Genomic DNA, 72089 nt, shown 5'->3' with positions numbered 1-72089 from the left:
AAAGTGTGAAGAATAAAGAAGTGATTCTAGTATTTCAAGACGATATTGCTTGAGGACAAGCAACGCTTAAGTGTGGGAATATTTGATAATGCTAAAAACGAACATATATTTTCATAGCATTATTCCTCAAGAAAGACAAGCTTTTAGTTGCAATTGTTCTATTTACAAGTGATATTCGTTTAAATAATAAAAGGTGAAGACAAAAGACAGATTCGACAAATTGAAGACGCAAACGACCAAAAAGCTCAAAAGTACAAAATACAATCAAAGAGGTTCCAATTATTGATAAGAAACGTCTCGAAATTACAAGAGTACAAGATTAAAAACGCAAAGTACAAGATATTAAATTGTACGCAAAGACGTTCGAAAATTCGGAACCGGGACCAGAGTCAACTCTCAACGCTCGACGCAACGGACTAAAAATTACAAGTCAACTATGCACATAAATATAATATAATATTTAAATAATTCTTATAATTATTTATATATTATAATAAATAATAAAAACCGTCGGCAAGAAAGACTCCAAACTGGACTGAGCTGTAATTTCAATCTCCGCGACTCGCGGAGTTTGAAGGCCAAAAATGCCGCGAGTCGCGGAGCCCCAAGTTTTGAAAGTCCCTATAAAAGCAACCGAATTCTGAGCATTTTTCATCATCTTTTTCTTCTTCTCTCATAATACTACGTAAATATTTATATTTATATTTTAATTTTAATTTTAATTTTAATTTTAATCTTAATAATAAGGGTATGTTAGCGAATGTTGTAAGGGTGTAAGTCGAAATTCTGTCCGTGTAACGCTACGCTATTTTTAATCATTGTAAGTTATGTTCAACCTTTTTAATTTAATGTCTCGTAGCTAAGTTATTATTATGCTTATTTAATCCGAAGTAATCATGATGTTGGGCTAATTACTAAAATTGGGTAATTGGGCTTTGTACCATAATTGGGGTTTGGACAAAAGAACGACACTTGTGGAAATTAGACTATGGGCTATTAATGGGCTTTATATTTGTTTAACTAAATGATAGTTTGTTAATGTTAATATAAAGATTTACAATTGGGCGTCCCTATAAATTACCATATACACTCGATCGGACACGATGGGCGGGGTATTTATATGTACGAATAATCGTTCATTTAACCGGACACGGGAATGGATTAATAGCCACTAGAATAATTAAAACAGGGGTGAAATTATGTACAAGGACACTTGGTATAATTGATAACAAAATATTAAAACCTTGGGTTACACTCAGTCGACATCCTGGTGTAATTATTAAACAAAGTATTAAAATCTTGTTACAGTTTAAGTCCCCAATTAGTTGGAATATTTAACTTCGGGTATAAGGATAATTTGACGAGGACACTCGCACTTTATATTTATGACTGATGGACTGTTATGGACAAAAACCAGACGGACAAGTTAAATAATCCAGGACAAAGGACAATTAACCCATGGGCATAAAACTAAAATCAACACGTCAAACATCATGATTACGGAAGTTTAAATAAGCATAATTCTTTTATTTCATATTTAATTTCCTTTATTTTATATTTAATTGCACTTCTAATTATCGCATTTTTATTGTTATTGTATTTAATTGCACTTTTAATTATCGTACTTTTTAATTATCGCAAGTTTATTTTATCGCACTTTTATTATTCGCAATTTCATTATCATTATTTACTTTACGCTTTAATTTAAGTTTTGTATTTATTTTTAATATTTTACATTTGGTTTTAACTGCGACTAAAGTTTTAAAATCGACAAACCGGTCATTAAACGGTAAAAAAAACCCCCTTTATAGTAATAATATTACTTATATATATATTTGTATTTTTATAAAAGTAAACTAATATAGCGTTAAGCTTTGTTTAAAAAAGATTCCCTGTGGAACGAACCGGACTTACTAAAAACTACACTACTGTACGATTAGGTACACTGCCTATAATTGTTGTAGCAAGGTTTAAGTATATCCATTCTATAAATAAATAAATATCTTGTGTAAAATTGTATCGTATTTAATAGTATTTCCTTGTAAACTTTAATAGTATTTTATACCCCTTAGCTTTGACATCAGGTATACGGATTAGATATAAAGGATGTGTAATTTTGTTTACTTGTAAATAAGTCATGAATGATTACTAATATTTTTGTAATTTTATGAGATATTTCATGCTAGTTGCCAAATGATGGCTCCCACATGTGTTAGGTGACTCACAAGGGCTGCTAAGAGCTGATCATTGGAGTGTATATACCAATAGTAAATACATTTAGAATCTGGGTATTGTAAGAGTAAGAATACGAGTGCATACGAGTAGAATTATTGATGAAAATGAATGAAGATGTAATTGTAAGCATTTTTGTTAAGTAGAAGTACTTTGATAAGTGTCTTGAAGTCTTTCAAAAGTGTATGAATACATATTAAAACAATACATGTATATGCATTTTAACTGAGTCGTTAAGTCATCGTTAGTTGTTACATGTAAGTGTTGTTTTGAAACCTTTAGGTTAACGATCTTGTTAAATGTTGTTAACCCATTGTTTATTATATCAAATGAGATGTTAAGTTATTATATTATCATGATAACATGATGTATTAATATATCTTAATATGATATATATATATATAGTTAAATATTGTTACAACGATAATCGGTACATATATGACTCGTTTCGAAATCATTAAGTTAGTAGTCTTGTTTTTACATATGTAGTTCATTGTTAATACAATTAATGACATGTTTACTTATCATTTATCATGTTTATATATAGTGTAACAATATCTTAAAATGATTCATATGTAATTAGTAAAACGTTGTTATAACGATAATCGTTATATATATCGTTTTCAAGTTTCTTAATTCAATAGTCTCATTTTTTATGTATATAACTTATTGTTAAAATACCTAATGAGATACTTACTTATCATAATATCATGTTAACTATATATATAACCATATATATGTCATCATATAGTTTTTACAAGTTTTAACGTTCGTGAATCACCGGTCAACTTGGGTGGTCTATTGTCTATATGAAACCTATTTCAATTAATCACGTCTTAACAAGTTTGATTGCTTAACATGTTGGAAACACTTAATCATGTAATTATCAAATTCAATTAATATAAATAAACATGGAAAAGTTCGAGTCACTACAATTATGTTCAGATAAAACTGAGATTAAACCTTGTTAATTATCATTTTGGAAACTCGTATAATATACATTAGATGAAGTTTCAACCATTGACAATGTCAAACTCTTTGTGATAATATATATTTTGTAAAACATCGTCTGATCAAACAAAGCTACGGTCGATGGCGTAGCCGTAACGTTGACCGTAGGTTACAAAGCATAGACGGTTCATCCAACGGTTCAACCATGATGTTTACTGTATGCATGCTTTGATTGCAGAACAACTTTCTTTAGATTTAGATTTTGTGTGTTTTAGTCCTTTGCTAGAGAAAATGTAGGTTTATGAACTTGCGTTTTTACTTTAACATTACTTATCATTACTCAAGGTCATTGTCATAATCAAAATATAGATTAACATTTGGATATTAACGTTGGATCTTAAACCAACATGTGCAAAGAAACTGAGGAAGTACATGTAGTCTGTTTACTAGCTGCTCAGAAGAATGTTACAATCAAAAAGGCTTTTAGAGATGAAAAGTGGCATGTAGCAATGGCTGAGGAAATTGCAGCAATAGCGAGGAATCATACATGGGATGTTGTTGATCTACCAACGGGACATCAACCCATTCGAGTTGAATGGGTTTATAAAAAGAAGATGAATATAAAAGGTGAAGTTGAAAGGCACAAAGCAAGGCTTGTTGCAAAGGGGTATGGACAATTCGACTGCTCATCTCTCAAGCAGCACAATACAAGTGGCCAAACTACCAAATGGACATAAAATCAGTATTTTTAAATGGTGTGCTCGAAGAAGAAGAAGAAAACGGCCTAGGGTCATTCGTTTGAAAAGAACGGTGCAGTAGGAAGCAAGTGTCTCATCACAATCGGGTTTCTAATAATAAAAGAGTGATTTGTGGTTTGTGGTAATAATAAAAGATAGGATCTAAACTAAGCAGATAAATAAACAGTTGTAAATTCAGATTATAGAATGTGTGCTTGCTATGATTTCATTAGTCATTAGATATGGGATTATTGATGACGAGATGCTTGTTGTTAAACGAGTATCAGTGACTGGTACTTGATGACATGAATTTATATGTAATTCTTGTAATTACTGTTGTATTTATATTATGATGACTTCCGCTGTGATTTAAAAATAAATAGCCGGTGTTACACCGCTACTACATGAGCTACAACACAATTTTTAATTTGCCATTTGAGGTATATAGGTAGTGTGCTAGATCCTAAATTTGCTACCATGTAACAAGTAATCGAGTTGTGCTTGCACTAGCTGGGAACAACTCATTAGTCACTATTAGGGTGTGTTTGATATCCTCTGAATTGGATCATTCGGGGCTGAATGCTGAATCGGTCAGCATTCAGTGTGTTTGATATGCATCTCTGAACGAAGGTCGAGGCTGAACGAAAATAAAAAATACGCTGAATGGTTCCCCTCCTCAAATGTCTCTAAATCGTTCAGTGGTCAACATTTCCCCCACTACCCTTTCATTCTCATTTTCTTATTACTCTGTATATGCTTCTCAAAAAATTCCACCGATTAGATCTATCTTCCTACCTCTTTTTCAGCGATTTTTTTTTTTCATCTTTAGTAATCTTCTACATTCCCTAATTTTTGTTTCCTAATCTTCTATCATGTATATATTAATTGATCCTATATGTTTCATGAATTAAACGATTTAAAAGATTAGGTTTTAGCTTCACGAAAATAACTTATCTGGTTCTCTTGCTGTAAAAGTTACGGCTGATGCTTCTAATTGTTCATCGTCGTTACCTGGTTTTGGGCTGATTGGCCTTTGAATACATGAAGAACTTGGAGTCTTGATTTTGATTTTTGATGAGTGTTGCAAGGATGTTTATGACTTGTTTGATTCGATGTATTTATACGGCGAAGATTAATAGTAAAAAGGAAATCACGATGCAGATTCATATATGTCGATCCTTATCTTCTTTTATGTTATTAAATTTAAATTTTAAACTATATATATTATATAGAATAGAAATTGATCGAGGATAAGTGGTCTTGGGTAGTGTGTCTTTTAAATTGTCATAAGTGGTCTCTTGGGTAGTGGGTGTTTTAAATTATCATCTATCGATAAGGTTAAAACGGTAATTTTATGTCATTCAGAAATGTCATCAAACGGTGAATTATTGTTTAGAACCATTTTGATTCAGAGCTTATAAACCATTCAGAGTTTTGCCATTCAGTGCTAAACCATTCAGATTTATCAAACGCACTCTTAGAGTATTAGTGTTCAGATGAGTTGGCTAAAATCAAATGAGCCAGCCTCAGACTTTTAGCTCTCATTGATTCCCAACTATCTGATATTTCATATAAACGCTGTTATATACAGAGTAGCATTTTATAATATGCAACCCATTCAGCATGTGTCCATAACTATTTATTTTGACACGTTAAGTTACTTGAACTCTAGAGCTTAACATACTGGATTCAATGTATTTTAAATTTCAAATTTTGAATTTTGCAAGTATACAAAACATTTATTCATCACAATTCATGCTCTCCATGAGCCAAGAAAGGCTTTTTCTACCCATTTTAGTCAAATTACCTAACATGAATGGTCAACCAAATAAACATTATGACGTTACTCCAAGACAAAACTAGAATAAACAAGAATTTGAATCAGAATTACACCAAGTTCATAACAATACCAGCCAAATCTATCTGTAAGATATTCATCTCTTTTATTGACCTAATAACACCTCCATCAAGCGAAGCACAAATTAGTACTACCCATGAAAGCAGTACTGATATCTCTATCAATAAGTCGAATTGGAAAAAGATCCGACCACAAGGTATATTTATATCATATTTCAAACGTACGTTTTAGAAGGCCTTCTGCTGGCTGTAACGTCGTATACCATGGACATCAACTATACCAGGAGGGAAAACTGGATCAACAGCCCCTCTAACAGCAACTTTTGCTACGGCCTTAACGTCTACAGGAGGAGTTAACAGTGGACCAACAACTGGAACTTGAGCCAACGGCTTAGCGTATTGCATAACCTGCATTATTCAAAAGAACGATTATTTTGGTGTTATGGTCAAGGATAGAAATTTATTAATCATATATGTGGGTCAAATTTGATAATGTTTTATCTCTAGCTAAATTATAATTATAAAAAAAATAAAGATGTAGCTAACAAGGGAACAGGTCACGATATCAAATGGTTCAGAAGTTGCTCATAGTGCGTTTTGAATGTGCATACAACCTCCTAAATGACTTGCATTAGATTGTACATTATTGTAACGGTAAAAACCAGACTAACACATTGCTTGTTTATAATTCTTTAAGACCAACAAAAAGTTGTTGGCGGATCGACCCAACCCGTCAACCATACAGACTATATTACCTGACGCAATTCCTGTAATAGGATCGCCTTTTGTAGAATTGTTACGTGGGATATTTTTTTTTTTCAATCTGCCCACAGACTGAAGTCAGTCTGTGTGCATAGACTGATCCCCCAAGTTTTGGCCAAGTAGCTCTCAGCCAAAAGAGATGATGCATTGATGAAACTAACATATTTGACGAGAAAAGAGAATGTAAAAACATTCATACCATTTCTAGTGGAGAACCAATTACACCAAGAGGCAATTTCATGCTGCCGACTCGGCGAGTTCCATAAATGAAGCCAGGCCTTAAAATCACGTCTACAAAGAAACTTAACAGGTTAATCTCAATTCAAATGTCTCGACTACATATGCACAGAAAGAAATACCGGTTAAGGTCAGGTATCGGTCACTCGGTTATTTCAGTCTTTATGTTTATCATATCTATATATGAAAATAACATACATCTAACAGAAAAAAATGGTTGAATTCTTACGTCCATAAGGAAACTTCGTCAGCAACTCTGTTTCGGTAGCTCTCTGATTAAAAAAAAAAAAGTAGTTTGTGAATCAAACTGGAACAATAATGTAGTTTACCATACAGTACTTACAAAGCATACATCAGGTAAAAACTCAAGAACAATCAATTCAAGCTTTATCAATAAATGTCGCTCAGATATAATCAAAGCCTAACAACAAATTATCAATAGAGGAATTAACGTTGCAAATGGTGAACAAGTACCTTTCCTTCATAATATCCTTGCAGCAAATAATTAACAACGCCAAAGTCGGAAGCAGATATGTAGACAAACCTTTTAATTCCTGTAGACAAGAATCAAGAACAGATTACAAATAAATGGTGATCAAGACCCTCCATGCTTTCGGATCTATTTTGTGCACCTTTAGGGATTATTATTTGCTACATACATAATTATAAAAGAAATTACATAGCAGATAGAGGGAGTAAATAACCAAGTATCAGATGTAACCTAAATGGGTTGAGTTTCAACCTTTATCAGCTGCAGCTCTAACAGCGTTGATGTTTGCAGTTCCATTAATCTTGTACATTTGGGCATTGGAACCAAAACCACCAACACAAGAGATCTGACATATTAACGCAAAAAATTAAAGGAAGAGAAATAATCTTCATAAAAGATGATAATAATGAAAAAAGGAAACAGAATCTACATAAGGAAAAAACCAATTATAGCTAACAACTATATCCCATAGAAATGATGTTTTTGACAGACAACTTAAAGCCAATTATAATCGAAGGCACATATATGATTTCTTATATTTTCTTCTTTTGAGAGTTTCATATAATAAAATAATAAATAAATAAATAGAGAGAAAGAAATTGATACGTACAACAGAAGTGACTCCATCAAGAGCCTCCTTCCATGAATCACCAGATAGAAGATCCCCTACCGTGACACCAAGCAGGAAATTAGTGTCTTTGCAAAAAAGAAAATATGAATGGCAGCACTATTGTTCACTTTTATTTCATCAATATATCAATATTAATATATATGCAAAAAAAAAACAACATTAATTACTATAATACAGATAAATACAATTTCCAATATCAATTTGTTGGCTAAGATATGCTTTCATTCATATGAATTTCACCCAACTTATACAAACACCAGTTCATGGAAGTCGTGATTTATTGAGATAATACTTTTTCTTGTTAGTGTAATACAATCAGTTATATATAATATTATATAAATAATATGCGCCAAATTAGGTGTTATCTCAACATTCTAGCTCATATGATTTTTATAGTTGCATATAGTACCTTTATGCCAACTCACTTGATTAGCCCATGAGTCTTGGATAGATGACTTGCCAGATCTGCAATAGATATTAGCAAGATACATGGACAAATCAGCAGCATATCAAACCACCACATTAAAGAGACACGTAAAACGCTAACGTGAGCAAAAGAATTGGTAAGTTATCTACGAACTTAACATATACATTGTAAGGGATAAAGACAACAGGCAAGACAATAATAAAAATCGAAATCTTAAAATAAATAGTATCAATGAGCACATATTACATCATACCATCATCACACGAAACTTATTTTAAGATAATGTGAGAAAAAATTTATACATACCTGCTAAGGCTCGCGACCGACAAGCCACGATCAAGTGCTTCTTTGCATATGTGTGAGCCAACGAACCCATTTCCACCCAGCACAAGTATCTGATTCATAAAATATTAACATAAATTTAAAAGTAATATAATATCATTTATCATTTACGTATTAAAGATAGACGAAAAGGGAGCTCAAACTATAAGTATGTAAGGGATGTTTTTGGTGCCAAAACGTGTCCCAGTGAGCCACTTTTACACTTTGTTACGTCATTTGAGAAATGCATACAACAACAACAACAACAACAACAACAACAACAAAAAAAATCGACGCTTGCTGTTGACTCAATCAATAGAGCCAAGCATACTTTTAACAAAATGTTTTACCAAATGACATGACATGACATGAACCGATAACCGGCTCACCACCTATGCCACATTATTATGTAAAAAACCTTTTATTAATAGTCTTATTATGCGACGTAGGTACGTAAAAACGCCCGCACGCACATACATATATGCATTTACAGTACAGAAGGACTTCATCATCTATATAATGTAACAAAATACATGATACATCTATGCATTTACAATACAGAAAGAGTTCATCACCTATATAATGTAATAACATAAATCCTCCAACAAGTTTGGAAATGCAGGAAACCAGTTCAACACATAAACAAACATATACATGAATATATGCATGTAAATCAATAACTATATACCTTTTCTGTAAGAGGAGGAGGAGCATTAACAGTTTCAGCTTCTTCAACTTTAAGTGGTTCATCAATTTTATTATTATTATTAGATTCTGTTGTTGAAAAATGCCTTTTTATTCCAATTGAACCGCCAAATGTATTATTCCTTCAATTTTCACAAACGACATCGTATTAGACACAGATAACCTAATCGAAGATATTTGTACTACTAATTTTGATATGAATATAAAACCCTAATTTAGTGGAACGACGAGAGAAAATGAGATTTATAGAGAAAAAAACTTACAATAATTTGGACAGTGATAATCTGGAATGAATCAAACGAGACATGATGATTCGTGTGATTTATTATTATTTTATAATTTGATTTTTGATTAAATCTAAGAGAATTGGGTGCGGAAATTAGATGTTCGAAGGAGGAGAATGAAGGAAACGAAGGGGTGTGTGGCGCGGAAAAATGATGACACGTGGACTGTACACGTGTGTCAATATCGGCCTGTAGTAGACATCCATCTAGAAGAAGCGAAAAATGTATATTACTACAAGTTTGGTCCTTTTACGTTCTTTACTTTTTAATTCTAACCCCCGTATTACGTTCGCCTACTTGTAAAAGGTACATTCACTAAACCGTAAACACAAATACATCATGATATACCGCATATATTTGATTAGAAATACTTGGTCTTTGAACATAAAAACGTTGTATAATTAGTTAATCAGTTTCTAACGAAATAACGGTCTCAAATGCACCAACCAATGCACTTACTTTACTCTTTCTATTTTCACGTAACTTACTAACTGTCTTCTCTATAACATTATTATACTATGTGTTATCCTTCTTCTCAAGACCCACTCCTACTCGACTGTTAGCTGCCACCACACTTGTTGCCGTTTGTCCGCCTTCTGCAACCTTTCTACCACATTCTATCATCAATTTTTGCTTGTCTTCCTTTTTGTTTTCTTCGGATACTATGTCTTTTTCTTTCACACTTTTTTGCTCTACTGTTTCTTCATTCTTTTTTGGTTCTTGTTGTTCTTGAGCTTTTTCAAGGAAGCGACTAGCAATATGAGCAATCTTGGGCTTTTGTTTGGGCTCGGGTTTTGAGTTTGGTTCGGGCTCTGTTGTAAATTTAGTGTAATTTTGGGTTTTAATCTACACTTGTAAATGGGTTTGGAGGTACGGAGTGTACACCCATTAAGTGATAGATTACCTGGACCCAAAAGTGATTTTCCATTATTTACTATCATGACTTGGTCTACCTGAAATTTGACTAAGTGTTTTCAGTACTAAGTTTTCTTAGTAAGCTGAAATTTGGCTAAGTGTTTTGTGCTGGTTGTTCTGCATTGCTGGTCCTTGTGCTGGTTGTTCTGCATTGCTGGTCCCTGTGCTGGTTGTTCTGCGCAGCTGGTCCCTGTGCTGGTTGTTCTGCGCAGCTGGTCCCTGTGCTGGTTGTTCTGCATTGCTGGTCCATGTGCTGGTTGTTCTGCGCAGCTGGTCCCTGTGCTGGTTGTTCTGCGCAGCTGGTCCCTGTGCTGGTTGTTCTGCGCAGCTGGTCCTGTTTGCTGGTTCCTCTGCGCTGCTGGTCCTGTATGCTGACTTTTGCGCTGTTGGTCCTGTATGCTGACTTTTGCGCTGCTGGTCCTGTTTGCTGATTTTTGCGCTGCTGGTCCTTTTGCAGTGCTGGTTCTTAAGAGACAGCAGTAAGAAAACACTTAACACAATTTTGAGTGATTACGGAAGAATTATTCTTGCACCCACTTTTGCTTTAGTGGTTGAAGGAATAATACTTGTTTATTATAAAGTGATCACTCATGCTTTGATAGTTGTAAAATATAATATTTGTTTATTGTAAAAGTAATAACTTTTACTTTAATGATGGAAGTGATAATATTTGTTTATAGAAATATTCTTCCTGTAACCACTTTTGAATATTATAGAAGATACTTTTATTAATCAATCGGCCAATTGATTTTAATAAAAGACTCTTTCATGATAAGGGTGTATATAAATATATTAACCAATATGCATGAGAAAATACACAAGTTACGAACACCAAAATATTCTTCTGCAAAAGGAATTCTTGTTTCTGCCAAAACAAGAATTTAATCTCTGTCTTATTCCAAAGTGATATTCGTGTAACCCAGGCTATAAGGGTCGAATAATTACTTTCGGAAAGTGATACCACGATTCAGTGATTTATCCGGCTATCGATTATTTTACCCTACACGAAAGAATTTAATAAAACCTCCAACAATCGAAAGTAATTATTCGTTATAATCGATGGCGGCTACGATGAAACACATGACGGCGAATTTCTCCAAACTTGATAAGTTTGAGGGAATTGATTTTAGGAGATGGCAAAAGAAGATGCACTTCTTTATGAGCAACATGAGTGTGGTGTACGTACTCAGCACACCAATTCCTGAAGATCATGGTGATGATGCCACTATTTGTAAGACCCAAATATTTATTGTACATATTGTATTTATGGTGTACGATGCGTATATGAAGTGTACGAAGCATGTACGTGCTGCTTGCTCGAATGTCGAAGAAAACTGGACGTTGCTGGAGGTACAAGGGGTGTGCGTATCTTTTCAACCCCAAATAAAGTTTGAGTTGATGTTTCAAAGCCTTACCATTGGAAAGGAAATCTTATTACGTTTCCAACGATATTTGGTTCATCGAAAACGGAGCTACGGTCAAAAAGTTATGGCCAAAACAAGTTTCTGGAATCTGACCTGCAGTGTGGAGCGGCGCGCGACCTTTTGGCGCGGCGCGCCGAATGGGTCTGATGCGTTTTTTTCAGCATTTTAAGTGCCTAAATGAAGGGTATTATGGTCCTTTCACTTGTGGACGGATTTGTGGCTTTTAGATCAGTTTTGGATCTAGTTTTGGATCATATTTCAAGTCCATAAACACTCTCATTTCATTCTTAGAGAGGGAGAGATTTCTAGTGAGAGATTAGGCAATTTGAAGAAGAAGGAGCACGAATCGATTTAAAGTCCAAGTGTTAAAGTTGTGCACATCGTTCTTAGCCACATTTTGGTTGTTTTGGTAAGTCCTAACTCCAAGTTTTCATATTATGATTAGTGTTTATAATTGGGGTTTTGATTAGGGTGTTCTTGAGTAAACCCACTAGTTGATAATTGGATGATTGAATTTGTAAGTGGTGTTAGTAACCATTGTTGGTGGGTTTGTAAAACTAAATTAGTTGATGAAATCACTAGCTACTTGGATTGTTGGTGATTAGAGGTGTAAACTTACAATTTGGTGTTTTGACTAGTTTTAGGTCAAAATGGGTTTTGAGTAAACGACCCTATAAATGGCGTTTAAGGGCTAAAAGAGTTAAGATTAGCTATTTCGGGAGCGCGGGATGTGATTTCATAAGTTTTGGACTTGTGAGTATCGTTTTATGCATATTAGGGTGTAAAACACACTTTAGGACCAAATGGGCGGGTCGTGTGTTTAAATGAGTGATCGAATGACCAAACCATGTTTAAATGATGTTGTTGAGGCATAATCACAAGTCATTTGTGATTATGAAGGTTTTCGAGCGAAAAATGGTCTTTGGTCAAAGTTGGTCAATAGGATGTTCTAGAAGAACATAAGTGTTGTTCGAGTCGAATAAGCATTTTGTGTAGCTTATTTGCATTGATACTTTGCGTAGGTGATTTGCGTGAAGTCGGTGGAAGAAGTAAGATCGCGGATACGTTCTTCAAGTGTTCAAGGTGAGTGGAATATTTATACATGTATGTATGTGGTTTATTTACTCGTACGCGATGTGGGCCTTTGGCGCCACTTCGTGAGTATTGGATGTTATGTCACAAGTTGGTGACTTATTTGGGATTTGGGTGAAGAGAACTACGGGTCGGTAGTATCTCGCTAGGTGCCTCACAAGTCGGTGACACCTCATGGTGGTTCACAAGGCGGTGACCCTTATTAGATGTTCGTTAGGTGATTACAAGTCGGTAATACCTATTAGTGTTCACAAGTCGGTGACACTTTGTGGTGGATCACAAGTCGGTGATGCCTTAGGTCGGGGAAGTGATTCACAAGTCGGTGACACTTCATAGTGCTCACAAGTCGGTGGCACTTAGTGGTGCTTCACAAGTCGGTGACACCTCTTGGAGGTTCACAAGTCGGTGGCCTCATATGTAATGGCGGGTGGTGCACAAGTCGGTGACACCCTATAGTGTTCACAAGTCGGTGACACTTGGTGGTACTTCACAAGTCGGTGATGCCACACGGCGTTCACAAGTCGGTGACGCCTTATGATGAGTCACAAGTCGGTGACATTACTTAGTGTTCACAAGTCGGTGACACTAGGTGGGGCTTCACAAGTCGGTGATGCTACATGGTGATTCACAAGTCGGTGACACCATATGACGAGTCACAAGTCGGTGACATGATACGAGTGAGACTCGATGAACTTGGTCGGCTACAAGTCGGTAGTAGCAAGCGGTGAACGGTTAGCGTGTTTATGCCTTTTATGTTTAGTATATTATTGTGTTGATTATTATACTAACGTTATTGCTAGTCGTGTGTTTGTTGATGCTAGCTCGTTTATCATTGTATATATGGTTTGTAAGTGGATGCGTGTAGGTAAATTACATATGTATATGTATAAGTATTGCATTCACTAAGCATTAGCTTACCCTCTCGTTGTTTACATTTTTAGGTTCGAAGGCGGACGTGGCAAGGGTATGCTCGGGATTAGATGATTATCCCTTTTGATGCTTGATTGGCTTACTTTTGGATTCGACCTAGGATTTGGGTAGTTTATCCCCAACATCATGCTCGTAGTTTTTGTTGGAACGTAAACTTTTGTGGTCGAACTTGTATTTTTGTACTCAAAGGGTAATTTGGGCGTATGTGGGCCCGGGTTTGTAAAACATCATTTTATGTTTGATTCGTGTTAGTTTTCATATATTGAACATGTGGTTAAAAGCGTTTTGCCTAAATATGTCGGGAACTAGTCAAACATTTTCGCATTAAAAAGTCCCGGGGACAGCCCGTTTTGGCGCGGCGCGCCAGGAAGGGGGCGCGGCGCGCGAGTTGCAGCAACAGGAAATTTTTTTTTTACTCCGTATTTTCACGTGGTTTAGTCGTGGGTTGGTTTGGGTTGTTACAAGTGGTATCAGAGCATGGTCTAAGGGATTTAGGTGACTTGAGATAGGCGCCTAGACTTAGACTTTTGTGTGTGCTATTATGCGGGACTTGTAGGATTGCGGGTCGGTTCGGGTTTCTAGTTTGTGCCTTTGAGAATAGATGCTTTAACTACGTGTTGTCTATGTTGCTACTAACCGTGTTGTTTTGCGTTGAATATCTAGCGAGATGGTTGTTGTATTCATGAGCTCGGCATGGCGTGTGAGCGTAATAATGCGTCGCGAACATTATTACGGTTGCAAGCCAAGTCATGCAAGTGATGTACAACAATTATTGGACTAGATGGGATGCGCGAACGTTGTCATACTTATATGAATGTGATTATTGTTCATGGCGGTGTATGTGACTTATTTGTGTTGCGTTCCTAATCGAATTCATTTCTTAGAATGAGGACAAGGAACGGACATGATAACGAAGATCAAAGCGATGACTCCGAGTTCACGGCCAAAGTCGAGGCCATTATACAAAGTCAACGAGCGGCTCTTCTAGAGGACGTTATAGGGATGTTCCGGGACTCGATTAAAGAGGAATTAGTCGATATGGTCAAGGAACAAGTTAAGATTGCTCTTCAAGAAGATAATGTGAAAAGGCGGGACTTTTACTATAAGAACTTCAAGGATGCTCAACCTCCCACTTTCGAGGGAGAGCGGGATCCGCTTAAGAGTGCTCGATGGATCTCCGATATGGAGGGGGCTTTTCGTACTAGTGAGTGCCCTCTCGATAAGAAGACGAGGTATGGTAGTAGTATGTTGAGGGGCGACGCCAAGTTGTGGTGGGACGCGAAAATCCAACTTTATGGTGAGGAACAATGTATGGACTTTACATGGGACGAGTTTAAGGCAGAATTTTTCAATGAGTATCGAACTTCGGCCGATCTTTCTAGGCTTAAGGACGAGTTGCGTGCTTTGAAGCAAGGGTCAATGGATTTAAACACTCTCAAATCCGTTTTCTTATCAAAGACCCAATTTTGCCCGGAGTATGTCGGTAACGATAAGATGTTGAAAGAGGATTTCTATCGAATCTTGAACGATGGTTACCAAGAGAAGATTAGCGTGAACGTGGTGAAAAATTTTGACGAGTTGTTTGACATGGCGAAAGGTTTTGAGACGCTTGTTCTAAGGAAAAGTGTTTCCGATACTAGTAAGCGGAAGTTCGAGACTACGATGTTTTCGAACAAGAAAAGTAAAAGCGCTACCGAAGGCGTCGGAAGCGTAAAGGTGAATGACGCGGGTGGTTCTAAGTTCGCGTGTTATAATTGTGGGCAAACGGGGCATAAGTCTCGTGATTGTCCGTCGGGGAAGGTCACATGTTTTAAGTGCCGGAAAGAGGGACACCGGAGGTCGGAGTGTCCCGAGTTGAAGTGATGACTCTCGCGACGTGTATGTAAGGTATTATTTGATTTTGGTACCTACCTTATTTTGTTGTATGCGTGACCTTGTGTTTGGGTTGGTTTACCCATGTGTTGTAGTGACTAGCTAAGCCGGGTTAGTCCTTGCGTTTCGATTAGCCATGTCGGGTTAATTAATTGGATGTTAGGTGTTGACCAAGTCGGGTTGGCCTAGTGTATTTGACTTAACTAAGTCGGGTTAGTCAATTGTTGTTAGAGGTTTGACCAAGTCGGGTTGACCTAGTGGATTTGACTTAACCGAGTCGGGTTAAACATTTGTTGTTAGGAGAGTGTTGACCAAGTCGGGTTGACCTAATGTGTACGAGTTGACCGAGTCGGGTTAATTGATTTGGTGGTAAATTTTGATCGAGGCGGATTGACCGAGGGTATTTGACTAACCGGGTCGGGTTAGTTAAATTTTATAAAGGATTGACCAAGAGAGTTGACTTAACCAAGCCGGGTTAATCAACAAGTGTTAGAGGGTTGACTAAGTTGAGAGTTGACCGGGAGTATTTGACTTAACCGAGTCGGGTGGTCACTAGATACTAAGTGTTGACTTGGTCGGATTGGTTTAGGATGTTGACTTATCAACATCGGGATTAGTTGCTGTTATTGGAAGCTCAGCCGAGTCGGGCGTAACCATGACGTGGTAAGAGATTATTTACATTGCTTCCAATTACATGACGTTGTGACAAGGGGTTGACGTGATAGTTGACCTTGATGTTAGTGAGGCTTGTGTGCTATGTGGGAAATTCCTTCGTGTGAGGTGATGAAGGAACATCGTGTTTTATCCGGAAGAGTTTACGGTAACGGGGTCGAGTTAACCCGATGTTTCGTAAAGACTACCTTGCGGGTAGTGTTAATTGATGTACAATGTACAAGTCGAGTTGACTTTGGGTCATTGATTGATGAGTTTATGGAACAAGGTACCAAGTGGGGGAGTTTCACTCCCGCACGAAAGTGTTTGTGGACGAAAATTCCGAATGGTGTTCGTGTTAAATTCGGAATTTGGTGTCGAGACCTAGGATTGGTCGGTTCAATGTAGAGTTCGGTTCGGATTAAAGCGCCTTTTTGGATAAGATTAAGTTGCTACTCGAGGTAAGAATGTGGTGAACTCTAGTAAAGAGGCGACTTGTTGAATTTCTTCTTGTTTAAGAAGGTGGTGAGCGAGGTGTAGCGCTCGAAATCGTGGTATTGATGGGTCGTTAGCGGTGATCTTAATCAAAATGGCAATTTATGGAGAGAAGTTGCCAAAGGAGTTATGAAAAAATATGAGAATTTTGGAAACGTTCGAAAGGTTTCGAGTTTGTGAGCGAGTCGAAGGACCGCGAAGTGTATGTCTGAATGGTTAAGTTACGAAGATCACGAGGGCGTGATCGAGTTTAAGTGGGGGAGAGTTGTAAGACCCAAATATTTATTGTACATATTGTATTTATGGTGTACGATGCGTATATGAAGTGTACGAAGCATGTACGTGCTGCTTGCTCGAATGTCGAAGAAAACTGGACGTTGCTGGAGGTACAAGGGGTGTGCGTATCTTTTCAACCCCAAATAAAGTTTGAGTTGATGTTTCAAAGCCTTACCATTGGAAAGGAAATCTTATTACGTTTCCAACGATATTTGGTTCATCGAAAACGGAGCTACGGTCAAAAAGTTATGGCCAAAACAAGTTTCTGGAATCTGACCTGCAGTGTGGAGCGGCGCGCGACCTTTTGGCGCGGCGCGCCGAATGGGTCTGATGCGTTTTTTCAGCATTTTAAGTGCCTAAATGAAGGGTATTATGGTCCTTTCACTTGTGGACGGATTTGTGGCTTTTAGATCAGTTTTGGATCTAGTTTTGGATCATATTTCAAGTCCATAAACACTCTCATTTCATTCTTAGAGAGGGAGAGATTTCTAGTGAGAGATTAGGCAATTTGAAGAAGAAGGAGCACGAATCGATTTAAAGTCCAAGTGTTAAAGTTGTGCACATCGTTCTTAGCCACATTTTGGTTGTTTTGGTAAGTCCTAACTCCAAGTTTTCATATTATGATTAGTGTTTATAATTGGGGTTTTGATTAGGGTGTTCTTGAGTAAACCCACTAGTTGATAATTGGATGATTGAATTTGTAAGTGGTGTTAGTAACCATTGTTGGTGGGTTTGTAAAACTAAATTAGTTGATGAAATCACTAGCTACTTGGATTGTTGGTGATTAGAGGTGTAAACTTACAATTTGGTGTTTTGACTAGTTTTAGGTCAAAATGGGTTTTGAGTAAACGACCCTATAAATGGCGTTTAAGGGCTAAAAGAGTTAAGATTAGCTATTTCGGGAGCGCGGGATGTGATTTCATAAGTTTTGGACTTGTGAGTATCGTTTTATGCATATTAGGGTGTAAAACACACTTTAGGACCAAATGGGCGGGTCGTGTGTTTAAATGAGTGATCGAATGACCAAACCATGTTTAAATGATGTTGTTGAGGCATAATCACAAGTCATTTGTGATTATGAAGGTTTTCGAGCGAAAAATGGTCTTTGGTCAAAGTTGGTCAATAGGATGTTCTAGAAGAACATAAGTGTTGTTCGAGTCGAATAAGCATTTTGTGTAGCTTATTTGCATTGATACTTTGCGTAGGTGATTTGCGTGAAGTCGGTGGAAGAAGTAAGATCGCGGATACGTTCTTCAAGTGTTCAAGGTGAGTGGAATATTTATACATGTATGTATGTGGTTTATTTACTCGTACGCGATGTGGGCCTTTGGCGCCACTTCGTGAGTATTGGATGTTATGTCACAAGTTGGTGACTTATTTGGGATTTGGGTGAAGAGAACTACGGGTCGGTAGTATCTCGCTAGGTGCCTCACAAGTCGGTGACACCTCATGGTGGTTCACAAGGCGGTGACCCTTATTAGATGTTCGTTAGGTGATTACAAGTCGGTAATACCTATTAGTGTTCACAAGTCGGTGACACTTTGTGGTGGATCACAAGTCGGTGATGCCTTAGGTCGGGGAAGTGATTCACAAGTCGGTGACACTTCATAGTGCTCACAAGTCGGTGGCACTTAGTGGTGCTTCACAAGTCGGTGACACCTCTTGGAGGTTCACAAGTCGGTGGCCTCATATGTAATGGCGGGTGGTGCACAAGTCGGTGACACCCTATAGTGTTCACAAGTCGGTGACACTTGGTGGTACTTCACAAGTCGGTGATGCCACACGGCGTTCACAAGTCGGTGACGCCTTATGATGAGTCACAAGTCGGTGACATTACTTAGTGTTCACAAGTCGGTGACACTAGGTGGGGCTTCACAAGTCGGTGATGCTACATGGTGATTCACAAGTCGGTGACACCATATGACGAGTCACAAGTCGGTGACATGATACGAGTGAGACTCGATGAACTTGGTCGGCTACAAGTCGGTAGTAGCAAGCGGTGAACGGTTAGCGTGTTTATGCCTTTTATGTTTAGTATATTATTGTGTTGATTATTATACTAACGTTATTGCTAGTCGTGTGTTTGTTGATGCTAGCTCGTTTATCATTGTATATATGGTTTGTAAGTGGATGCGTGTAGGTAAATTACATATGTATATGTATAAGTATTGCATTCACTAAGCATTAGCTTACCCTCTCGTTGTTTACATTTTTAGGTTCGAAGGCGGACGTGGCAAGGGTATGCTCGGGATTAGATGATTATCCCTTTTGATGCTTGATTGGCTTACTTTTGGATTCGACCTAGGATTTGGGTAGTTTATCCCCAACATCATGCTCGTAGTTTTTGTTGGAACGTAAACTTTTGTGGTCGAACTTGTATTTTTGTACTCAAAGGGTAATTTGGGCGTATGTGGGCCCGGGTTTGTAAAACATCATTTTATGTTTGATTCGTGTTAGTTTTCATATATTGAACATGTGGTTAAAAGCGTTTTGCCTAAATATGTCGGGAACTAGTCAAACATTTTCGCATTAAAAAGTCCCGGGGACAGCCCGTTTTGGCGCGGCGCGCCAGGAAGGGGGCGCGGCGCGCGAGTTGCAGCAACAGGAAATTTTTTTTTTACTCCGTATTTTCACGTGGTTTAGTCGTGGGTTGGTTTGGGTTGTTACACTATTGAACAAATTCGGAAAAGGTGCAAGTGGGAGAACGATGACTACATCGCTAGAGGTTTAATCCTCAATGGTATGGCTGATTCCCTTTTTGATATTTACCTAAATGTTGAATCTTCTAAAGAACTATAGGACTGTTTAGAAACCAAGTATATGTCTGAGGATGCTTCTAGTAAAAAGTTCCTTGTGAGTAATTTTAATAATTACAAGATGGTCGATTCTAGACCGGTCTTGGAACAATACAATGAGCTCATTCGTATACTTGGTCAATTCACACAACATAAGATGAACATGGATGAGTCTATTCAAGTCTCAAGCATAATTGATAAACTACCTCCATCTTGGAAAGAATTTAAACATTCTTTGAAACATAAGAAGGAGGAGTTAACTCTTGTTGAGTTGGGTAGTCATCTGCGTATTGAGGAATCCCTCAGGTTGCAGGATAATGACAAGCCAAAGAGCAACGAAGTTGCTGGTACGTCTGTTGTCAATATGGTGGAACATAAAAAGTTCACTAGTAATAATGACAAAAAGGGCAAACGTAAACATCAAGGTTATAACAAGGCTAATCCGAACAAGAAGTCTAAATTGACTTGTTGGAAGTGTGGTAAAACTGGACACATGAAAAAGGATTGCAAGTTTATTTTTGGTAATAATAATGCCAAAGGATCTAGCACAAGCGGTTCGGAAAATGGTTTAAACAACCACAACTCGAAAGGTCAGAATATATTTAATAATTCAAATGAGAATTATTATGTTTCATATATATCTGAGGCTTATTTTGTGCAGGATGATGATGTCGCGTGGTGGGTTGACTCGGGAGCCACCACCCATGTATGCAAGGATAGATTTTGGTTCAAGACTTACGAGTCCGTGACTGATGGATCAATTCTTCATATGGGAAATGAGTCAACAGCCTCTGTTCATGGACGTGGAAGTGTGGATTTGTGTTTTAGTTCTGGAAAAACTATTTGTTTGTTTGATGTTTTGCATGTACCACAAATAAGAAAAAATTTGGTTTCCAGTAGTGTGTTAAATTGTTGTGGTTATAAACAAGTGATTGAATCTGATAAGTTTATTTTGTCAAAACATGGTATGTTTGTTGGTTTTGGTTATTTATGCAATAGAATGTTTAGACTTAACATTAATCACTTGAATGTTAATTTTGCTTTTATATCTACTTCTAGCATAAATAATTCTACACTTTGGCATGCTAGACTAGGACATGTACACTTTAAAAGAATGCAAGATATGTCTAAAGATGGATTAATACCGGCCTTTGACATGAACAATGAAAAGTGTAAAACGTGTATGTTAACAAAGATCACTAAGAAACCATTTCAAAATGTACATCGTGATACTGAAATTTTGGAATTAATACATAGTGATTTATGTGATTTGCATGCTACTCCTACTTTAGGGAACAAGAAATATTTTGTGACTTTTATTGATGATGCTTCTAGATTTTGCTATGTTTATTTGTTACATACTAAGGATGAAGCATTAGATAAATTTAAAATATTTAAAACTGAAGTAGAATTACAACAAAAGGTTTTGATTAAAAGACTTAGAACGGATAGGGGAGGTGAATACATTGACCAATTGTATTTCCAATCCGTTGGTATTATCCATGAGACCACAGCTCCTTATACTCCACAACAAAATGGTATATCTGAAAGGAAGAATAGGGTCCTTAAGGAAATGGTTAATTCCATGTTATCCTATTCGGGTTTAAGTGAAGGATTTTGGGGGGAAGCTATGTTAACAGCTTGTTATTTGCTTAATAGAGTTCCTAACAAAAGAAACAAGATTACACCTTATGAACTTTGGAATAAAAGGAAACCTAACTTGAATTATCTTCGGGTATGGGGTTGTAGGGCGGTTGTAATACTACCTGATCCCAAGAAGAAAATTTTAGGTGAAAGAGGTATAGATTGCATATTTGTTGGATATGTTGAACATTCCAAGGCATATAGGTTCTATGTAATAGAGCCTAATGAGTTTGTCTCAATCAATTCTGTGATTGATTCAAGGGATGCAATCTTTGATGAAAATCGATTTTCATCTATACCTAGACCAAAGGATATGATTCCAAGTAACAATGGAATCAATAAGGATTGTAATGATGAAGTCTCTGAAAAGGCTGTTGATCAGTCACTTGAGCTTCGGAAAAGCAAAAGAAAAAGGAAACCTAAATCATTTGGATCAGATTTTCAACTATACTTAGTTGAAGGTTCTAGGGATGATGTGTCTACCCAATATTCGTATTGTTTCAATGTTGATGATGATCCTAAAACATATGATGAAGCAATGAGGTCTCAGGATGTTGCATTCTGGAAAGAGGCAATTAATGATGAGATGGATTCTATCATGGACAATAACACTTGGGTGTTAGCTGATCTACCTCCTGGTTGCAAACCTTTGGGTTGCAAATGGATCTTCAAAAAGAAGATGAAGGTGGATGGAACTATTGAAAAATTCAAGGCAAGGTTAGTCATTCAAGGCTTTAGACAAAAGTCTGGAATTGACTATTTTGATACTTATGCTCCCGTGGCACGTATCACTACCATTAGACTGCTGATTGCTTTGGCTACGATTCACAATCTAGTTATTCACCAGATGGATGTGAAGACAGCATTCTTGAATGGTGAATTGGATGAGGAGGTTTATATGAACCAACCTCAGGGCTTTGTCATGCCAGGAAATGAAGGCAAGGTGTGCAAACTTGTGAAATCCTTATATGGTTTGAAACAAGCACCTAAGCAATGGCATCAAAAGTTTGATGAAGTGATTTTATCTAGTGGTTTTAAATTAAACCAAGCAGATAAATGTGTATATAGTAAATTTGATGATTCTGGTAAAGGAGTTATAATTTGTCTATATGTTGATGACATGTTAATCTTTGGGACTGACCAAAGTCAGGTTGATTTAACAAAAGAATTTTTGTCATCAAAATTCTCCATGAAAGATATGGGGGAGGCTGACGTTATCCTTGGCATTAGGATCAAACGTGAAAGCAAAGGAATTTTGATTTGTCAATCTCATTATATTGAGAAGGTGTTGAAAAAGTTCAATTGCTTTGAATGTAATCCTGTGAGTACCCCTGTTGATCCAAGTGAGAAGCTTATGCCTAATCAAGGTGAAGCTGTATCACAACTTGAGTATTCTCAGGTGATTGGCTGTTTGATGTACGCCATGACTTGTACAAGGCCGGATATTGCTTTTGCTGTGGGAAAACTGAGTAGATATACTAGTAATCCTAGTACTCATCACTGGCAAGCAATTAGGCGGGTACTGAAGTACTTGAAGAAAACTATGGACTATAGTTTATCTTATAATGGGTTTCCTTCGATAATAGAAGGATATTCTGATGCGAGTTGGATAACCAATATTGAAGATCATTCTTCAACGAGTGGTTGGGTGTTCTTGCTTGGGGAAGGTGCTATTTCATGGGCTTCTAAGAAGCAGACATGTATTACCAACTCAACGATGGAATCTGAGTTTGTTGCTTTAGCTGCTGCTGGTAAAGAAGCAGAATGGCTTAGAAACTTGATCCATGAGATACCATTATGGCCTAAACCTATAGCACCCATGTCTATCCATTGTGATAGTGCTGCGACATTGGCAAAGGCTTATAGCCAGATGTACAATGGAAAGTCTAGACACTTAGGTGTCAGACATAGCATGATTCGTGAACTCATCATGAATGGGGTAATTTCTATAGTGTTCGTGAGGTCACAACAGAATTTAGCTGATCACTTGACGAAGGGATTGGCAAGAGACTTGGTGAACAAGTCTGCTGTGGGGATGGGTTTAAAGTCCACATAAATTTCTAATTATAAGATACCCAATTCCCTTCTGATGAAAATTAGAAGTTGAATTCAATGTGGAAGGCTTATACTTAGAAATTTGGAGTACAAAATTTTGTATCATCCCAAGGTAAGGTATGTACTCGGACCTGTTGAAGGTGAGGATGAAGTTTAGCTTCTTAATGGTTTATTTGAAAAAGTGCAATAGCAGGTGCATGACTGAAATGAACTACCTATGTGAATGTGAAGTTTTGCCGCTTCAACAAAGCTTGGACTTTTGCTTTAGATACATTCATGAATGGATATGGACACATGGCTTGTAAAGTGTCAGGATAGCTTTAGAGTATTTGAAAACTTATGTGTATGTTATTTTCAGTTATTCAAATGGGTTGAAGGGTTCAATTCTTAGAACACCCCGATTCTCGAATATTTGGAATGTGTAATGTACTAAGGTGAAAATTCAATCTTCAAGATATTTTCATTTATGCATGAGTTTTGTTTTAATTTGTTTAATTCTCATGAAACGAATTGCACTAAATTGGGGAGGATTGTTGTAAATTTAGTGTAATTTTGGGTTTTAATCTACACTTGTAAATGGGTTTGGAGGTACGGAGTGTACACCCATTAAGTGATAGATTACCTGGACCCAAAAGTGATTTTCCATTATTTACTATCATGACTTGGTCTACCTGAAATTTGACTAAGTGTTTTCAGTACTAAGTTTTCTTAGTAAGCTGAAATTTGGCTAAGTGTTTTGTGCTGGTTGTTCTGCGCAGCTGGTCCTTGTGCTGGTTGTTCTGCATTGCTGGTCCCTGTGCTGGTTGTTCTGCGCAGCTGGTCCCTGTGCTGGTTGTTCTGCGCAGCTGGTCCTGTTTGCTGGTTCCTCTGCGCTGCTGGTCCTGTATGCTGACTTTTGCGCTGCTGGACCTGTATGCTGACTTTTGCGCTGCTGGTCCTGTTTGCTGATTTTTGCGCTGCTGGTCCTTTTGCAGTGCTGGTTCTTAAGAGACAGCAGTAAGAAAACACTTAACACAATTTTGAGTGATTACGGAAGAATTATTCTTGCACCCACTTTTGCTTTAGTGGTTGAAGGAATAATACTTGTTTATTATAAAGTGATCACTCATGCTTTGATAGTTGTAAAATATAATATTTGTTTATTGTAAAAGTAACAACTTTTACTTTAATGATGGAAGTGATAATATTTGTTTATAGAAATATTCTTCCTGTAACCACTTTTGAATATTATAGAAGATACTTTTATTAATCAATCGGCCAATTGATTTTAATAAAAGACTCTTTCATGATAAGGGTGTATATAAATATATTAACCAATATGCATGAGAAAATACACAAGTTACGAACACCAAAATATTCTTCTGCAAAAGGAATTTTTTTTTTCTGCCAAAACAAGAATTTAATCTCTGTCTTATCCCAAAGTGATATTCGTGTAACCCAGGCTATAAGGGTCGAATAATTACTTTCGGAAAGTGATACCACGATTCAGTGATTTATCCGGCTATCGATTATTTTACCCTACACGAAAGAATTTAATAAAACCTCCAACAGGCTCCACTTTTGGCTCCAGCTTTTGCTCCTCTTTGGGTTTCAACTCTGATTCCGTATCTAGCATTGGCTCTTGCTTATGCTTCATTTCGGGTTTTGGTTCCAACTTCGACTCCAAATTTGGTTCAAGCTTGGATTCGTGCTCCGGAGTAGCTTCCACTTCGGGATACGCATCTGATTCTTGCTCTAATATAGGTTTTGGCTTGTGTTCCACTTTGAGTTGTGTCTCTAACATTTTCTTCAATATGGGCTCTTGGTTATTCTCTGATTCGAGTTTTTGCTCTACCGCTTGCTTCATTACTGGTTCCTGATTAATCTCCACATCAGGCTCGAGCTTAGGTTTCAGTTTACCTTCCAACTCTAACTCAGGCTTATGCTCCACTTCATATTCATGTTCTTGTTTTTGTTGCGATTCATTTCCTAGTTCTTGTTTTCGTTGTGATTCTTTTTCTAGTTCTTGTTTTTGTTGCGATTCTTTTTCTAGTTCTTGTTTTAGTTGTGATTCTTTTTCTAGTTCTTGTTCTAGTTCATGTTGCCCTTCTTTCTCTAGTTCGTTTTCTTGTTCCTCTTGTTCTTCTTCTCCATCATTTTTTCCATGTTCAAGTTCTTGTTCTTGTTCTTGTTTCTGTTCATGCTCTAGTTCGTGTTCTTGTTCTGGTTCGTGTTTTTGTTCAAGTTCGTCTTCTTGTTCTGATCCTGGTTCATGTTCTTGTTCGTGTTTGTGTTCTTTTTCTTCTGGTTCATATTCTTGTTCTTGTTTGTGTTCTTGATCTTGTTGAACTTGCTTATTCCCTATTTTTGTTTGATCAACAGTTTCAATGCATTGGGAACCAACTTCCGATTCATCTTTTGATTGTGGAATATCGTGATCACCTTCTATAGCCCTTGGAGATTTCTCTAAATCTGTAAATTCTCCACTATATTCAACCTCAATCTCTTCCCCTCTTTCATGTTTTTCAATGCCTTGTTCATCATCTATTTGCTTTTGACGATTTGATTTTGGAGCAAGCTTCGTCGGTTGCTTAATTAGCTTCTTAGTACTTGCAATACCAACACTTGTCGGGATTTTTTTTGTTTGCTTGTTTAGGTATAAGAGGAGGAGATTTAACAATCTCTTTTGATTTCAACAATTGGGTTGTTTTCAAAGACGACAAAGATGACGTTGGTTTCGTGTTTTTGTCCTTTATATTTGGAGAAGGACTACGTATTTTATCTTTATTATTTGGAGACGGGCTACGTATTATATTATTAGTTGTTGGAGAAGGACTACGTAATTTGTTAGTTGTTGGAGAAGGACTACGTAATTTGTTAGTTGTTGGAGAAGGACTACGTAATTTGTTGGTTGTTGGAGAATGACTACGTAATTTGCTAGTAGGGGCTCGAGAAGTGGTTGGGGATTGTTTTTTGATGGAAGAAGAACCAGCGGTTGGTGTAACTTTTTTCGTTGCGTTTGAGGGTGATGAGGTTGTTTTCTTTGTTGTTAAAGGGCTTGTGGTTTTCTTTTGTTGAACAGTTGCAGTTGCTGTTGTAGGTTTGCGCGTTGGTGTTGATAATGTTTGTTTCTTCTCTTTAGTTACCGCTTTTGACGCCATTTGGTGATGAAACTAAACACCTATCATGAAGTTTTGGTTCAAAAGAGCCTGCATTTGCATTGAAATGAAAATAGAAACAAATAACATACTTCCAAAACCTATGTAATTGTGATTATTAGAATATGAAGGAAGAGAGAGGGTGTTAACTATGGTATGGTACCTTTCTTAAAATGATGAAATTGGAAGTTTCATGATTAGAAGGGCATCCTAGGATGTGAAATCATGACCATTTTTGTATTGTTTTTGTATTTTTGTATTTTTGTTCCTCAAAGGTTGGAATGTAAATGTGGCTAAAACAAGGTTTGGTTTCTGTCATGTGTTGGTTTCTGATATGTGTGAACAGATTGTGATGGTCCAAAGATATTGGCATAGTTTGTGGGATACCCTAAGATTTTTAAGAAATCCTACTTATTTTGAAATGTGGTTAAACACTCTTAAGTCAAAGATACCAAATTTATATCCATCTTAAAAAATTTATTTTGAAATGTGGGTTTTTTTCTCAAACCGGTTCACCAAATATAGGAAAAGGAAATTGAAATGTTTAAAAAAAAAAAAAAAAAAAATTGATACATAAACCTGGAATCAGTGTGTATATTCTATCACAAGTTGCCACCAGAAACGACCAAAACTGACCCGATTACAGATTCGACTACATACAGATGTAGAACTAAACTAAACGCTTCATGTCGAACACTAACCAGTTTTGACAAGCTAGATATTGGTATTCTAGCAGATAGTTAGAAAAACGATGATGTTCAAAGTCAGTTCCAGTGCATTTGAATAGTGAGTGAATATAAGTTACCTAGAGATTATTGTTTTGGTGTCTCCCCTGTTTGAATTGCACTTTTGTCCTCACATCTTTTATTATTAGAGGTGTTAAATGGTTAAATGTTGACTTAGATCTTACAAAAATAAGTTAGTATGAATTGTTAGGTATCAAGTAGTCCATCTAATGTACATAAACAAATTCTGGAAGATCTTATTTCTGGAAGTCTTTACAAGTATTATTTGTGTTTCAGATCATGATGGTCAATCTAATGTACATAAACAAAAACCTAGCTTGATATCACATTTTATTAAGTGGATTATAATTATAACATGTGATGAACATAAACAAAAACCAACAGTAGCTAAAGCAGCAAAATAAAAGTAAAAAAGATGAAACTTCAATTTATTCAATGTTATATACAATATAAGATACAACACACGATTCAAAAGCGATGTTGATTCATCACAACAGAATATGCATACGCATCACCTTGTTCTTTACGGAGATGATTTTCGCCTTTGGAAAACAAACACAGAGCCTCGAGAGCCCTTACCTAACCTCAACTTTTCATCAATGTATGTAATCTCGAGCTGCACTTCACTCTCACCACCAAACTGAAACTCTAGCGATCCTATCTTAAGTTGTGGTGACTCAAACACCACCTTAATCCATTTCTCATCAAGAACTATCAACTTCCCTAAATATTGCAAAATAATGGAAACTATTGAGCAAATGTTTAATTTTTTTAAAAATAATAAAACAAATAATCTAGGGCACTGATTAATCATTTCATATTGGTCTGTTCTTTCAGCATTATACTACTTAAACTTTTAGTTTATACATGGATATGTACCTTTCAAAGAGACTTCTCCATCAAGGAAACCAAGAGCAGAAAAAGATACTTTGTTCCTCACAATATCAGGAGCCTCAACAACCTGAATCATTTCATTTGTTTTGAAAACGAGGCGTCCTAATCCACTCCTGAAACCTCCACCAGGCGATGTAGGATTTGAGCAATATACAACGTCCCACTCTGTGTAAAAATTCGTACATTGGTAATGGTTTCCTCAAGAATTATAAACAACAAATAACCATAACTTAATGTTTAACTCGAGGAGGAAAATGGATCAAATGTGTTATGGTAGAGATAACTCGGTATCAATAGCTATTGAAAAACTAAAAAGGATGAGCCAAAGTTAATACTACGTCGTATAGTTCTTGGTAGTTCATTAAATTAATAAGGAATTTTTCAAGGACAAGGAGTTATCTGTTAAAATAATGAAATTAAAGCTAAGAAAAACAAAAGGTTTCAAAAGTAAAAGAGTACCTCCAAAAATCAGAGGGCAGGTCACAGGTGAATCTACACAATATTTACTCAATTCACCAGTCAATTCAGCTACTTGCAAATGTTCTTCTTTGGTTAATGTAACTCCGCGATCTGTTTGCATAACCTAATTTAGATATAAATATTCATTACTGAGCTCCGAATGATTACAAAAATATGAACATTCAAATAATTTAATAACTAAACTCTAGTATATCCATATCATGATAAATATTAGAAGTGATCTCACATGATCTTATTATGTATATAATGGAGTATCCTAGGGGATACACGCATAAAAATATCATTTTTACACAAAAGAAAGGATCGAAACGCATAAAAGATAGTAATTTTGGCAGTTTTTAGCATTATCCGTCCAGCGCTCAGCCAGGCCGCCCAACGTCATGCGTAAGCCCTGCAGGCAGCTTCTATGCTTAAGCCCTTTGATTAAGCGCGTGAGCGGCACGCAGCCACGTCAGCACACGCCAAAGGCGGTTCCAGATATTTCACATAACTTAATTAATCAGCGTTTGACACGTGTTTCTGAGAATTTCGGACATTCTACGCCTATAAATAGACCCCCTGGGTCACCACATTTGACATCGAAACTTCAGTCAGAGAGAAGTACACATTCTCTCACACAGTACTTTCTCACTCTAAAACTTTAACCCCTTAACAACATAACGCTGCTACACGGACCAATTTCAGTTTGGTTCTAAGAATGATTGAGGCCACCACGGATATCTCATCCGTGTTCCGGGTCTGCAGGGATCCAATCCCGAGGCAAACGTCTGTCGGCAACATATCGCTCAAACGCTATCCGCTATACCGAAAATAGTACCAACAGTATATATAAACACTCAATGTATAAAAACAATGCAATTAGACCTTGGAGAAAATGGATGCTGCGAGTTCATCTGGCCGGAGCAGCGAATTTGATGACGTCGACGTTGATACTTCCTGTGCCGGAAATGACATCGAAGAACTGATAACATTGCGACTGGACTTGAAATTGCTAGGTCGATGATGATAAACTGCACTATGTTGTGGTCTAGGGTTTAGTGATACTGAATTTAATTGAGTTATTAATCGTTTGGTGTTAACAGATGAAACTGAAATTAGCGACAAAGAAGGAGATGAAGCCATTGATGATTGAAGGAGAAAAACAAAGAAGGCAGAAATTTAGCGTTCTCTATCTAAGTAAACCAATGAGAGGCTGCAATTATGCCACGTCATCCATTGATAAAGTATTTCACATTTGGACCTCTAAGTTATACAAACTTTCAAATTCCACCCCTTGGTCTTCTCATAAACTGGGACAAAAAGGTCGGTGGGTCCCGTTACCTAGAGTTCTCAACCTTCCCGCAACTCACACGTGGCAAATTAATACTCTTGCATTTACAAGCCTTGTTATCCAAAATCCAACCGCAACTTCATTCAGTTTCAACTTTCAAACCCTGCAACAATCATCTTAACGTGATTACCTCAAATTATTCAATCAAATTCAATTTTCTAGGGCTCAAATTCTTCAATTACAATCTACGGACTCACAATTCATAGAAATGAGCTCGTCTGCTTACCATCTGCACACACAATTTCTTAATTCCAGTTGTTACACGCCTACTTGTGCGTCCATAATTTGCAGAAACCGCTTTCCTGTAACTGTTAATAATCGGAGGTCTGGTAAGAGGAAGGGTGTGAAGGTGTTTGCGGCAGCTGGTGGTGCCACCGTGAACCGTAGTGATCGGAATGTGCAATTGTCGTCGAGTAGTAGCAGTGCTTTAGAGCAGTTAGATATAGAGCGAGGTGTTTGTATTCCGTTTCGAAAGTATACTCCTGAAACTGTGAGTATATGTTTTCATTTTAAATTAATTTGATAATTTGATAATTTGATAATTTGGTGCTACAATTGTGCTTATATCTATTAGATAGTTTTGGATCATGGAAATTGTTCTTGTTGTTTTGGATTATTTGTGAATTGTGATTGATTATTGTGTTTTGGATGGTGAAGGTTAGGAGTAAGGTGTTGGAAAATCAAGGTGCAATTTTATCATTGTTTGGCAGAGGAGTTGAGATAGTTTGGAAGTTAGGTTTTTACTGGACTAGATTAGTGTATGATTACTTAGTTGGTCGAGATGAAGAAGTAGTTCCGTTTCGTGCTCGGCAGCTCAGGAATTTATTAGTTGACTTAGGTCCTTCTTTCATCAAAGCTGGCCAGGTTTGACACTGGTGGTTTTACCAATTCAGTTTTCAATGTTGTTTGGTGCTACTGATATGTGTAATATTCATATCCTTTTGTAATTCTTTTTTTAAGGTTCTTGCAAACAGACCTGATATCATCAGGGAAGATTATATGAATGAACTTTGCATTCTTCAAGATGATGTTCCTCCTTTCCCCAATCAGGTAATGACTAAATATATTCCTGTGCAACAAAATATGTTTCTGGTATACCATATTGATTTATATATCTATTAAGCTGTGAGATTTGGTTAACAATGATCTAGGTTGCTTTCAACATTATAGAAGATGAGTTGGGTCAACCTTTAGAAGCTGTTTTCAGCAAAATTTCATCAGAGACTATAGCCGCTGCAAGTTTGGGTCAAGTTTACAGGGCTACTCTTCGTGCATCAGGAGAGGATGTTGCTATTAAGGTTAATAATTTGTTTAGCTGTTGTATTTGGTGTACTTGAAAACTATGAATTACCACTTCATGTTAAGGGAATATGTTTTTGCAGGTTCAAAGGCCTAAAATAGAGCCTATAATATACAGGGATCTTTTCCTTTTCCGAACACTTGCTTCGTTTTTGAATGGAATCAGTTTGCAGAAGCTGGGTTGTAATGCAGAACTCATTGTTGATGAATTTGGTGAGAAGCTTCTGGAGGAGCTTGATTATACATTGGTAGTATTCATATTATATATGTATATAATTTTCGTTTAAGGAAAGAACTGCCTTAAGATAAAAGTGCATTGTAAATTACTGTTTTTTATCAATCTATGAAACGTTGATTTCTTAACAACCTGGGTTCTTTGGGTTTTGTAATGATTAGGAAGCTCGCAATATTGAAGATTTTCTTGAGAACTTTAAAGGTGATCCTACTGTTAAAATTCCCAGGGCTTACAGGCAGCTTTCTGGTTCACGAGTTTTAGTTATGGAATGGATTGATGGAATACGGTGCACTGATCCACAGGTTTGAATGAAATGCATCTACCTTTTTTATTTTATTTTTATTTTTGATATTTCAACTGGTAGATCATGTTTAATGCCTTCATTTTTTTTTTCATTTATCGCAGGCCATTAAGGAGGCTGGTATAGATGTGAACGGATTTTTAACTGTTGGTGTTAGTGCTGCTTTAAGGCAGTTGCTAGAATTCGGTTTGTTTCATGGAGATCCTCACCCTGGAAATATATTTGCTATGCGTGATGGGCGTATTGCTTATGTGGACTTTGGGAATGTTGCTCAACTAAGCCAGGTTTTAGTTTCAATGAATATGCAACTTATCATTCATGAATGTTTTGCACGATAAAGATAAATTTAGTTTGTGGATTGTATATTGCTAGTGGTTTTCTGTGTAGTTTAAATACTGACTTTGTTGATATTTCTCCCTGTTCAGCAAAATAAACAGATACTGATTGATGCTGTTGTTCATGCGGTAAATGAAGATTATGTAGAAATGGCAAACGATTTCACAAGACTTGGATTTCTTGCCAGGGGAACGGATGTCGCTCCCATTATTCCGGCATTGGAAGCAATCTGGCAAAACTCTTCAGGAAAAGGATTAGCTGATTTTAATTTTAGAAGTGTTACAGGTAAACTTAGTTGGATTTTAAAAGGGAGGGTGGAACTGCATATCATGTAAATATATATTGAGAACATTAATATTTATGCAGGCAAGTTCAATCAACTTGTTTATCAATACCCTATCCGGATCCCTGAAAGATTTTCTCTCGTCATTCGATCTTTATTGACTCAAGAAGGCATCTGTTTCACACTCAAACCAGATTTTAAATTTCTTGAGGTAAAGTGTGTTCCTGCTATTTATCTTTTTCCTCAGGCGTTTTTTGGAGTTTTGTGTGTCAAATTGGTAGTATTATTACTCTTAACGTATATGTTACATCTTATGTTTCATTTGAATTAAGTTATTATGTTGACCAATCATCAGCTAGCATTCTGCTGATGTTAGTTAACTTTTCTTTGGTTCTTAATGGTAATGATAATATTTACTAATAGTAGCAGGTCAATACTAGTGAGAGTTAACATGGGTGGTCACTGGTCAGCAACTGTCGTATAGAAATATACTTCATGAGAATTGAAGATTAAAAACTATTTATATTGGAAAGGAGTACTAGGCATTCCAGATTAAAAGCTATTTCTGTTTTGAGTTATGTACTAATGCCCAAAATACTTTAACATAGGTTGCATATCCATATGTTGCAAAACGCCTTTTGACGGATCCAAACCCTGCTCTTCGAGAACGCCTTGTACAGGTTAGAATTTTACAATATATGGAATCACTAATATTCTATTGTATATGTCAGCTATTGTGGAAATATTTATCTGATATTAAAAATTATTTCTTCAACTTCAAAATCTTAAAAAATAATCTTTAGTAGGTTACTTGGGTGAAAACAACTTGTCCTTGTTAGAATGTTAAGCAGCACTAAGCTGTATATCTATAAAGCTGCTTATATGGCCCAACCCATTCTGACTCATACAAAAAAGTTAGCCGTTTAAATAGTTACCCAACTGACCTAATTTTACGGTTTTACCGCTATATATAATATATATATAAAGACCATCCAGTTTTGTAGCTTATTTCTTGCTTCAGGATTGATATGTATGAGCCTGTTGAGTTGTCATATTTTATGTTTTCGATTTTTTAATTCTTTAATGATACTGCTCTTCTGTTTTAGGTTCTATTCAAAGATGGCCTTTTCCAGTGGAAGCGACTTGAAAACTTAATCGTGCTTGCAAAGGAGAATGTGACAAAGATGAGCAGTGCATTCCAAGGAAATAACATGTGCGCGTTTTTTTTTTCTTTCAAAAAAGAGCATATTTCTCTCTCTAAATTTGTACTTATTAAATTAAACATGACCCGAGTAAGCTAAATGGATATGACTTGGGAAACTAATAATTTTTATTTTTCTGTTTTTTTGTTATCAGGCAAAGTCTTGAAGGGTTGCAGGTTCAAAGGAAACTGGATCTAACAGACACCATTAAAGATGGAGCCCGGCTTATTTTGGTTGACGAAGGAATACGCAGACAACTTCTTCTTGCATTAACCGAAGACTCTAAGCTTCATGTCGAAGAGGTATGTATGTATGTATGTATGTATATATGTACAAATTGAACAATTATCTTGAAATTCTAGATAAGCTCTAAGCTTACTTTTGTGCGTATTTTGTAGCTTGTTGATGTGTATAGGCTTGTTGAAGACCAAATAGACATACCATCCGTTGCTTTGGAGGTGGCCAGAGGTATGATATATAAACATATGACATGATTACTACATTGCATTATCACCAATTCATGATGTTCATTCATATAATTCAAAAAATTAAACTGGTATATGAATTAGAGGTGGCAATTTCAACCCAATTTCAATTCACTCATTTCTTTTGGATTATAGTTACAATTATATAATTTTGCTTAATGGGAAACATCTATAGTCGATGGAAATACCTCCCAACGTGTAATTTTTTATGCATAAATTATAAAACCTCTTAGTTTTACTCAAATAAGTTATTTTTTAAATGGATGAGTTTTGCTAAAATATATTAACCTTTTTTGGAGAGTGTTTCGTGGGTCAACCCGACCCGACTTGTTTCACACGTGTCTCGAAGATATATCCATTAATCCATACATGTTTTGACCCAACCCACCCAATTACCAGCTCTAATATTATGATTACATATCTCAGAAATATTAATCGTCTTACAGAGTAAATGTCTTTTTGTATGGTTTGTAGAGTTGATAAACATTTTGATCGTAATGCAGACTTACCTTCAGCAGCCCGAGATTTCATGCTTTCTTGGAGTGCTTCTGTCCTATCCGATAAATGATTCAGGGTTTTGACATGAGCTATTTTTACCCACGTGTTCATATTTTGTCTTATTTTCCTACAATGTTTCCACATTAAACCACAGAAAGAGCCCATCGTGTGATGATTACAGAAAAATGTACCTATAGATGTATAGAATGAAAGTGTGATTTCCCCGGCGAAACAGATGTTATAGGTGAAAGCCACTTGGTAACATGATGTATGATAAATAGTATTTATATCGACTTAACTACCAGCTATATAAAATTTACCCGTAGATGCTTCTTGTGAGTTTGATGTTATAGGCAGCGGCGGAACTTGAACCCGACTAAATAGGATGTACATAACAACTGCTTTATATCCACACAGTTGTCAACTACTTTATCCTGGTTTCTGCCTTTTTTTTTTTTTTTTTCCTGAAAAGCCGGTTTCTTTTGTGTATGCTGAAATTACAAAAACAATCCACATATCAAGTTCATAGCCAACTTCGTGTACACTGAAGTTACAAACTCCAGTGTAATCGTTTAAATGCTCATTGTTGGTACTATTTTCCGTATAGCGGATGAAAGGTACCAGTACAGTACAATAACAGCCTAGCGTTGAGCGATATGTTGCCGACTGATGTTTGCCTTCGGGAAGTAATCCCTGCAGACCCGGAACACGAATGAGAAATTGGTGGGGTGGCCTAAAACAATATGTGGACCAATCTGTAATTGATCCGTGTAGCGTTCTGTTGCTAAGCGGTTAATGTTTTAGAGTGAGAAAGAACTGTGTGAGAGAGAAAGTGTACTTCTCTCCGACTGAAGTTCCGATGTGAAATGTGGTGACCCAAGGGGTCTATTTATAGGCGTAGAATGTCCGAAATTCTCGGGAAACACATGTCAAACGGTAATTAATTATATTATGCGAAATATCCGGAACCGACTTCGGGCGTGGCTGACGTGGCTACGTGCCGCTCACGCGCCTAATCAAAGGGCTTAAGCATAGAAGCTGCATGCAGGGCTTACGCATGTCGTTGGGCGGCCTGCTAAGCGCTGGACGAATAATGTTTAAAATTGCCAGATATTGCTATCTTTTATGCCTTTTGATCCTTTCTTTTGCACAAAAACGATGCCTGTATGCGTGTATCCCATAGGATACACCATTAAGTCCCCCTTGTTTAATAAAGTCATTAAACTATAAAATAAAATATGCCTTTTTTTCTCGGGGACATAAACTGCTGTAGCTGTCTGTTACTCTGTCTTGACATCACCCTTCAATGATGACTTTGCCCCCAAAACTTCCCTAAAATGATATTGAATTATTATTTGAAATACAAAATTAATACCAATTAATCTAAGCTGCACACGTGGTTCAATCTTGCCCTTTCATCTTCCAACAATTTGACTATAAATAGTCCGTCCCCATTTCATTTTCCCTTTTCCGAAACTCTCAAAATTTCTTAAGGATATTCTGCAATTACATCTAGGGTTCATAGCAATTATTTTCGCAAGGTTAGTTCTCGATTATCTTTCTCCTCTGTTTCTGTTTCTTTTCAAAGTACTACCATGGCCGAGTCTAGCAGCACATCTTCCCAGAAGGATACACGCGATGTAAATACGATTCCATCAAGTATAACAGAAGCAGATATAGATAAACTATGTATAGCATACAAAAATCTTAGTCGTTTAAATCTTGTAGTCCCTTCTCCTAACGATAGAGCCAATAAACTTCCCGCAAAGATGATCACCCTGTATAAATTGCAATTGACTGTAGGAAACCTACGTATTCCCCCCTTCTGTTTTTCTTCAACGAGTTCTTTCCCATTACGGTATAAGTTTGAGCCAAATTCACCCTTTTGGCTTACAAAAAATAATTTTGTTTGAGATTTACTGTAATTGTTTGTATAGAGAGCCCAAAGTCCTATTTTTTTCATGAGTTATTTAGAACTCGTTTGGTTAGCCAATGCTGGTATACGTTTGACTGTAAACCAGGGAAACCATTTACCGGTGATTAGGAATCATCTTTGAAAAACTAGAAAGAACCCTTTTTCTTTGTAAATGAGAGGGTGATTCAGGATTCATGGGCGAATGTTCGTAAGTGGAACAAAACTAGGATTGGTGTTAGTAAGGCTATAGAGTTGTCAAAGGATGAAGAAACAATCATAGAAGCGTGGAAGACGCTGAAGTTGCCACAAAGATCATACGTTGATTATTAAGCCATCTTGGTCCGCGACGGAATGAGTGACAATTGGCGGTCTGGGTTTTTGCCAGTATTGCGCTGGGCAGGCCATGGTAGGATCCTTTATGAATATGTTATGCTTTTATTATGTTAACAGGAGCCATTTTTGTTCTTATATATGCTTTTTTCTGCTTGCATTTGTGTTTGTCAGAGGGAGAAATGAGGGTTTACAAAACTTTTGATAAATCCAACCTTGACAATGTGCTTGTGTTTGAACGGGAAAAAATTGCTGAAGAACTTGAGGCTGAGAAAGCCAAGGATGCTGAGTTTGAGCAGTTGATTAAAAGCCTTGAACGGAATACGGAGGGAGAGGGTGGTTGTTCTGCACAACCATCACCTGAAGTGGAAATTATTGAATTCACCCCTCGTCCGCCTAGCTCAAAGAAAACTGCAAAACACTCAAAGCGTGCTGGTAAGCGCCCAATAGTTGAAGCTGCTTCTCCACCCAAAAATAGAGAAGTATGTTTTGTTCTTATGTATTACAATAATGCATATATCATTCCGTTATGCTTATTTGTTTCTTTATCCCTCAGGAATGATTCTGCAAGATGAAGATGATGATGAAACCACCGCTGGTGGTAACAATGATGATAACAATGAAGCTGATGATGATGAGGATGATACTAATGATGATGATATTGTTGAGACGCCACCTTTTTCTAATCATTTTCTATCAAAAGTTCCTGGTATTACACAATCTTCTTCTTCTTCTTCCCAACCGCCATCCCTCGTTCCGCTGGCCGATTTAAAAACATTTCTTGATGATCCCCTCAACAAATCCGATAGCCTCGTTGAGTTTTTGAAGGTAAATCTTCTATTTGAAAATTTTAAATCAGCTACCATTTCATTAATAGATAATAATACGCTTATTGTAATTATATGTTTCATATGCAGACAAACACAATCGTTGATCTGTCCTCCTCATTATCCACCATGACCCTCAAACAAAGCTGTCAATTGCTGCATCTCTGCTGCTACATACACAACATGTTCTGCATAGCCTCAAAATGCAGGAGGCACAAGAATCCATTGTAGCCAATGTTGTTCAGAATGCAGCCAAACTAAAAAAGCTAGAGGTAGATGTGCAAGATTTGCACAATAAGTGGAGGAATGCAGCTGATCTAGTGCAGAAGAGAGATGATTCGTCGAAGCTGGTTGAAAGTAAATGTGTGGAGGTGAGGTCTGAGAGAGATAAGCTTTTGGAGGAGAAAGAGAAATTGTTGAAGGAGATTGAAGATTTGAAGAAGGCGGTTGAAGAGAAAAAAACATTTGGCTGAGGAAAATGCCACATTTGCTTCTGATGCATAAAAGAATTTTACATAACTGAAATCTGGCATTCCTGGTCTCGTGCAGAGGGTATTAGATTTTGAACTTGTTGGCCAGACCTTTCACAAATCTCTTTAAGCTTCCACTACAAAAGATATTTCAGATGTGGTTGAAGAGGTTATCAACCTCATCCCCAACAAACCGGATCCCTTACCAGTTGGAATTGTGAAGCATATCAAACCTAATGCTGCACTGAACTAGAGACTGCCAAAGATGAAGTTGCTGCTTTAAAGATTGTTTCTTTAGAGGAAGTTTGTAAGAGGGAGAACATCTCTGTGAAAGAGATATTGGATGTGGCAGTGTAATTTAAAACAATTTGGGATATCTATAATAATTGTATAATTTGCATTTTGTTCTATATATATCGGATAGTTAATGCTTAAACAACTTTGCCATGCTTGAGTATGCTTAACATATGCTTTTTTATTGATGAAAAAAATATGCATGTTTTAATAATAGCAATGATAAGCTCTTATGCCATAGCATATATGATTGCTTAAATTGTGTCTTCATTATGTTATCCTGTCAATAAAAGACATTTGCCTAAACTGCTTTTAGTATGACAAATGCATTAAATCATCATCCATTGTCCGTTCTGCGCCAAAAGCTTTGCTTGATGTAACATATGGTGTTTTTGTTCAAGTTAAAATTTTAGAACAAATGATGAATTTTGCCAATATGATATATTCTGGATATAAATGAGTCAAAAAATAATAACCGTATAAGACTTGTAAAATATGTTTTGAAAGAATAAGCACTACTCCGTATAGCGTGCTGCGCTTAGGCGTTGTGCGGCTTGAAAAATACATTTGTAGTTTTATGTGAAAATTTTCTGTTTTTCGTATAAATGGATTTATGCAGTTGAGATAAACCATTGTATATGTCATGACATTAAAGAGAGATTGTATTTTTGCCGCGGTTCTCTCTAGTGAAGTTAACACTTACACTAGCCGATCCCTTGTGTCTATAATGTTGACACAAAAGCTTCTACCATCGGGAGCTGATGATGCAGCGGAGGCGTACGAAATACTATTATTTTTACTACGGAATACGATACTAATTACACAAGTTTTATATATTTAATTTACAGATGGGATATACCTAAACTCTGCTACAACACTATAGGCAGTGTACCTAATCGTAGAGTAGTATAGTTTTTAGTAAGTCCGGTTCGTTCCACAGGGAGACGACTTATTTTACACTATATTTTAAACAACTATATTTGTACAATATATAAATAATTATTTATAGTAATAATATATAAAAAGGGGGTTTACCGTTTAATGACCGGTTTGTCGATTTTAAGTCAAACGTAAATATAAATGACGATAACTAAAATAACAATATTTAAATGACGATAATTAAAATGACAATAAATAAAATGTAATTAAAAGTACGAGGAAATATAAAAATACAATAATTATGCTTGTTTAAACTTCTGTAATCATGATGTTTGACGTTTTGATTTTAATTTATTACTCTGGGTTAATTGTCCTTTGTCCTGGATTTTTTGATACGTCTATCTGGTTTTTGTCCATAATAGTCCATCGGTCATAATTATAAAGTGCGAGTGTCATTGTCAAATTACCCTTATACCCGAAGTCAAATATTCCAACTAATTAAGGATTTAAACTGTGATGCAGTTATCACTTCTGTCAACAATTACACAGTTATCACTGTATGTAATCCACCCCTGTTTTGATTAGATATGAATATTAATTTACCCACTTGATCAGTTTGAATAATCAATTACCCAACCCGAATAATTAATTAAATGATTATAATAGATTCCGTATGAACGTCACTAAATAGGACAGCCACAATCATTATTAATTATTAGGTTAATTAATTTGAAGATAGGTTCGACAGACTCCAATTGTAACGACCCTGGATTTTCCAACGTTTATTTATTAATAATTATTATTAATACTTGTGATTTAACGAATGTATGTTATTACATTTACTTGTTACCATGATTGATCATACATGACTTTAAAATGCCCGAAACGTCTTTGTGACACATGAACTTTTCACGAATAATATTTAAGATATTATTTACATTCATCATTAATTATTATTAATCATTTTTAATTAACTAAGTTTGCTAGTTAATTACTTGGGCTCTTATTGGATTATTATTTATTTGAACTTGGGCTTACTTATTTAACTTGTTACTTACATACATACTTGGGCCTTATAATTGTACATGGGCTTAGAAGCCCACCCTACACCCTTACATGGATTAGTTAGCCCAATTATTTATGCTAGTATTGCTTTCAAACTTAACTAGCTTGCTTAATGCTTATGGAATATAGTTACTACACAATTACATCTAGTCCCCATGAACACACCTCTAATAACTGAGAATACATGCGCATTTTACGTTTTACATACTAGGAACAAGTACTTAAACTTATATATGTGTGGGTTATACAACGGCATAAACATTCCCTTTAGCTCGGTAACGTTTAGTCATTGGTTTTTGAACCGGTGAATGCGAATCTTAGATATGGATCCATAGGGCTTGACATCCCCACTCGGGCTAGTAGAGCTAGCATTTAACGGGTGTTTAATACTTCGTATACATACGCACTTTCCAAGTGTACTTTCAGGGGGTATAAACGTTAAGTTAGTTACCAAGTTCCCACGGTTAAACATATACTTTATCATACTGTTTTGAAACGCTCTTTGTAGCACTGAAATCTCGTGGCCTACCTTACATACTGTTATACTTAAACTATAGCTCACCAACCTTTGTGTTGACGTTTTTAAGCATGTTTTTCTCAGGTGCTTAAGGTTGCTTTCGCTGTGTACTAGTCTTGCTGTAGTCACCCGCTGCTCTAGAGTTGTCACCGCATGAACTGTTTATCTTGCATTCATAACTTTAATACTTTTGAACGATGATTTTTAATGACCTAAGGGTCACGTACTACTACTATTTGCTTCTGTTCATTGAAGCATACTTTTGATGTAAAACATTTGACGTTAGTTATGACGTCACCTTTTATCATGAATGCAAACTTGTTTTGAAAAGCATATAGTGTTTGACCTTGTAATAATCCTGTTGTTGATGATTCGTACATGATGGTTTTGTACGGGGCATCACATTTGGTATCAGAGCCGTTGTCTTTGCGCTCAAATTATGGAGACACTATCTTTATGGAACTAAGAGCACCATCTTCACCGACCACAAAAGTCTCCAACACATCTTTGATCAGAAGCAACTGAATATGAGACAGCGTCGATGGATCGAGACGCTGAACGACTATGATTGTGAACTTCGTTATCACCCTGGCAAGGCCAATGTTGTAGTTGACGCTTTAAGCCGAAAGGAGAGGACGGCACCGCTTCGTGTTAGGGCTCTGAACATCACCATCCATTCAAATCTCAACAGTCAGATCAGAGTAGCCCAAGATGAGGCTCTCAAGGAGGAGGATATATCTCATGAATATTTGAACATTCTTGTCTCTCGATTCGAGGTTAGGGAGTCTGAACTCCGATGTTATGCCGGAAGAATTTGGGTACCTCTTTATGGAGATCTACAAAACCTTATACTTGATAAAGCGCACAAATCGAGATATTCGATTCATCCCGGAGCGGGCAAAATGTACCACGACCTTAAAGAACAGTATTGGTGGCCGAATCTTAAGAAGGACGTTGCAACTTATGTTGGTAAGTGTTTAACTTGCTTGAAAGTTAAGGCCGAGCATCAAAGACCTTCTGGGTTACTTCAACAGTAGGAAATCCCGCAATGGAAGTGGGAAAGGATAACAATGGATTTCATCACCAAACTACCAAAGACGGTGGGCGGATACGATACTATTTGGGTTATTGTTGACCTCCTTACTAAATCTGCACATTTCTTGGCTATGAAGGAAACGGATACGATGGAGAGACTTGCTCAATTATACATCAAAGAGGTTGTTTCTCGTCATGGTATACCTTTATCGATCATCTCAGATCGAGATCCCCGTTTTGCTTCTAGATTTTGGCATTCTTTACAAGAAGCCATGGGAACCCGTCTCGACATGAGTGCTGCATATCATCCACATACCGACGGGCAAAGTGAACGTACGATTCAGACCTTGGAAGACATGTTGCGTGCATGTGTCATTGATTTCGGAAAGGCCTGGGAAAGGCATTTTCCGCTCGCCGAATTTTCTTACAACAACAGTTATCACTCGAGCATTAATGCTACACCTTTTGAAGCATTGTATGGCCGCAAGTGCCGATCTCCTATTTGTTGGCCGAAGTAGGCGAAAAGCAAATCACCGGACCCGAGGTAGTCTATGAAACCACGGAGAAGATTGCTCAGATTCAAGCTAGACTTAAGACTGCCCGCGATCGTCAAAAGAGTTATGTCGTTCTTAAATGTAAAGACTTTGAATTCAACGTGGGCGACCGTGTAATGTTGAAGGTTGCACCTTGGAAAGGTGTGATTCATTTTGGAAAGCGCGGAAAGTTGAACCCGCGATATATTGGTCCTTTTGAAATCTTGGAACGTGTTGGACCCGTTGCATACCGTTTGGATCTTCCAACATAATTGAGCTCAGTTCATCCTACCTTCCACGTGTCAAACTTGAAGAAGTGTCTTGCTGCACCCGAACTTATCATACCACTTGAAGAACTTACTATTGATGACAAACTCCACTTCGTGGAAGAACCTGTCGAGATTATGGACCGTGAAGTTAAGACTTTAAAACGCTACAAGATTTCGATCGTCCGAGTACGATGGAATGCCAAACGAGGACCTGAGTTTACTTGGGAGCGAGAGGATCAAATGATGCAGAAGTATCCTCACCTTTTCTCGACTCCTCCATCTACCTGAGCTTAAAATTTCGGGACGAAATTTTCTTTAACAGGTGGGTAATGTAACGACCCTAGATTTTCCAACGTTTATTTATTAATAATTATTATTAATACTTGTGATTTAACGAATTTATGTTATTACATTTACTTGTTACCATGATTGATCATACATGACTTTAAAATGCCCCAAACGTCTTTGTGACACATGAATTTTACACGAATAATATTTAAGATATTATTTACATTCATGATTAATTGTTATTAATCATTTTTAATTAACTAAGTTTGCTAGTTAATTACTTGGGCTCTTATTGGATTATTATTTATTTGAACTTGGGCTTACTTATTTAACTTGTTACTCACATACATACTTGGGCCTTATAATTGTACATGGGCTTAGAAGCCCACCCTACACCCTTACATGGATTAGTTAGCCCAATTATTTATGCTAGTATTGCTTTCAAACTTAACTAGCTTGCTTAATGCTTATGGAATATAGTTACTACACAATTACATCTAGTCCCCATGAACACACCTCTAATAACTAACTTTTAACACATTTACATGCAAGTGACTAGTGGTTCTTTTCCTTCCCTCTTTTCAATTCCTCAGTCACATAGTGAACAAAGAAGGTATTAAGGTGGATCCGGCAAAGATAGAAACTATTGAAAAGTGGGAAACCCCGAAAACTCCGAAACACATACGCCAGTTTTTAGGACTAGCTGGTTACTACAGAAGGTTCATCCAAGACTTTTCCAGAATAGCAAAACCCTTGACTGCATTAATGCATAAAGGGAAGAAATTTGAATGGAAGAATGAACAAGAGAAAGCGTTCCAGTTATTGAAGAAAAAGCTAACTACGGCACCTATATTGTCATTGCCTGAAGGGAATGATGATTTTGTGATTTATTGTGATGCATCAAAGCAAGGTCTCGGTTGTGTATTAATGCAACGAACGAAGGTGATTGCTTATGCGTCTAGACAATTGAAGATTCACGAACAAAATTATACGACGCATGATTTGGAATTAGGCGCAGTTATTTTTGCATTAAAGACTTGGAGGCACTACTTATATGGGGTCAAAAGTATTATATATACCGACCAAAAAAGTCTTCAACACATATTTAATCAGAAACAACTGAATATGAGGCAGCGTAGGTGGATTGAATTGTTGAATGATTACCACTTTGAGATTCGTTACCACCCGGGGAAGGCAAATGTGGTAGCCGACGCCTTGAGTAGAAAGGACAGAGAACCCATTCGAGTAAAATCTATGAATATAATGATTCACAATAACCTTACTACTCAAATAAAGGAGGCGCAACAAGGAGTTTTAAAAGAGGGAAATTTAAAGAATGAAATACCCAAAGGATCGGAGAAGCATCTTAATATTCAGGAAGATGGAACCCGGTATAGGACTGAAAGGATTTGGGTACCAAAATTTGGAGATATGAGAGAAATGGTACTTAGAAAAGCTCATAAAACCAGATACTCAATACATCCTGGAACGGGGAAGATGTACAAGGATCTCAAGAAACATTTTTGGTGGCCGGGTATGAAAGCCGGTATTGCTAAATACGTAGGAGAATGTTTGACGTGTTCTAAGGTCAAAGCTGAGCATCGGAAACCATCAGATCTACTTCAACAACCCTAAATCCCAGAATGGAAATGGGAAAACATTACCATGGATTTCATCACTAAATTGCCAAGGACTGCAAGTGGTTTTGATACTATTTGGGTAATAGTTGATCGTCTCACCAAATCAGCACTTCCTGCCAATAAGAGAAGATGACAAGATGGAGAAGTTAGCACGACTGTATTTGAAGGAAGTCGTCTCCAGACATGGAATACCAATCTCTATTATCTCTGATAGGGATGGCAGATTTATTTCAAGATTCTGGCAGACATTACAACAAGCATTAGGAACTCGTCTAGACATGAGTACTGCCTATCATCCACAAACTGATGGGCAGAGCGAAAGGACGATACAAACGCTTGAAGACATGCTACGAGCATGTGTTATTGATTTCAGAAACAGTTGGGATCGACATCTACCGTTAGCAGAATTTTCCTACAACAACAGCTACCATTCAAGCATTGAGATGGTGCCGTTTGAAGCACTTTATGGTAGAAAGTGCAGGTCTCCGATTTGTTGGAGTGAAGTGGGGGATAGACAGATTACGGGTTCGGAGATAATACAAGAAACTACCGAGAAGATCATCCAAATTCAACAACGGTTGAAAACCGCCCAAAGTCAACAAAAGAGCTACGCTGACATTAAAAGAAAAGATATAGAATTTGAAATTGGAGAGATGGTCATGCTTAAAGTTGCACCTTGGAAAGGCGTTGTTCGATTTGGTAAACGAGGGAAATTAAATCCAAGGTATATCGGACCATTCAAGATTATTGATCGTGTCAGACCAGTAGCTTACCGACTTGAGTTACCTCAACAACTTGTGGCTGTACATAACACTTTCCACGTCTCGAATTTGAAGAAATGTTTTGCTAAAGAAGATCTCACTATTCCGTTAGATGAAATCCAAATCAACGAAAAACTTCAATTCATCGAAGAACCCGTCGAAATAATGGATCGTGAGGTTAAAAGACTTAAGCAAAACAAGATACCAATTGTTAAGGTTCGATGGAATGCTCGTAGAGGACCCGAGTTCACCTGGGAACGAGAAGATCAGATGAAGAAGAAATACCCGCATTTATTTCCAGAAGATACGTCAACACCTCCAACTGCTTAAAATTTCGGGACGAAATTTATTTAACGGGTAGGTACTGTAGTGACCCGAACTTTTCCATGTTTATATATATATTAAATGAAATTGTTATTTACATGATTAAGTGTTTCCAACATGTTAAGCAATCAAACTTGTTAAGACTTGATTAATTGAAATAGGTTTCATATAGACAATTGACCACCCAAGTTGACCGGTGATTCACGAACGTTAAAACTTGTAAAAATTATATGATGACATATATATATGGTTATATATATAGTTAACATGATATTATGATAAGTAAACATATCATTAAGTATATTAACAATGAACTTCATTTGTAAAAACAAGACTACTAACTTAATGATTTTGAAACGAGACATATATGTAACGATTATCGTTGTAACGACATTTAATGTATATATATCATATTAAGAGATATTCGTACATCATAATATCATGATAATATAATAATTTAAAATCTCATTTGATATTATAAACATTGGGTTAACAACATTTAACAAGATCGTTAACCTAAAGGTTTCAAAACCACACTTACATGTAACGACTAACGATGACTTAACGACTCAGTTAAAATGTATATACATGTAGTGTTTTAATATGTATTCATACACTTTTGAAAGACTTCAAGACACTTATCAAAATACTTCTACTTAACAAAAATTCTTACAATTACATCCTCGTTCAGTTTCATCAACAATTCTACTCGTATGCACCCGTATTCGTACTCGTACAATACACAGCTTTTAGATGTATGTACTATTGGTATATACACTCCAATGATCAGCTCTTAGCAGCCCATGTGAGTCACCTAATACATGTGGGAACCATCATTTGGCAACTAGCATGAAATATCTCATAAAATTACAAAAATATGAGTAATCATTCATGACTTATTTACATGAAAACAAAATTACATATCCTTTATATCTAATCCATACACCAACGACCAAAAACACCTACAAACACTTTAATTTTTCAATTTTCTTCATCTAATTGATCTCTCTCAAGTTCTATCTTCAAGTTCTAAGTGTTCTTCATAAATTCTACAAGTTCTAGTTACATAAAATCAAGAATACTTTCAAGTTTGCTAGCTCACTTCCAATCTTGTAAGGTGATCATCCAACCTCAAGAAATCTTTGTTTCTTACAGTAGGTTATCATTCTAATACAAGAACTTCGAGTCATCCAAGGATCCGTTGAAGCTAGATCCATTTTTCTCTTTTCCAGTAGGTTTATCTAAGGAACTTAAGGTTCGTGAATCGACCAGTGGCCAAGTCTTACTTCCCGACGAAGTAAAAATCTGTGAAAGTGAGTTATTGTAAAGACCCCGTCCAAGTCCCCCTGGACGAAATTATCAATATCTGGTTCCATTGCGATGATCGACTCCAAGTAATGTCTTTAATATGAGCAAAAGCACAGCGGAAGACTTAATTCGTACCTGAGAATAACATGCTTTAAAAAGTCAACATAAAGTTGGTGAGATATATAGGTTTGATGCTAGCAGCATTATAACTATAGACCACAAGATTTAAAGTTTATACATAATACACTCCTCGTGTATAGAAAAGCAGTTGAGCACTTGGTAACCATACTTAACTAAAAGTCATCGCAGCATATTCTTAAATAAACCCTACACCGTACCAAGTGTAGTAACGAGAACGAAGTACTGTGCAACCGTTAAATGCTGGTCGTCCAGCCCGGTTGGGGATGTCAGCCCGATAGATCTATCAACAGGATTCGCGTTTACGCTCCTCACGTAATTTGCAGTTACCAAGTATAAAGAAATATGCCATGGTACAACTCAACCGAGAATTTAGTTTTATCACTTGTGTCCATAACGTAATTCATAAAATGCATGTATTCTCATCCCAAAATATTTAAAGTTTAAAAAGGGACTATATACTCACCTAATGTATTTTGTAGTAAAAATACATATAACATCATTGAACACGTATAAGGTTGGCCTTGGATTCACGAACCTATATCATTTGTATATCTATTAATACATATAAACGTGATGGAAACCAATTTATATATATTTAGCTATGTATTAGGATTAATACTTCTATATAATCTTATTAATACCTATAATGTTTTATAATGCCTATTTGATATATAAGTTAATTATCATTATATCAATATAACTAATATTTATATTAGTTAAAACGTAGTATTATGTAAAGTTAGTATAATTATGAAATAATTATATTTTTATATAAATAGCTCATGTTTTGCAAAAAAATTTTAATAATTGTAATAATAATAAGATAGGGACGATGATAATAATAATAATAATAATAATAATAATAATGATAATAATAATAATGATAATAATAATAATAATAATGATAATAATATTTAGATGACAATATTAATTTTTAGCAGTAATACTAGTAATAAAATCAAGTTTTATGATACAGATAATATTAATTCTAATGGTAGTAAATATTTTAGTTAAAATGTTTATTTTAGTACTAATAATAATAATAACAATAATAAATGTAATTATTATAATAATAATAATAACAAAAAAATTGAAAAAAAGAAAAACTACCTTTAGAATGGCTTGTAAAAATAAATGGCCGGAACGGGACTCGAACCCACGACCTCCCGTATACTCTCAACACCCCCTTAACCATTTGAGCTGCGGCTCTTTTCTGATTAAACCATACCCGATATATTCTTTTAACCCGTTCTAACCGTTACAATCTACTAGCTCACAAGAAAGTTCCCATGGGTCTCGGCCCACTTCATAAAAAAAACCTACTCGTGTCTTTAACATCATCTAGCCGACAAATTACCAATACTTTTATAAAGTTTTTGGGAATTAAATAAATCAAGTGGGGTATTCGGTTTATCATATTTCTTCATCTTAAACATTCTCGTGACCCAAAAGTGGATCTAATTATCTTGGTGGATTGACTTTGGGTTTAATCACAAACGAAACTAAAGGGTATTATTAACCACAATTGAATTTGTCGAGTCCTATTTCATTCTTTCTTGCTCGTCCATATCAAAAAACAGAAACACAATATCTGCAGTAATACAGCGATGATTGTGTTTGGGTTGTTCGACTGAGACAGAAAAAAAAATATATATATAAAGTTTATTCGATGGGTTGGTAACGGGTGGTGATCCATGGTGAGTTTTGATGGCGTTCTTGATCTTGGTTCAAGTCGTAACAGAAAATAGGAACGAAGAGGAAGAAAAACACACTATGAACTTTATATATTTGTATAAGGGGAACAAAACAATTTAGGGTTTCTTTATTCTTGTGCATCGTTTATGTAACTGTTGGTTTGTGAAAACAGAAGCGAGCAAGAGGGACAAGGTTGTGGAATCGGTTGTAAAAGCAGAAAAATAGAAGAAGGAAAAAGGTAGCGTAGCATTCGCAATTTATAACAGAAAGATAGATATAGCAGCTACAGTTTCGTGAACTCTTTGCAGGTGACGGTTTTGAGTGATCCTTGGAGTGATTAGGTGATGTTAAGGTTCTAATGGGTTCATGATAATGGTTATGGTGGTTAAAACAAAGATATAACGTTTGGTTGGTAGATGGTGGTGATCAAGGGTGATGAAAGTGGTGGCTCATTGGAGTGGAGGATGGGTGACGGTTTGAAGTGATAATTCATAGTTGTCCAAAGTAACAGCAAGATGTTTGATAGAGGAGGTGGGTTGTGAAGTTTTCGAACAAAACAGGAAGTAAACAGAAACGAATAGCAGGTGACATATATGGATTAATAGATACGAAGTAGCAACCTGTAACGACCACTATAGAAACAGTAGTTCACGAAGAAAGTTGCAAGTTTTATGGTGATGTTTTGCTATTGTGATGAAGGTGGTGATCGTGAGGTTGTGAAGAAAGAAGCCGGATAGTTGTAGCAAATTATGGTAGTTGTAGTTTGTTGAGGTGATGGCTTGTGAGTGGTGATCGATTGGGGTAGAGTGATGGCGGCAATGGCCGGTGGTGAAAGGACCCGTTCATATACATTATAAACGATTCACAATAGTTGATTACATTGCGAGGTATTTGACCTCTATATGATATATTTTACAAACATTGCATTCGTTTTTAAAAGACAATATTTCTTTACATCAAAAATTGACAGGCATGCATACCATTTCATAATATCCACTATCCAACTATAAATTGATTTAATAATAATCTTTGATGAACTCAATGACTCGAATGCAACGTTCTTCGAAGTATGCTATGAAAGACTCCAAGTAATATCTTTAAAATGAGCAAATGCACAGCGGAAGATTTCTTTAACACCTGAGAATAAACATGCTTTAAAGTGTCAACCAAAAGGTTGGTGAGTTCATTAGTTTATCATAATCATTTATTTCCATCATTTTAATAGACCACAAGAATTTCATTTCCAGTTCTCATAAATATACGTCCCATGCATAGAGACAAAAAATAATCATTCATATGGTGAACACCTGGTAACCGACATTAACTAGATACATATAAGAATATCCCCTATCATTCCGGGATCCTCCTTCGGACATGATATAATTTCGAAGTACTAAAGCATCCGGTACTTTGGATGGGGTTTGTTAGGCCCAATAGATCTATCTTTAGGATTCGCGTCAATTAGGATGTCTGTTCCCTAATTCTTAGATTACCAGACTTTAATAAAAAGGGGCATATTCGATTTCGATAATTCAACCATAGAATGTAGTGTCAATTACTTGTGTCTATTTCGTCAAACATTTATAAAAGCGCATGTATTCTCAGTCCCAAAAATATAAAGGGTAAAAAGGCAAATGAAACTCACCATACTGTATTTCGTAGTAAAAATACAAATAACGTCATTGAACAAGTGCAAGGTTGGCCTCGGATTCACGAACCTAAATTAATTATATATAATTATGTGTTGGTCAATATTTGTCTAACAAATTAGGCCAAGTCATAGTGTACCACAATCCTAATGCTCGAGACTAATATGCAAAAGTCAACAAAAGTAAATTTGACTCAAAATAATTTCCAAAATCTATACATGATTAATATATAGTTTAAATATCGTCGTTTTATATTGTTAAATATTTTTAAAAGATTTATTAGAGTAAATAATATAATTTATTTATTAATAAATAAAATTTTATATTAAATTTATATAATATAATATACTTTTATATATATTAAGTAATACAATTTATAGGGTTCATTTAATATCATAAAGATAATATGATAGGTATTATTAAAGTAAGTTATTACACGTAGTAAAATATGTTTGTATCACATATTTATTTGATAAAATAATATCTATAATGATAGTAAGTAAAAGTTGTATTATTTTGTAATAATAATAATTATTATAAAAATATCAATATTTATAATTACTAAGATGACATTATGATAAAACGATAATTCTAATTATGATAACTTTAATATTTACGATAATTTTTAATATTATCTTTAAAATAATAATTCTATTTAAAATAATAATAATAATGATATTTTATAGTAACAATGACATTTCTATTAAAATGATATTTTTTGTTAAAATGATAGTTTTAATACTAACGATATTTTTAATAATAATAGTAATGATAAAAATAATAAGAACGATAATTTTATCTAAATCAATATCTTATAATATTTTAATTTCATCATGATACTCTTACTCATTATTTCCTAATCGTTTCGTTTAATAGCTTTTAATCGTCTTTTATATCGTGTTCATAATAATGATAATAATAGTAATCAAAATAATTAGGTGTTACAAATATTTGTTTTAATTACACTAATATTAATAATGATAGTTACTATAATATTTTTAACGATAATACTAATAATTATAATTATCTTAATGATAATATAGTAATAATAATAATAACAATGACAATATCCATTTTTAAATAATGATATATATATTAATAATGATAATAATAATAATAATAATAATAATAATAATAATAATAATAATAATAATAATAATAATAATAATAATAATAATAATAATTGGATAATAATAATAATAATACTAATTATAACTTTAACAATAATAACGATAGTAATAATAAAAAAAAATAACAATTTTTAATGATAAATCCATTTTATTGATAAAGATAATAATAATGATAATAATAAGATAAAACTAGAACGACGATAAAAACGACGATAATAATCATTTTTAATAAAAATATAGAAAATTCAATTGATTATAACTTCTAATCCGTTCATCGAAACCATTCGATATCTAAAGGAAAAGTCCTTAATTTTTCGCTAGCTTTCCAAGGACATGCATATCTTATACCTTATCTCAACCGCAATTGTAACTAATTCAATATTCAACCTAACCTGTCTAAGGGCAATATCAAAAGTACAAGCATGCATAATCCTAAATACTCGAGCACTAGTCAGGGATACACTATTAGTATGTAAAAGTTAAATTATGAGTACTCACGTATCAATATTGAGATTCAATATTGCAGGAAAGGTACGTATATGCAACGGAAATGATAAATACTATATTGACCTCACGAGCATACCCATGAACCATACTCAATCACCTCCATAGCTATAACCCATAATTTCCTTAATCCTATCCTACTCGAAAAACAATTTCGAAATCACTCGGACAGCACTCCGTCGTAATATTTTATGTATACTAATAATATCTTGAAATAATACGGAGTAAATATATATATGTAAATCGATTGAGAGAGTTTAGAGAAAAATATTTTCAAGTTTCTATGAAATAATGAAACCTATTGAATTCTATTTATAATAGATTTTTGAATTATTAAAGTGAATTATTAAAGTATGAATTATTAAAGTGAATTATTAAAGTATGAATTATTAAAGTGAATTATTAAAGTATGAATTATTAAAGTGAATTATTAAAGTATGAATTATTAAAGTGAATTATTAAAGTTAAAGTAAAGTAAAAATAAAGTAAAGGTAAAGTTTAAGTATAGTAAAAGTATAAAACTATGTACGTATAATACGCGTATAAATATATATAATATTAATTTAAATCGTTATATATATTTAATAAAATAAAATATAAATATCGTTATCTTTATCATACTAGTTAAGTAATGAGTTGTCAAAAGTGGTTCTAGATATTTATAAAAGTTATATACGTTTTAATAATAAAGTTCTTTTTAAACTGAAAACGTTTTTGTACGTTTGAAACTAAATAGATCAATCGAGTCTTTATGAGATTCAATCTTCCACTATCCTTTGTCTAGTTCTCAATGATTGATAATTTATTCTTATTTATAAATCACTTTACCATTTTTCGAATATTGTTAAAACGGAAAGATTTCTCAAATCAACGTGGGCCTTTCAACAGAGACTTGTAATCATAATTCAATATATCTGATAATTCAATCATTTGATCTTATCTTCTAATTCCATTGATAAATATTTTGAAACAGATACAATCATATAAAGTATTTAATCTAATATTTTGTTTACGTTTCAAGTTATAATATATATACACATATACATATATAATCATATTCGTTTAATGGTTCGTGAATCGTTGGAACATGGTCGAGGTTGAATGAATGTATGAACGTAGTTTAAAATTCTTGCAATTTAACTTAACAAATATTGCTTATCGTGTCGGAAACATATAAAGATTAAAGTTTAAATTTGGTTGGAAATTTCCGGGTTGTCACAGTACCTACCCGTTAAAAAAATTTCGTCCCGAAATTTGAGTGGAAAGGTCGTGAATGATAATAAGTATATTTTCATGATGCATACGGGCTGAAAATTAGAGTTTTATCATCAGCGAATAATTTGGATAAACAATCCATTTATATGAAGAGTACGAATGAAGCTAACATAGAAGAGTGAAATGAGTAAGTGTAGTTTCATCTTATCATTTGACGTAGATATGATTGATTCCCAGATTTCAAGGGATTTGAAGAAAATCTTCTTAATAAGATTTGACTCTCCGGTAATCAAGGGAATTAGGATCCGCTTTAAATGCGATCGTCCATTTTAATTGTTCTGTAGGAGATTTTCTTATAAATTCACCTCCTTCGTTTCCTTACAACTCACACCTTCTGTTGATGCATTTTATGCAGTTCCTAGACATCTACCCACGTCCATTGCAGGTACAACAGTTTACAGGCCACCATGATCGTTCGTCATTATCCTATCCGTGTTTGTATGTGGTTACAGCAACTGCAGGAATGAGATGTGGATGTTTGACTATGTTAGACTTAGTCAGACGTCCGAGTGAAGCCTCACTCGTACGGCTGACAGGCTCATACGCACGGTTGATGCTGAGCTAAGTCACAATTACATCCTAAATGAGAAGACACGAGTGAGTGATCACCCGTACGGCTGATGAAGCCAACTCGTATGTGTGATGGATGAATCGTACGGGTGAGTCAACAGCAGGGGTATATAAAGTCTTATGTTCTTCATTTTTAGGTTAAGCCTCTTGTCACACCCCCAGTTAGGGCCTGGGTGAAATGTGACTTAATATCAAATCAACCAACATATTATAATATACGAGAACAATACTAAATGATAAAACAAACTTTATTGAGCACGCAGCTGAAAATGAAACGTAGTTACAATGATAGGAATAACAATAATGGAAATGTTCACATGCAGAAGTAATAAATGCGATATCTCTTGATCCTATGTCCAAGTAGCATCACATAAGCAGTAAGTATAAGAGCTTGAATCAAACAGCACCTGAGACAAAACATGCTAAAGTGTCAACCAAAAGGTTGAGTGAAGTTCATAGGTTTAACAAATAAGTTTGACCGTTTGTTTTAGACCACAAGATTTAATTTGTAAGGTTGATCTCCCGCAGGATCAAAAAGTTATGCCAGTGCGTGATATTTAGACTAAACGTTCAAGTTTGCCCCATGACAAGTTAGTTCTACTTGTCGGTTTAATTTCATTATCAAGTAATACAAAGACTTAGTCAAATGTATCGGGGACGTTACTCCCGATAGGCCTACCCCCAATAATTAAGCATGCCGCAGCAATTAAAAATATCACTGTAGGGACTTAGTCGGACATAGCCGGGTATAGCATAGTTTTAACAGTTGGTACTGATATTTAGACTAGACTTTCAAGTTTACCCCGTGTCAAGTTATCGTTTATACTTGTCGGTTGGGGGCTTGCTGGTCATAGCCCAACATATCACAGTTTAATAGTTGATACGTGTAAGTACTGATATTTAGACTAGACTTTCAAGTTTACCCCGTAACAAGTTATCGTTTATACTTATCGGTTGGGGGCTTGCTGGTCATAGCCCAACATATCACAGTTTAATAGTTAATACTTGTAAAACAGTTATAAAAGTTGTGCATGTATTCTCACCCCAAAAGTTATAAAACAGTTATGAAACAGTAAAAAGTGGGGCTATGAATTCACCTTAGTAATTCGATGAAGTAAGGTAGTCCTTAAAGAGAATGTATGGATGATCGAAGCACAAGATAAGTCAACCTAAGAATAAGTTGAGAATAGTTTAGATGTTTTGCCCGTATGAAGATAAGTTTAAGTATTTTCGTGTGTAGTAAGTTTAAAGATTGTTTATCGTTTTGGAAAGGCTTTTGCATATTAGACAAGCTTCCAATCTACCCACTTTCAATTTAAAATGGACTTTTCAGGTCATTAGGTTTCTGAGCACTAGGATCCGTTAAATTGGTCAATCCAGACCCTCCACCTAAGACTTTCGAGCTTCCATCCACATCGAGAAAGTTTAAGATCTATACAAGTCTAATATACCGATCCAATATGTTTTTAGGTGTGTATAGGAATACAACACTTTAGTTATTTTACTTATAAGTGTTTCAATATATATAAATATTATATATATGTAAGGATACATATATATATTTATTTTAAATTTTGTTTTAGATCAATAATAGCATCAATTAATTATCTAATAATATTAACAAGTATAATATTGATTTAATATCAGTAGGTAATATGTATAAAACATAATAAAAATTTTATACACATTAATATTAAGTTTTGTGTATTAAATAACACTTTTTATTATTGTTTTAATAGCTAAAATGTAAATAAATAGGTAAACAAATTAAACATCACATTTTATATTTTTCTTATGTTCTACTGATCAAAATAAGCTTAAGAAAAATTTATAGATTTTTGTTATGGTGTTTAAGTATTTATTTTCCATTTTCCTTTCGGTTTGTAATAATACAAAGTTTATAAAGAATTAATTATTAAATGAACCAAATTAATTCAACCAATATTTTTTCTATGCTTATAATGTTACAACAAAGTCAGAAAAATTATTTATACATTTATATAAATAGTTTAACTATTTAATCATACTATTGTGTAGTTTTTAGTTTTAATAAAAAAAAATTAAATAGAAATACATAACCATTAATTCTACAAATATTTTTATAACTTTATTAATAGTTATTAAGTAGTTTTTAATAGTTATCATGGTTAAAAACCTGCTGTAACATGTAATTTCATTTTATTATAAAAAACAGTTTAATCGGGTACTGTAGCGTTTTCAGAAGAAAATTCAAATTAAATATTAAACATGCGAATTTAATTATAAAAAAAATTTATAATTACCCTTACATATGATATAGCAAGCGACTAAAATAAAATTTTACAAAAAAATTCGTTTACTATTTAATAAAAATCATTTATGTATTTCGGTTTATAAAAAAAATCAGTTTTTGATTTTTAATAAATACTATTCCGACTTTATAATTCATGAAACTAATTTTTATAGACATTAGGATACTTAACACTAATTATCATGTATTTACATTTTTTATTAAAATTAATTTCGTATTTAATTAGTTTTTAACATAAAAACTAGCATAAAACTATATAAAAACTTAATAAAAACTATATAAATTAATTAGGGGACTTACAAAAAAATAGTTGCTGAGACTTGGGAGAGTTTCTTTCAAGTTGAGAGTGTGTTTTGAGGTGTGAGTTGAAATGAAACAAATGGGTGCTATTTATAGTGAAAATAAAGTTGATAAAATGAGTTTTATAATTTTTTTTTAGTCAACAATAGGTGGTACTAGTTTATACCTTATTTTTAGTCAACATAAGGATGTAATGGTTTAAGATTCTTTAGTCTCATTATTATTACTATTATTATTTTTACATTTACTACATTGATAAGTATTATTTTCTTTTTACTAATTCATGACTTGTATATATTTAGTTCCCAATTGTTTTATTATTTATATAAATGTCACTTTTTATTTATTACTTACAGGTTATTAGTTATAATATTACATAAATGCATAAATTTTAATTAGTAGCGAGTGTCGACTAACAGTTTATTATTTTCATCTTTTATTAACTTGTCAATTATTGCACAAAGTTAATTAATATGTTTTCTAACTCTTAACACTTAACAATTGTTGATTAAAGTTTGATCATTAAGTTTTAATTATATTGTTTGGGCATTTAATATTGAAAAAATATAGAATGGAAAAAATGAGGGTCGTTATAGTACCTCCCCGTTATTGAAAACTTCGTCCCGAAGTTTTTAGGTAGTTTTCTCGTTTGCATCAGCAGTTGAGAAGAGATGGGGATATTTCCGTTTCATATGGTCTTTGCGTTCCCAGGTATATTCGGGGCCTCTACGCGAATTCCACCGGACTTTAACGATAGGTATATTGCTTTTACGCGTTTGTTTGACCTCTCCTTCCATGATTTCTATAGGTTCTTCAACGAAGTGCATTTGCTCATCAATGTGGACATCATCCAGAGGAATAACGAGTGTGTCATCGGCAAGACACCGTTTAAGATTTGAGACATGAAACACATCATGTACTTGACTAAGTTCGGTTGGCAGTTCTAATCGGTATGCCACGGGACCGACTCTTTCAGTGATTGTGAATGGTCCAACATATCGTGGACTGAGTTTACTTCGCTTACCGAAGCGGACAACACCTTTCCAAGGGGATACTTTCAACATGACTTTATCTCCAACTTGGTATTCGATGTCTTTTCGTTTCTTATTGGCATAGCTTTTCTGTCGGCTACGGGCAGTTTCTAAACGTTGCTTGATTTGAACGATCTTTTCGGTAGTTTCGTGAATAATTTCAGGACCAGTTAAATGTCTGTCCTCAAGTTCATCCCAACACAAAGGGGATCTACACTTCTGTCCATATAAAGCTTCAAAAGGTGCAGCCTTAATGCTGGAGTGATAACTGTTATTATAAGAAAATTCAACCAAAGGTAGATGTCTATCCCATCCTTTGCCGAAATCGATTGCACAAGCACGTAGCATATCCTCCGTAGTTTGAATGGTTCGTTCACTTTGACCATCGGTTTGCGGATGATAAGCTGTACTCATGTCGAGTTGAGTTCCAAGAGCAGATTGTAAAGTTTTCCAAAATCTAGAAACAAATCGACTATCGCGATCAGAAATGATCGAGATAGGAACACCATGACGTGAGACGATTTCTTTAATATAAAGCTGTGCTAATCTCTCCATCTTGTCGGTTTCCTTGATTGGTATGAAATGTGCAGATTTAGTAAGACGATCAACTACGACCCAAATAGTATCGTTACCGTTCGAAGTCTTAGGTAACTTAGTAACGAAGTCCATAGTGATACCTTCCCACTTCCACTGCGGAATGTCGGGTTGTGTCAACAGACCAGAAGGCTTTTGATGTTCGGCCTTGACTTTCAAACAAGTGAGACACTTACTAACATAAGTAGCAATATCGGCTTTCATGTTAGGCCACCAGTAGAATTCCTTCACATCGTGATACATCTTACTGGAACCGGGATGGATAGAATATCTAGTCTTATGTGCTTCATCCAAGACTAGTTCGCGAAGATTACCAAAACGAGGAACCCAGATTCTATTGCCAAAGTACCGTGTACCATTAGCTTTCACTTGAAGTTGGTTCTCAAAACCAATAGGTCCTTCACCTTCGATAAGTGTCGGTCTAATAGCTTCCAATTGAGCTTCACAGATTCGTGAAATAAGATTCGATTTGATTTTTAGGTTTAAAGCACGAACACGTTTAATATCGTCTTTTCGACTAAGGGCATCGGCAACTACATTCGCCTTGCCAGGATGATATTTCAGCTCACAATAATAATCGTTCAATGTCTCGAGCCATCAACTTTGCCTCATTTTCAGCTGTTTTTGATCAAAGATGTGTCGAAGACTTTTATGGTCAGTGTACACCGTAAAGTGATTACCATAGAGATAATGTCTCCATATCTTTAATGCAAATACCACGGCACCTAACTCTAGGTCATGTGTGGTATAGTTTACTTCATGTTTCTTCAACTGTCTAGATGCATAGGCGATAACCTTCTCTCGTTGCATTAAAACACAACCAAAGCCATGCTTTGAGGCATCGCAGTAAACAACAAAGTCGTCGGTACCTTCAGGTAAAGAAAGAATCGGGGCTGTGGTCAACTTCTCCTTCAGAATCTTGAAAGCAGATTCCTGTTCTTCGGACCACTCAAATTTCTTCCCTTTTTGAGTCAGCTTTGTAAGAGGTTTGGCAATGAGAGAAAAATCTTTTATAAACCTTCGATAGTAACCGGCAAGTCCCAAAAATTGACGAATATGCTTTGCAGTCTTTGGTATCTCCCAGTTCTGAATAGCAGTAATCTTAGCTGGATCGACATGTATTCCATTTCTATCAACAACATGTCCAAGAAATTGTACGGTTTTGAGCCAAAACTCGCACTTAGAAAATTTAGCATAAAGTTGTTCCTTTCGTAAGAGTTCAAGAATCATGCGCAAATGTTGCTCATGCTCTTTCTCATTCTTCGAATAGATCAAGATGTCGTCAATGAATACGATGACAAATTTGTCAAGATACGGTTTACAAACACGATTCATGAGGTCCATGAACACGGCAGGAGCATTAGTAAACCAAAAGGCATGACACAGAATTCATAGTGCCCATAACGAGTGCGAAAAGCAGTCTTAGGAATATCGGATTCCTTGACCTTGAGTTGGTGATAACCGGATCTTAAATCAATCTTTGAATAAACACTTGACCCTTGAAGTTGGTCAAATAGATCATCAATACGTGGCAACGGATAACGGTTCTTGATAGTAAGCTTGTTAAGTTCGCGGTAATCAATGCACATCCTTAATGTACCATCCTTCTTTTTAACAAACAGAATAGGAGCTCCCCAAGGGGACGAGCTTGGACGAATGAAACCTTTATCCAATAGTTCTTGGAGTTGGTTGGATAATTCCTTCATTTCGGAAGGTGCTAAACGGTATGGTGCTTTAGCAACAGGAGCAGCACCAGGAGTTAAATCAATTTGGAATTCAACTTGTCGAGGAGGTGGAATACCCGGAAGATCTTCGGGAAACACATCGGGAAAGTCTTTAACTACTGGTACATCTTCAATTCGCTTCTCTTTCGATTCAATCAGATTAACGTGGGCTAGAATAGCTGGATAACCTTTCATAAGGTATTTGCGGGTTTTAATACAGGAGATAATATTGAGATTGGAACCACTCTTTTCACCTTGGATAATAAGAGTCTCTCCATTTCCTAATGGAACATGAACGGTTTTATCGTAACACATGATCGCAGCTCTTAATGGACGTAACCAATCCATTCCAACTACGACATCGAAACTTCCTAGCTCGACCGGCAAAAGGTCTATCTTAAATTCTTTGCTGGCTAAGATTAGGTTGCAGTTTTTATAAATTTTATCAACTTTCATGATCTTTCCATTGGCTACTTCTACTAATCGTTTAGTTTCTAAGGGTTGAGGCTTTTTAGTAAATAGGGTACAAAATTCATTAGATACGTAACTTCGGTCGGCACCAGTATCGAATAAAATAGTTGCGTAGCAATTATTGACGAGATACGTACCCGTGATGACCTCATCTTCATCTCGGGTTTCAGCAGCAGTAATAACAAATGCACGACCCTTTGCAGCAGTAGTATTGGCTCCAGTAGCAGGATTATCTCTCTTCTTAGGGCAATTTGGACTAATGTGTCCCTTTTCCCCACAAGTATAACAAGTAGGAGGAGCTTTGGCAGGAACAATAGATTTATTCTTTGGAGGAGTCCTACACGTCTTAGCTACGTGTCCCACTTTCTTACACAACGAACAAGTGGCAGTGCACTGCCCCGGGTGATGCCTTTCACAACGAACACAAAAAGGATAAGTGCCCTTATAATTCGTCCTTGTACTATCCATAAGCTTTTTACTAACATTCTGAGTTGAACCTTGAGACGGCCCAAACTTCCTCTTACCATCATTACCCTTGGTTTCAACTTGCTTATTGGCCGACGCCCTTCTTCTCTTGGCCAACATGAGATTTTGTGCCATGAGAATCACAGCATCCAAAGTAACCTTCTCAGCAGCAATAACATTCCCTTGAACATCCTCGGGAAGACCTTCAATATACCGCTCAATTCTTCTAGCTTCAGTAGGAAACATTTCAGGACATAGAGTAGAAAGCTCCAGATAACGATTGGTATAATTCTCAATGTCAGTACCCTTGACCCTGAGTTCCCAGAACTCAGCTTCAAGCTTCTGAACTTGACTCCTTGGGCAGAATTTGTTGACCATCATACTTTTGAGTTCGTCCCATGGAATTGCATTAGCATTATCAATTCCTACGGACTTGGCATAAGCAGTCCACCAAGTTAAAGCATTACCACCCAACGAGCTAGTGGCATACTTTACTCGATCATCATCACCACAGTTGCAAATACGGAAAATAGATTCCATCTTTTCGAACCAACGAACTAGTTCGACAGCTTCTTCGTTTCCCTTAAAAGCGGGAGGGTGACAGTTTGTAAAGTCCTTGTAGGAACAAGGTTTTGGTTGAGTATTAGCATGATTAGCTTGGGCGTTGCCTTGGGCAGCAGCGAGTAACTGTTGGAATTGCTCAGTAGTTAACACAACGTTGTTAACGGTAGGTGCAGCTGAACGAACCATGATGTCACTACATAAAAGTGAACATATGTTTGATAAGTTTAACAAGTTATAAGTTTGAGTAATCACAAGTATGAATAAACTAAAGTATTGATATCGCATGATATTAATAAAACACTTTATATTATTAGAACGAGGCATTAAATAAGCCTTTATTACACGATTCGGAAATAGAAATTGTTTAAGGCACAGCCTTTACATAGATGGAAAATAGGAAAAATAACTAGGAAATATTAAGATTGAAGTAGTCTTCATATTTCGTCTCCAACCTTCTTCATAAACTCCTCAACTTTCTCATTTTTCGTCTTTTGTTTCTCATAGAGATACTCGAAGTTGTCATAAAGGTTGGTAACACGACTGTTTACGGCATTAGTGTTGTACTCTCTTATGGCAAGTTGTTCGTCGACTCGACCTTTCTCCATTTTCATTCGGACATCAACATCCTCCTTGAGGTAAGCAAGTGATTGCTTTCCCCAGCGAGTGTTGCGTTCTTCCTCGCACTTTAGCATCAGCAACTCCTTTCTTAGCTCGACGTTTTCTTTCATAAGTTTCTTCATTCGACGATCCACTCTTTCCATGTGGCGAAGTAGACCTCCAATGTTTCTCTCGGTATCGTTTCGTAATCTCATGATTTCATACTTAGGACCATCATAAAAAGGAGATCGGGCTCTCTTCCTTGATGGACCAACTTCTTCATGCCGTTTTCCCTTATCTTGGGTTCTCGGAGTTGGGTAGTATTGAGGAGACCCATGTGAATCTAAAATAGTATTCGGGCTATAATTCAGCGGTGGTGAAGCAGGACTATAAAGAGGACTTCGAACTGGTCTCGAAGTTGAAGAGTGTCCAACACCTACTTCGGTGGTAGGGTTGTGAGTTGCTTTGTTGGGCTTGTTAACGCTTGAGCTTGACATCCTATCATTAGGAAAGAGACCTTGATTAGAATCTTTGAGTCAAGTTTATTAAAGCATAATTGTTAAGATTATACGACAATCCTAAGTGCTTTAAGTCTAAGGCAGGAAAGGTTATAGTTTCCTAGATTGCTAAGGCACCCTAGCTAACAAGTAAGGCACACATAAAAATGCAATACTGGTTCTCTATAACAGCCTGGTTTGCTCTGATACCAATCTGTCACACCCCCAGTTAGGGCCTGGGTGAAATGTGACTTAATATCAAATCAACCAACATATTATAATATACGAGAACAATACTAAATGATAAAACAAACTTTATTGAGCACGCAGCGGAAAATGAAACGTAGTTACAATGATAGGAATAACAATAATGGAAATGTTCACATGCAGAAGTAATAAATGCGATATCTCTTGATCCTATGTCCAAGTAGCATCACATAAGCAGTAAGTATAAGAGCTTGAATCAAACAGCACCTGAGACAAAACATGCTAAAGTGTCAATCAAAAGGTTGAGTGAAGTTCATAGGTTTAACAAATAAGTTTGACCGTTTGTTTTAGACCACAAGATTTAATTTGTAAGGTTGATCTCCCGCAGGATCAAAAAGTTATGCCAGTGCGTGATATTTAGACTAAACGTTCAAGTTTGCCCCATGACAAGTTAGTTCTACTTGTCGGTTTAATTTCATTATCAAGTAATACAAAGACTTAGTCAAATGTATCGGGGACGTTACTCCCGATAGGCCTACCCCCAATAATTAAGCATGCCGCAGCAATTAAAAATATCACTGTAGGGACTTAGTCGGACATAGCCGGGTATAGCATAGTTTTAACAGTTGGTACTGATATTTAGACTAGACTTTCAAGTTTACCCCGTGTCAAGTTATCGTTTATACTTGTCGGTTGGGGGCTTGCTGGTCATAGCCCAACATATCACAGTTTAATAGTTGATACGTGTAAGTACTGATATTTAGACTAGACTTTCAAGTTTACCCCGTAACAAGTTATCGTTTATACTTATCGGTTGGGGGCTTGCTGGTCATAGCCCAACATATCACAGTTTAATAGTTAATACTTGTAAAACAGTTATAAAAGTTGTGCATGTATTCTCACCCCAAAAGTTATAAAACAGTTATGAAACAGTAAAAAGTGGGGCTATGAATTCACCTTAGTAATTCGATGAAGTAAGGTAGTCCTTAAAGAGAATGTATGGATGATCGAAGCACAAGATAAGTCAACCTAAGAATAAGTTGAGAATAGTTTAGATGTTTTGCCCGTATGAAGATAAGTTTAAGTATTTTCGTGTGTAGTAAGTTTAAAGATTGTTTATCGTTTTGGAAAGGCTTTTGCATATTAGACAAGCTTCCAATCTACCCACTTTCAATTTAAAATGGACTTTTCAGGTCATTAGGTTTCTGAGCACTAGGATCCGTTAAATTGGTCAATCCAGACCCTCCACCTAAGACTTTCGAGCTTCCATCCACATCGAGAAAGTTTAAGATCTATACAAGTCTAATATACCGATCCAATATGTTTTTAGGTGTGTATAGGAATACAACACTTTAGTTATTTTACTTATAAGTGTTTCAATATATATAAATATTATATATATGTAAGGATACATATATATATTTATTTTAAATTTTGTTTTAGATCAATAATAGCATCAATTAATTATCTAATAATATTAACAAGTATAATATTGATTTAATATCAGTAGGTAATATGTATAAAACATAATAAAATTTTTATACACATTAATATTAAGTTTTGTGTATTAAATAACACTTTTTATTATTGTTTTAATAGCTAAAATGTAAATAAATAGGTAAACAAATTAAACATCACATTTTATATTTTTCTTATGTTCTACTGATCAAAATAAGCTTAAGAAAAATTTATAGATTTTTGTTATGGTGTTTAAGTATTTATTTTCCATTTTCCTTTCGGTTTGTAATAATACAAAGTTTATAAAGAATTAATTATTAAATGAACCAAATTAATTCAACCAATATTTTTTCTATGCTTATAATGTTACAACAAAGTCAGAAAAATTATTTATACATTTATATAAATAGTTTAACTATTTAATCATACTATTGTGTAGTTTTTAGTTTTAATAAAAAAAATTAAATAGAAATACATAACCATTAATTCTACAAATATTTTTATAACTTTATTAATAGTTATTAAGTAGTTTTTAATAGTTATCATGGTTAAAAACCTGCTGTAACATGTAATTTCATTTTATTATAAAAAACAGTTTAATCGGGTACTGTAGCATTTTCAGAAGAAAATTCAAATTAAATATTAAACATGCGAATTTAATTATAAAAAAAATTTATAATTACCCTTACATATGATATAGCAAGCGACTAAAATAAAATTTTACAAAAAAATTCGTTTACTATTTAATAAAAATCATTTATGTATTTCGGTTTATAAAAAAAATCAGTTTTTGATTTTTAATAAATACTATTCCGACTTTATAATTCATGAAACTAATTTTTATAGACATTAGGATACTTAACACTAATTATCATGTATTTACATTTTTTATTAAAATTAATTTCGTATTTAATTAGTTTTTAACATAAAAACTAGCATAAAACTATATAAAAACTTAATAAAAACTATATAAATTAATTAGGGGACTTACAAAAAAATAGTTGCTGAGACTTGGGAGAGTTTCTTTCAAGTTGAGAGTGTGTTTTGAGGTGTGAGTTGAAATGAAACAAATGGGTGCTATTTATAGTGAAAATAAAGTTGATAAAATGAGTTTTATAATTTTTTTTTAGTCAACAATAGGTGGTACTAGTTTATACCTTATTTTTAGTCAACATAAGGATGTAATGGTTTAAGATTCTTTAGTCTCATTATTATTACTATTATTATTTTTACATTTACTACATTGATAAGTATTATTTTCTTTTTACTAATTCATGACTTGTATATATTTAGTTCCCAATTGTTTTATTATTTATATAAATGTCACTTTTTATTTATTACTTACAGGTTATTAGTTATAATATTACATAAATGCATAAATTTTAATTAGTAGCGAGTGTCGACTAACAGTTTATTATTTTCATCTTTTATTAACTTGTCAATTATTGCACAAAGTTAATTAATATGTTTTCTAACTCTTAACACTTAACAATTGTTGATTAAAGTTTGATCATTAAGTTTTAATTATATTGTTTGGGCATTTAATATTGAAAAAATATAGAATGGAAAAAATGAGGGTCGTTATACCTCTCATTTGTTACACACACTCAGATCTGGTGAGCTCCTTCGATTCTCTCTCAACCCAAATCACCCAGGTGGTGAATAATAGCTCTAGGTGTTGATCTAATCACACTTGATTTAGTTGTGGTATGACTAAATTAATCACAAAAAGCTTAACCTATTCACTAGAGGGTTTGATTCACTTATTCCGTCATTGTGTGAGTTAAATCTGTTGATTTCTAAGTTTCTAGTCATGTTTCATCACCTTCTATTCTTTCCCCCTCAACTCATATTTTAAAGTATTCATCAATATGCTCCATCCAGTTCTGATTCTCGATATACTTATAACTTTCATATCGGTCATTCTTCTTTTTCATCTACCGCCGGAAGAATCTATTTACTTCTACTATACTCTTGGGTTTATAGTGTTTCTAGTTCTCCCGTGTCTTTATATTGCTATATGCATCGATATATATGGTTTATAATTTTTGGTTTGTCGTTGGGCTTTATATCTTCTCTTATATTTCAAAGTCTCTGTTTCTATCTTCTATAATCATTGTCATCCATAGTTAATGCTCTCTTTTATTTGCTGCAATTTATACCCCAATTTCTATTTCGGAGTTTTGTCCTTTCGTTTCTTCTTCTTGCGATTAAGCACCGCTTGTAATGGTCCAGAATTCACAAATATGATTTTCGGAATGAACATTGTTAATGTTCTAGGAAGGAAATTGTGATGGCACGATCTTGACTTGTCAAATTACTAGAATACCTTGGAAAAGGCCGAATCATCAAGAAATATTTTCTTGATATTTTAGAGGTTAAATAGAATACAAGAGTCGTATAACATGGCACATGATGATGTTATGATCTGTGAATCATCACGTTCCATTTAGAAACTCAGCATGAATTACTGTAATATAATCACGTTGATCAAGTGTCATTATATTATACTAACTCATGCTTCAGTTTCCAACACTACTTCAAAAACATTCATATTTTAAACTCAAAGGTTTACAGAGTATAGGAACTAAACAGTTTCCTTTTTGATGTAATACAGATAGCGCAAAGAGATAAATGATTCCAGATAAGAATAGTTATGAAAATATCTTCAGAAATATGGAGGATATTTATAATGAAAGATACGATGATATCTTAGAATTTCTAATATCAGAGGATGATGAAGAATATTGTCTGTAAGGGTTTAGTGTCAGGAGCAAGGTATTCGTTAATGACTTCAGCAGACACTGGATCATTTGGATTCTTTGAAGGCAGGTTCAGTCTTTGTGATTTGTCCACAGCCTCCTTCATACTTTGCTCAATCCGTTTTCCAGTTCCAAAACTTCTCTATTTCTGAGCTTTGTTAATACACTAATCTTTATCATCAAAATTTTTACTGCTAAGGTCGTTTACAGTTTTTTTGTTGCTTCATCAGCATTTCGAGAACTAGTTCGCGGTTCAGAGTGTTTTTCAGAAACTTCACATTCGAAGTATGTAAGCCTTGGAAATAGACGTTATGTATAACTGTTGGCGTCAACATGCTGTGAGATTTCAAAATACTGATTGCTAACTCCCAATGATTCGTATGACAATTCTCGTTACAAGATGCAGATGAGTAAATGATGAGGTTTCGATAAATATAAAGATTCTTCAGAATGCCCAAGATCAGTGAAGTTGTTGGTAAGCTTATTGCTAATGTGGTGGAATATGAAAGGTTCTCCGGTAACAAAAGGGTAATCACATATATCAAAATTATGATAAGGCTACTCCGAATGAAAAAATCGAAGTTGTCTTGCTGGAGCTGTGATATAATTTGCTACTTTGCAAAGGAATTGCAAGGTTATTTTTGCTAATAAATGCCAAAAGATCTGACACAGATATGTGTTGAATTATGACTTTGGTTTCGAGAGCTTTTTAAGTACATAACTGTGGGTAATATGTGGTTGGATCATCATCTTGATTGCTCATTATTTGAAGTGTCTTCAGCGATTTTCGAAGGGTTTGAACATAGATTGTAATCGTTTGTATACATTTGATGTTCTAACACACTTTTGAAGTCAAAGTATAGCTTTGAAAGATGTAGGAATCTAAAAGTAATGGTACCGGTTATATCTCGAATTGAATTCTGAGATTTTAAAATCAGAATACGTAATTGGGTTTGAATGAGTATGGTTGTTTTGATTTCTATGAAAGAATGTATATTATTGTGAAAGTAGGAAGTATAATTGATAATTTGCTTAATCTGATTCGAAGAATGTAACATATTAATTGTGAATTTATATATATCTCTCGGGTATTACCTACCCGTTAAAAAATTTTCACAATTAATATTTTGTACATAAGAATTTTATTACAGTCTTTATGAAAATATATATGTATATATTCTCCTCAGATGTAACATAGATTTTAATGAGTTAATACTAAATTAAACTCATTCGATTTACGGTTGGAACTAGAATTGAATAATTCCATGAAGGTTTAGAGGTTACATAAGTATTTCTTCAATAATATTGAAATTATGAATCAATACTTCGTTATTTGTTGAGATGTGATGTTGGTTTTCGTTAAATTCTTGTGAACTTCGCAAAGTACGAATGATGTTATCTGAAAAGTTTCGGTTACATCAATGATGAAGTGTAAAATCAAATATATACTTGATTTATTAGGAATTGGAATTTGTTGAATTGAGACAGAGATTGTAGTTAACGATGGTTAAGTCGCGGGTGAGGGACGTACATTATTGCATATTTGTAATATGAATTAACTGAGTAGTTAAGATTCACACACAATAGCTTAGCACGGAAAGATTTATTTATTTTTATTTCAAAATATATATATATATATATATATATATATATATATATATATATATATATATATATATATATATATATATATATATATATATATATAAATATATATATAATTTCTTCAGAGGGAATGAGTTAATTCTTCATAACCTGTTGATACAATATACACGTTATTGATTCGTAATGATGTCCACAGTGATTCTTGAACTGACGGAGTTTGTGATGTTATAGGTGTTGTTGATTCTGATGTTGACTGTACTGACGATGCTGGTGACGTTGACGGTACTGTTGATGCTGTTGGTAAAACAAGTTTAACTTGTTAATCACACACCATTTTTGTCAGGGTTTCTACTCTTCCTTCTATCATTTTGGTTAGCTTAACTGATTTATGGTTAGGGCTAGATTAGATAATCTCTAAGACTTTAGAGATTATATAATTGCCGCGGAATGTTTCTCCAATGAAGTTATGAATTAATACTTCGTCAGTTATTGTTGTTGGTACTCCTTGGTATCTATGGTGCGTATGACGTTGATGCTCTTGGGACAGATTGTGAAGTTGAGGTTTACAACGCGGTTGTGGTTGGAGGTGGTAATGGTACTGTTGGCGTTGATGATGGTGGTACTGGTTATGCTGCTGGTGCTGCTGCTGGTGTTTGTAATCTCTGCACCATATTCTCCAAAGCCACTACCCGAGCGCGAAGTTCGTTGACTTCTTCTATTATTCCAGGATGATTTTCGGTCGGAACGAACGGATAAATAAAATCTAGAATTTGATGTAGTATATAATCGTGACGAGATACCCTGGAAATGAGAGAGAAAATGGTGTCTTGAACAGGTTCGCCGGTAAGTGCTTCAGGTTCTTCGCCAAGAGGGCAATGTGGTGGATGGAAAGGATCGCCTTCTTCTTGTTTCCAATGATTGAGGAGGCTACGAACCCATCCCCAATTCATCCAGAATAGGTGATGACTGATTGGTTGATCCATTCCGGTCACACTGCTTTCGGAGCTTGAGTGAGATTCCATTTCGGAATCCGAGTGACTTGAACTGATGACAAATTCCATTTCGTACGATTGGATAAAGGATTTTCGATATAAAAATGATTTTTCGGCTATCGGGTGGTATTCTATTTACATAGGATATCTATATATAGAGATCAAAAGATTTCATAGATTACGGAGGAATTTGCGGGGTATGTCAGGTAAAGTTTAAAGTAACAGATACGATAAGATATGATTTAGCAGATACGCTAAGATATGAAGTTTGTCTATACACTACTCATGCAATTAATGTAGCAAGACGTGTCTAGACTAATAATGATAAGCAGGTAATTTCCTATGGATGATAAGCAGATGATTTCCGACTAGAAATGATAAGCAAAACTTTTGACATGCAGACACGGTCGAAGTCCAGACTCAATAATGCATCCTAACGACTTATCAGTTAGACACACTAATGCAGACCTGGTTCGCTAAGACTACCGCTCTGATACCAACTGAAAGGACCCGTTCATATATATTATAAACGATTCACAATAGTTGATTACATTGCGAGGTATTTGACCTCTATATGATATATTTTACAAACATTGCATTCGTTTTTAAAAGACAATATTTCTTTACATCAAAAATTGACAGGCATGCATACCATTTCATAATATCCACTATCCAACTATAAATTGATTTAATAATAATCTTTGATGAACTCAATGACTCGAATGCAACGTTCTTCGAAGTATGCTATGAAAGACTCCAAGTAATATCTTTAAAATGAGCAAATGCACAGCGGAAGATTTCTTTAACACCTGAGAATAAACATGCTTTAAAGTGTCAACCAAAAGGTTGGTGAGTTCATTAGTTTATCATAATCATTTATTTCCATCATTTTAATAGACCACAAGAATTTCATTTCCAGTTCTCATAAATATACGTCCCATGCATAGAGACAAAAAATAATCATTCATATGGTGAACACCTGGTAACCGACATTAACTAGATACATATAAGAATATCCCCTATCATTCCGGGATCCTCCTTCGGACATGATATAATTTCGAAGTACTAAAGCATCCGGTACTTTGGATGGGGTTTGTTAGGCCCAATAGATCTATCTTTAGGATTCGCGTCAATTAGGATGTCTGTTCCCTAATTCTTAGATTACCAGACTTTAATAAAAAGGGGCATATTCGATTTCGATAATTCAACCATAGAATGTAGTGTCAATTACTTGTGTCTATTTCGTCAAACATTTATAAAAGCGCATGTATTCTCAGTCCCAAAAATATAAAGGGTAAAAAGGCAAATGAAACTCACCATACTGTATTTCGTAGTAAAAATACAAATAACGTCATTGAACAAGTGCAAGGTTGGCCTCGGATTCACGAACCTAAATTAATTATATATAATTATGTGTTGGTCAATATTTGTCTAACAAATTAGGCCAAGTCATAGTGTACCACAATCCTAATGCTCGAGACTAATATGCAAAAGTCAACAAAAGTAAATTTGACTCAAAATAATTTCCAAAATCTATACATGATTAATATATAGTTTAAATATCGTCGTTTTATATTGTTAAATATTTTTAAAAGATTTATTAGAGTAAATAATATAATTTATTTATTAATAAATAAAATTTTATATTAAATTTATATAATATAATATACTTTTATATATATTAAGTAATACAATTTATAGGGTTCATTTAATATCATAAAGATAATATGATAGGTATTATTAAAGTAAGTTATTACACGTAGTAAAATATGTTTGTATCACATATTTATTTGATAAAATAATATCTATAATGATAGTAAGTAAAAGTTGTATTATTTTGTAATAATAATAATTATTATAAAAATATCAATATTTATAATTACTAAGATGACATTATGATAAAACGATAATTCTAATTACGATAACTTTAATATTTACGATAATTTTTAATATTATCTTTAAAATAATAATTCTATTTAAAATAATAATAATAATGATATTTTATAGTAACAATGACATTTCTATTAAAATGATATTTTTTGTTAAAATGATAGTTTTAATACTAACGATATTTTTAATAATAATAGTAATGATAAAAATAATA

At 35.0% G+C, this 72089-nt stretch overlaps 3 protein-coding genes across 3 annotated transcripts; 1 reads left to right on the top strand and 2 right to left on the bottom strand.

Annotated features, from left to right (window-relative positions):
• Window positions 1-5728: 5728 nt before the first annotated feature.
• LOC139898510 (uncharacterized protein At1g32220, chloroplastic-like) lies at window positions 5729-9761 on the bottom strand. The gene is made up of 10 exons (XM_071881252.1): window positions 9614-9761; window positions 9334-9472; window positions 8631-8719; window positions 8307-8362; window positions 7877-7932; window positions 7519-7612; window positions 7251-7330; window positions 7006-7048; window positions 6739-6830; window positions 5729-6185 (listed from the first exon to the last, which is right to left on the bottom strand). The coding sequence occupies exons 1-10, from the start codon at window positions 9655-9657 to the stop codon at window positions 6006-6008; spliced, it is 873 nt and encodes a 290-aa protein (XP_071737353.1). The 5' UTR covers window positions 9658-9761; the 3' UTR covers window positions 5729-6005.
• Window positions 9762-28050: 18289 nt separating this feature from the next.
• On the bottom strand, window positions 28051-30177 carry LOC139898508 (probable plastid-lipid-associated protein 8, chloroplastic). Its single transcript, XM_071881251.1, has 4 exons — window positions 29905-30177; window positions 29020-29143; window positions 28546-28725; window positions 28051-28389 (listed from the first exon to the last, which is right to left on the bottom strand). Exons 1-4 carry the CDS (start codon window positions 30160-30162, stop codon window positions 28190-28192), a joined length of 762 nt encoding a protein of 253 aa, XP_071737352.1. The 5' UTR covers window positions 30163-30177; the 3' UTR covers window positions 28051-28189.
• Window positions 30178-30464: 287 nt separating this feature from the next.
• LOC139898507 (protein ACTIVITY OF BC1 COMPLEX KINASE 1, chloroplastic) lies at window positions 30465-35339 on the top strand. Its single transcript, XM_071881250.1, has 14 exons — window positions 30465-30860; window positions 31028-31234; window positions 31331-31420; window positions 31522-31668; window positions 31753-31917; window positions 32066-32206; window positions 32310-32489; window positions 32631-32826; window positions 32908-33035; window positions 33433-33504; window positions 33931-34037; window positions 34181-34328; window positions 34425-34494; window positions 35015-35339. Exons 1-14 carry the CDS (start codon window positions 30579-30581, stop codon window positions 35077-35079), a joined length of 1998 nt encoding a protein of 665 aa, XP_071737351.1. The 5' UTR covers window positions 30465-30578; the 3' UTR covers window positions 35080-35339.
• Window positions 35340-72089: the final 36750 nt, after the last annotated feature.

Source organism: Rutidosis leptorrhynchoides, chromosome 3 (assembly GCF_046630445.1).
Source record: "Rutidosis leptorrhynchoides isolate AG116_Rl617_1_P2 chromosome 3, CSIRO_AGI_Rlap_v1, whole genome shotgun sequence".
Taxonomy (NCBI): Eukaryota; Viridiplantae; Streptophyta; class Magnoliopsida; order Asterales; family Asteraceae; genus Rutidosis; species Rutidosis leptorrhynchoides.
Note: the sequence above shows the minus strand (reverse complement) of the source record. Positions and strands in the feature narration are given on the sequence as shown.

What these genes read in the sequence shown, in the direction of transcription:
- LOC139898510 (XM_071881252.1), bottom strand. Translation starts at nt 9,657, where the DNA reads ATGTCTCGTTTGATTCATTCCAGATTATCACTGTCCAAATTATT. An exon ending in TTATCACTGTCCAAATTATT is followed by an intron (nt 9,473 to 9,613) that starts GTAAGTTTTTTT and finishes TGAAAATTGAAG; the next exon opens with GAATAATACATTTGGCGGTT. An exon ending in CTCCTCCTCTTACAGAAAAG is followed by an intron (nt 8,720 to 9,333) that starts GTATATAGTTAT and finishes TTTATGAATCAG; the next exon opens with ATACTTGTGCTGGGTGGAAA.
- LOC139898508 (XM_071881251.1), bottom strand. Translation starts at nt 30,162, where the DNA reads ATGGCTTCATCTCCTTCTTTGTCGCTAATTTCAGTTTCATCTGTTAAC. An exon ending in CAGCATCCATTTTCTCCAAG is followed by an intron (nt 29,144 to 29,904) that starts GTCTAATTGCAT and finishes TATCTAAATTAG; the next exon opens with GTTATGCAAACAGATCGCGG. An exon ending in CTGCCCTCTGATTTTTGGAG is followed by an intron (nt 28,726 to 29,019) that starts GTACTCTTTTAC and finishes ATTTTTACACAG; the next exon opens with AGTGGGACGTTGTATATTGC.
- LOC139898507 (XM_071881250.1), top strand. Translation starts at nt 30,579, where the DNA reads ATGAGCTCGTCTGCTTACCATCTGCACACACAATTTCTTAATTCCAGT. An exon ending in CAGATTTTAAATTTCTTGAG is followed by an intron (nt 33,036 to 33,432) that starts GTAAAGTGTGTT and finishes ACTTTAACATAG; the next exon opens with GTTGCATATCCATATGTTGC. An exon ending in CTAAGCTTCATGTCGAAGAG is followed by an intron (nt 34,329 to 34,424) that starts GTATGTATGTAT and finishes CGTATTTTGTAG; the next exon opens with CTTGTTGATGTGTATAGGCT.